The 69,514-nt window shown below is 49.1% G+C and overlaps 4 protein-coding genes, 2 long non-coding RNA genes and 1 pseudogene across 12 annotated transcripts; 3 read left to right on the forward strand and 4 right to left on the reverse strand.

The window, feature by feature from the left end:
- Window positions 1–3,984: 3,984 nt before the first annotated feature.
- Window positions 3,985–9,945, reverse strand: LOC120685357. Of its 5 annotated transcripts, none has more exons than XR_005679523.1 (5): window positions 8,898–9,945; window positions 7,421–7,504; window positions 5,989–6,140; window positions 5,584–5,783; window positions 3,985–5,494 (listed from the first exon to the last, which is right to left on the reverse strand). It is a non-coding gene; the product is annotated as an uncharacterized LOC120685357 (long non-coding RNA). The 5 variants fall into 5 exon arrangements; XR_005679522.1 differs by having other exon boundaries at window positions 3,985–4,560; window positions 5,335–5,494; window positions 7,421–9,945; XR_005679526.1 differs by lacking the exon at window positions 5,989–6,140.
- On the forward strand, window positions 6,249–7,096 carry LOC120685351. Its single transcript, XR_005679520.1, has 2 exons — window positions 6,249–6,702; window positions 6,790–7,096. It is a non-coding gene; the product is annotated as an uncharacterized LOC120685351 (long non-coding RNA).
- A 20,009-nt stretch (window positions 9,946–29,954) lies between the features above and the next one.
- LOC120685370 (pantothenate kinase 2) lies at window positions 29,955–39,463 on the forward strand. Of its 2 annotated transcripts, none has more exons than XM_039967243.1 (23): window positions 29,955–30,498; window positions 31,044–31,256; window positions 31,395–31,450; window positions 32,024–32,140; window positions 32,335–32,454; window positions 32,532–32,626; window positions 32,703–32,796; window positions 32,993–33,124; window positions 33,877–33,989; window positions 34,088–34,280; window positions 34,574–34,785; window positions 35,158–35,199; window positions 35,278–35,326; window positions 36,058–36,140; window positions 36,285–36,401; window positions 36,482–36,545; window positions 36,831–36,977; window positions 37,106–37,258; window positions 37,951–38,034; window positions 38,128–38,322; window positions 38,418–38,489; window positions 38,870–38,987; window positions 39,100–39,448. In XM_039967243.1, exons 1-22 carry the CDS (start codon window positions 30,234–30,236, stop codon window positions 38,957–38,959), a joined length of 2,706 nt encoding a protein of 901 aa, XP_039823177.1. In that variant the 5' UTR covers window positions 29,955–30,233; the 3' UTR covers window positions 38,960–38,987; window positions 39,100–39,448. The 2 variants fall into 2 exon arrangements, with proteins under 2 accessions (XP_039823177.1, XP_039823170.1); XM_039967236.1 differs by having other exon boundaries at window positions 29,956–30,498; window positions 39,116–39,463.
- A 167-nt stretch (window positions 39,464–39,630) lies between these two features.
- Window positions 39,631–40,393, reverse strand: LOC120695453 (annotated as a pseudogene).
- An 82-nt stretch (window positions 40,394–40,475) lies between these two features.
- Window positions 40,476–44,048, reverse strand: LOC120685384. Of its 2 annotated transcripts, none has more exons than XM_039967278.1 (3): window positions 43,764–44,048; window positions 43,172–43,615; window positions 40,476–41,022 (listed from the first exon to the last, which is right to left on the reverse strand). In XM_039967278.1, exons 2-3 carry the CDS (start codon window positions 43,571–43,573, stop codon window positions 40,879–40,881), a joined length of 546 nt encoding a protein of 181 aa, XP_039823212.1. In that variant the 5' UTR covers window positions 43,574–43,615; window positions 43,764–44,048; the 3' UTR covers window positions 40,476–40,878. The 2 variants fall into 2 exon arrangements, with proteins under 2 accessions (XP_039823212.1, XP_039823203.1); XM_039967269.1 differs by lacking the exon at window positions 40,476–41,022 and adding an exon at window positions 41,349–42,007 and having other exon boundaries at window positions 43,764–44,042.
- Window positions 44,049–46,533: 2,485 nt separating this feature from the next.
- On the forward strand, window positions 46,534–51,123 carry LOC120685381 (probable inactive purple acid phosphatase 29). Its single transcript, XM_039967258.1, has 4 exons — window positions 46,534–47,275; window positions 48,094–48,485; window positions 50,124–50,574; window positions 50,739–51,123. The coding sequence occupies exons 1-4, from the start codon at window positions 46,942–46,944 to the stop codon at window positions 50,768–50,770; spliced, it is 1,209 nt and encodes a 402-aa protein (XP_039823192.1). The 5' UTR covers window positions 46,534–46,941; the 3' UTR covers window positions 50,771–51,123.
- Window positions 51,124–51,206: 83 nt separating this feature from the next.
- Window positions 51,207–52,020, reverse strand: LOC120685395 (histone H2A-like). Its single transcript, XM_039967291.1, has one exon. It carries the CDS (start codon window positions 51,922–51,924, stop codon window positions 51,451–51,453), a length of 474 nt encoding a protein of 157 aa, XP_039823225.1. The 5' UTR covers window positions 51,925–52,020; the 3' UTR covers window positions 51,207–51,450.
- Between the last annotated feature and the right edge of the window lie 17,494 nt (window positions 52,021–69,514).

Genomic DNA, 69,514 nt, shown 5'->3' on the forward strand with positions numbered 1-69,514 from the left:
TATTAGACACACTGGTCATCGGGGTGCCTGCTTTGAATTAATGAATAAACAGCGAGTTCATACATGAACCTGTCCAATTCACATACGGGTTGGTATGCAGGGAAAAGAAAAGTCACGTTCTGAATGAAGCCTTCAGATATGAATCGCTACGTGCAACTGTTACACATACACATGAATAATTGGCCCCTATGGAACGCCGCCAATCCCCACCCACACCCTATGGGAATCGGTCGAACTATTCCCCTATGACAAAAATAAAGTTCAGTAAAATTGACGTTTTCCAAACAAATTAACCTTTTGAGCTTTCGTGCCCTGTACTTCGCAGCATCTGTCAGCAGTTAGTCCCCTCCCGCGCCGCCCCACCATGCACGATCAAAATCTACAGTTTGGTGTGCCGCGAGGAAAATGAGGCCTATATCGAGATCAATTTTTGTTTTGTCGTATTATTTTGTTCTGTTTGGTGTGTGAGTGCGCGCGCGCGCGGGGAGGGGGGCTGCCCGGCCGCCTCGGCCAGTTGCATCCTTACGCAAGGATTCCATCAACCATTCCGTCATCCGGCCGCAAGATCACCTCCTCCTCGTGTCGCCCGGGACACACGGCACGACCTCCCCCGTCCCCGCCCGGCCGCAGCTCGTGCAGGTGCGCGCACGGCACACGCACACCCGGGCTCCGGCCCCAGACGCCGCCATGCCTTTGCGCGCAAGGCGCTCAAGAAGCAACCCCGCACGGCCCCCTCTCGCTAGCTTACCATACGGTGCACCACTCCGTCAGTGCATGGCGGGGCTCACCTTCGGCTGCCCTGCCGACCACCGGTGAAGCTTCTGGCCCGGCGTCGGCACGGCAGCCCCGGCCCGCTGCTGGTTTCGTCCTCTCTAGCTAGCTAGGGGTGATTTTGCTGGACGTGACGACTGACGAAGGTACATGAGTTGGACAGGGTCTCATGTCAGCCATACCGTCCGTCGCCTTCCACCCATCTGTAGTTAGTAATTGACCTGCTGTAACCGGCAAGCCAGCCAACCGAGCTCGGAGTAGGACGCCCCCCTTGTTCCGATCCTGCGTCGATGTCCAGAAAAAAAAAACGTAAGATTCGGCAGAACAAGTGGTTAAAAACATAGCCGATCAGATACTGTAGGTCTTAGTTTCTATTGTCAGCTATGACGTTCCATCGAAAGATGGACAAGATGATGACTCACCGCACCAGGATTAATTCAAGAAATGCAGGGGCACAATTGCTACTGATCATTACCAATGTGCGAGGATAATCCGGCTTGCAGTTGTTTTCGTGCTGGATGAGGAGCGGAACTCCTGGTATCAGTGTACGAGCAAATCCCCAACAAGGATACGGGAACAGAGAAGAGACTGGAGCCACTTCTGGACAGATTCAGTGGTTTCAGCGTTCATGTCTTGTCAACTAGAGCTGAGACCGGTGTGATGTGTCTAAATTCTGAAATAGTGGTAGGTCGGCACTTCTACTTTGTTCCTATGTTTCACTAGCTTCTGCATAAATATATTAACACGATGGCAATGCCAGCTGGAAGGTGCGAGGAACCGTGAACGGACAGGGTCACATATCAGCCACATTGTCGATTACTGCCCCGTTCGGATGCGCTGGATGGGCTGGCTGGCTGGTCCTGCCCGCTCACAAAAAATCAGCCGCTACAGTGCCTGCACTCTCACAAAAAAATCAGCTGTACAGTACCAGCCAGCAAAAATCACCCATCCGAACGGGCTGTACCTTGCTTGGAACTGTAGTTACTAATTGACATCCTGTAATCGGTGAGGCAACCACGGGCCTGGCCTCTGTTCAGCTGTCAACAAAACGATGATAGGTTTATGAGGAAGCAGTAACTGGAAGGATGTATTGAAGAATATAACTATATAAGTATCTTTTTTTCAGATAAACTGTCCATCGAGGGTGTCAGTCTATGGCAAAGTCTGGCGATCACAAAAGAGTATCGATTATAATGCAACTCACAAGGTGAGGCAGGCAGCTCCACGAGCCAGAAGAAATACAGTTCTCAACGATTTGCCACTGAAAGAAACTCCTAACTAGCTCAATGCATGGTATATGGCTCATTCTGATGACAAATTTTCAGAGGGAAAGGTGCGCAAAGACTCACTTCAGGTCAGAAACATGGTCGGCAAACAATGTAGCCTTCTGAAGGTATATGGCTCATTCTGATGACAAGGGGGGACGAAATGACTAGGCTCTGTAACAAAGAAAATGTCAATTCAGTGATATGTGCTTGGAAAAATTAGATGAGAAGGCACTCTCAGGACATCCTTGGCACCATCATGGCATCATGTTGATTGATGTGATTCAAGTTCTGGACCAATCTGCAGCTAAAGCCTAAAACTATATATTGAGCATCACAGACCTTGGTAAACTTATGTAAGTTGCAAGAAAATTTAATACAATACAAAAGGATGCAGAACTAATGATTGAACGAGTACTATATCCCTGTTAGGGCACCTCCAGTCCTAAATCGAACTTTGAAATCCAGGCAAGCCGAACCAAAGGCGAGTTCGTTGGCTCCAGTGTAAACATCGTTGGTATGTGAATAAAATATTATTTCTTAATGGATGGAGCGGCCAGCGACTCTTCCGCTTCAGTCTATCTCCTCTCTCCTCCTGTGCTGATAACTATATTTTATACGGCTCGGTTCGCATCCTGGGCAGCGTTCGCTTTTCATTCTGACACCTATGGTTCGAGTGCTGCAGTGTTGATGGTTCGAACCAACGAGCCCATGGTTCGCTTTTTACACCACACTAGAGGTGCTCTTAGTGGCTCTGCCCATCCTCAACACTCTTAACTATCTAATGCAATAAAGATGCTTTTGAAGTACAGACACAGATGTAGAAAAATACATTATGAGCCAAAGCCTAACCATGTTTATGTTGCTTATTCGTACATGTCTATCTGCTGGAGGAATTTCCACAGACCATGATACCATTTTACAATTTATTGACTTTCAGAACATATGGATGATACCCCCTCTTACTGTCAATTAAGGAGGTAGATAAAATGACCATCTTTACTCTCCAATAATCTTCTCTGTAGTTTGCATGCACGGAGAAAGTTAATGATGCAATAAAGGAAGGGTAAAACTAGAAACAATTGGCTAAAGTTGCCTAGAAGTTGTAGAATAACAAATATTTGGCCATTCTGTATGAAATGGAGTAACTATCCTCAAGATCATTGAAGACAATTATATACGGGGGTAATGAATCTTGAAAAACCTGCATTCCATTGATGAAAAGGGCTTGAATGCTATGTGTTTATCCTACCATCTTGAGAGATTAGTGTATCCTGCCATCTTCATCGAACCAATCATCGCACCAGAACATAACAAAGTCTTATTTAGCTACCCTATATTATGGGGGCTTGGTCCTGCAACCTGCATGTATGGTGTCATTCAATCCTGAAAATGTCTGCTATTAGCCTATTACATAGGGTAAACTTGTTGATGTCAAACATAAAAAGAAATAAATAATGCTTAAAAACATCCATGTCAAGTAGAGATGTTCTTCAACAGAATATTTCCAGTAGTCAGGGTAAATTGCTAGAACTGTGATCCTTATGTTATAGCATAATCAAATCGTGAATCACAGAGCAGATTTCCTTTTAAAATCTAATAGCATAGCTACGTCTCAATGCAAACATTAGCAAATGTTCATGAGCACACAATCTGATCATAGTACTGGGAAATTAGAAGCCAGAAGTCAGATGATGTTTTCCCTCTTGCATTATGATTTTGAACATTTTTGCATATGTACCAATTTCAATTTGTGTGTCGGGGGGGGGGGGGGGGGGGGGGCATTCCCAGCTTAACAAAACGAAACGTAGATGCCAAAAGAGTAACTTAAATTTTCAGAGATTATTCTAGGTGGTAGGTCGATTCCATCCTTTCTGACTTGTACTACAAGATCAATGACAGACAAGAAATTCATGTTTACTGTTTGATTCCCTATAAAACCCACATCTATATTAGTTCCCCATAAGAATAACAATAGCCAATCAATAATGTTAGCTTATTCCATCAGTCACTTGACAAGAACTGTACTAGATCACATGTGTCATCATGTAACCAATGATACAAAGATGTTATCTGAGCATAAACATGGTTCGCAATGCCCGTCACATCGTGTCAGTGTCATCTTCATCTTTTGTTGTATTCTTTGCCAATCTAATGCTGCAGCATTACACATGTCTGTTGAAAGTGAACAGAATGATACATTTGTTTTATCCTGATCTTCTGCGCCTGAAGTTGTGCACTACATGCTTTCTGGCAGACTATCATCATTTGGAACACATATTTGCTTCATACAATGTATTGTTTCCACTGGAGTAACTAAGGTACTGGTACTAACATTTACTGTCTCAGACCTTGGTGGTTGAAAAAATGAGCTGCGTTTAATCTTTTGTTTGGCACGCCCTTGGTGCCAAATGGTGAATTTTTCTGGTTGTTACTGGAGATGTGTTTCTTCTGTTTTATTTTCCAAGTCATCACTATCATTTACTGTATCCTCTGACAGAACCAAACATCCATCATCCTGCAGCTGATAAGTTTTCCCTTTATTGAAGAATGACATTGCAGATTGTGACGACATAAGTGGTCAGTATTATGCACAGCATACTTTAACTGGCACTCCTTCACGCAAAAGTGCACCCAAGTATAATTGCAAAGTATGATGAACTCAAACTTAATATTCAAAGAACAGCCCTACAACACCAATTAATATTGCAGAGTAAAACATGCTACAGGGTTCTTTTTCTTAACTGAGGCAGGCAAAGTGCTAGCATTATGTTTTGAAAAAGGAAATGTTCTGGTCTCTTTGACATATATCATGAGTTCAGAGATAAACAATGAACATCAGGAAATGTGAAAGATAATCTGCAAATATCAGTCTTCTATCAACATAGTTAACGTATATGTAAGAAAGCCAAAGTCCTCAAGCAAGTTATGATTTCCTTTAAATGGAAGTGATGAAGGGAAGTTACTTCAACCAGAAGCTCGATGAAAAGAAATATGCATATCCTGATATGTATGCACATTAGAACAAGATGAAAAGAATATTCACATGTAAGTTATGTGAAACAGAACTGTTGGTGTATGTGGGAGTGGCCCATGAGGCCCATGTATAGCTGACTATATTTCCCACCCTTCTAGGGTTTGGGGGCAAGAATGGAAATCATTCCCTAGCAAGAACAATTCCATGAACAACTTCAGCTAATTTATCGACAGACACCTAGAACCTGGTTGTAGTACATCAACTGAAAGGTGCAAAAGCTAGTAACAATAAAAATCTTACAGAACATTAAAATTCACTCACCAATACTCTGTTGCCGTACACGGACCTCTGGAAGATATCTTGCAGCTGTTGGTGCCTTGGTAGGATATTATGAACTGGAAGTTCAGGAATTTCTTTCAGCAAAATATAAACTGGAATATGAGCAGATTCTTCTAGCTTACTACTTCTTCCCCCTTTCCACCTGTAGACAATGGATAGAGTAAATCATTCTAATTAACACTGCAAATCATGTACATTATCCACTTTTCTCAGATTTCCACTATTCTTTACTTTGACAAATTTTTGGAATTCCCTCTTTTGAAACGATTCATTATCTCACATTCTTCTACATGGCAACAGAAAATGCTATGATCCTCCGCAGAATCGCAATGATGGAGACAGGCACCGGAAATAATAATGTGGTCTATTCTAGAACCATAATTATATTCTTAAGCACAATTTTTTGATTAAAACAAGTATATGCTCCTTCCCTGCAAAAACGAAATACAACAAAGTTAGAAAAGCTAAGTGCAGGTTAGATGCTAATTTTGCTCGAGGAGTCTGTCATATATTTATATGTCAACCATGGAGAAGAAAAATAGACTAAACTCAAAACTCATTGTTGCAAAGGGGAATCCAATTAGATCGGTGTGATGGTGTTAGTTTTTCAATGAATTATATATCTATTCTACTCACAGTGTGTTGAATATTATTCAAAGCCTCGACGGAGCGCCGTCCAGGTCTGGTGAGCCCTTGAAATCCCATGGCCGTAAAACAAACCATCAATTGACTCCACCAGCCAATAAAGCTCCACAGCCTCTCTTAATTTCTCTCTCCTCTCTTTACTCCTAAAATCAGCCCGGAAACAATTTCCCAAATGCTGAATATGAGCAACTAGTAATAACAAACCAAGAGCACAAGTAGTTGGAGTTGCTCAGTAGCACGTTATGTAAGGGCAGTCCCAACCCAGATTCTATTGTAGAGTCCAAACTCATTTATTAGGCCCTTATTAATTGTATTTTGCTGAGGTGTCCTTGTTTTTGCTGGAGAGAGAGAGCAGAAGGGAAGAAATCGTTTCTTGATAGGACTCGAAGTCTACCCGTCCATTGAGGCGCTAGAAACTGCTGGAGTCCGCGTTGTGCGGGAGCGCCATGGTGTCTACTGATCCCGTACGCCGGCCGGCTTCCGCACGGATCCCTCTCCCGCGCGCAGCGCGCGCTCGCCTCCTCCCGCGCGCCTGCTTCCCGCGCGCGCCTCGATCTCCCGCCGTCGCCACCAAAAATCAGCTGCAGCGCGCCTCCTTCAGGCCCCCGCCCCCTCCAATCCGTCCCGCTGCTGCCCATCTCCCATCGAGCTCCCTTCGATTCCATCTTCTCCCCAATCCACTGTGACCAAAAGATCCCCAAATCGGTCATGAATCATATACTATCTTGTTATTTATTTACAAGAGTTATATCCATCTTCTTTTCTTATTAACAGACTCATCTTATTTTACAGGTTGGAGGATGGTGGAATGCTTCTATCTGGTGACATAGCTTCTATCTGGTCGATCGCAGGATGGCACTTCTGGTGGCTGGAGTTTCTATATTTTTGTTTTTCTGTCATGGACCAAAGTATCTGTCATGGACCAAAGTATCTATTATTCTATCTGGTGACACTAGCAGGATGAATCGTGGACAATATATTTCCTATTTATATTTCTGTCAATTTTGGGTTGCTACTGTATGCATTGGGTTTGTGGTGATATATATGTGATGCTGTTCGGCTGGTATATATGTTTGTGGTGATATATTACCTATTTATATATGTTGTTCGGCTGCCAACATATTGGTTGTTATGTTGCTGCAGCTTAGCAGCCGACTGCTCACGGCTGGGCTGATCAGCCCATCTGGAAAAATATGTGATATTGTTGAGAGGTGTAGGATGGATCATATGGTAGTATGCCACAGCTGATCGGTTCCATTTGTGCTGATAAATTAATGTCTTCATCTATAGAAACTAGTCTTACAAATTTTGCATTGGGGATCATAGTTTCTTGTGACAGAGTCTTCGAGGTATGAACTCTATGGGTAGAGTCTGGGTTGGGACTGACCTAAACGTCAATGACTTGTGGGGGGCACTCCAATACCTTTCAGGGTGTTTTGATCGACAAGCATCGAAAAAGGGTCCTCCATGTTCTCTCATCATGGATCTCAGCCATTCTCATCGGAACCTAGCAGAAATTACTGAAAATAAGTAAAAAGGCTTACATTTGTTTCTCAAAACCAGGTGGCGCATCACACCTATCTATTGAAGCAGGAGCAATATTCAAATCACCAACAACAAAGACTCTCTTTCCAAGAGACAATAGATGTTCCCATCGTTTCTAATAGACATTGATGTAGGCAAGTATAAGAAGCATGCCATAGGCAAAGCAATAAATATATCCAAAACAAAAGTATATTATTGAAATATTCCATACTTCCTCAATTCCAAATTATAGGTCATTTGCTATGCACCTAGATAAATGCTATGTCTAGATACATAGGAAATCTTATGTTCTAGAAAAGCGAAAACAGTCTATAATTTGGAAAAGAGGGAGTACTTATTAACAAAGATGCACAAGAAGTACCTGCAGTATATTATAAAATAGTAGCTTAAAAAGAACCCGCTCTTTATCACCACCTTCAACAGCTGGGCCATATATGTTGAAAAGAACTACACAAATGTCACAATACTATCATTACATACTTCCTCCGTATTTTTTTACATGTCGTATAACCCTCCGGCGCACAGACCAAGGAGGCGGTTAAGCACCGTGTAATCTTCTCTCCACGACTTAAAGAGTGCATCGGTTTCTACCTCATGCGATTAATGAGCACATCGGTTTCTCCCTCACATGCAGCCCATCCATTAGCCTCCCTCTGTCGCATGCAAATTCGTCCGTCCATTAGCCTCTCAGGATGCAAACCAGTCGTCGAGTCTGCATGCCGATTCAATTCTTTGCAGGATCGAGGCGTGTACATGCAGTGGCTTAATTGCATGCTAATTCAATTCTCTGCGGGATCGAGGACTGGACAAGTAATGACATGTTTTCCCGACGTTTTCCAAAAACGAAATACGACATTTATAAAAAAACAGAGGGAGTACAGAGAAGAAATCAACTATGCAACAAAAAACATGGAAATAATGCATGGCAGTTAGTTGTGTTCCTTCCAAGACAATCTAGTACCAAAATGTCCTCGGTGATGATGAACCGCCCCTCATTGTCCACCCTTAGAAGGTCCTCTCTTGTGATTTCACCTAGGCCCTCCTCCTCTATAGGAGTTGCAATAACAAAATCCCCATCAATTTCGCTGTTACTTGCATAGTCCTAAAGTCTAGTAAATCCTTCTTCGGCTGCTACTGGCAAAGCAACCTACTGGCTGGAAAATGCAGATGATGTCACTTGGCAAAATGTTGCAACACCGACAATGGAGTCAAGTATGGTGATTAACTGATTGCAGAAATGATGTGATGAAAGCCACATTGAACCAACACCAAGCAATCAACTATGCACCAGCAATGTGCAAAAACCTACCAAATTGGATACATCTAAATGACAATTGTGGCGAATAACAACATACCAGAGTATGCTCCAAGCCCTTTAGCAGAGCGATTGCATGAAACAAAAGCCTAATATCCTTCAGCCATTATAACATCTGCTGACAGGTCCTGTCTTAACAATTTGGTCTCCTACAATACAGAATGCATTAATACAATCAGCTCTAATAAACCGCAAACTAAGCTACAGTACAGCACAATATCAGCGGCGAAACTGGGGGCATGTAGTACAGTACAGCGCAATATCAGCGACCAAACTGGGGTCGAACAATGAGCGATAAGCACAGGCAGGCAATAGCCAGAACAGATAGCTGTATTTCTAGGGATAAACCGAGCTACAAAAGAAGTTTGATCTCCTCGACCACCAACGAGATGGCCAACTACAGCTAAACTACTCCCTAGCTAGGCCTTAGATGAGATCAAGATCTGAATGACCTGACCTGTCCAGACTTGGTCCAACGCCTATAACGCGACTGCCAAATGATTAACTTACAAGACCAGCTTAACAATCAGTAAACACCGTTTCACAACGGACGATATAAGACTTAGGCGCTAAACAGCCCCTTTATTGAATAACAGCCATTGGATAGCAGATTGACGCTGCCGTTGACTCTATTATGACAAGCCCCTTCTTGTGAAGAATACACCTAGGCCTCTGTCGTTGCCTGACAGCTATGTATGAAGAAAAGAGTAGTCTGTATATCAACAACCTAGGAAGGATGGGGCCTTCATAGCAGTCTCCAGGTCAGCCCAAAGCTTCCTATCCAAATCTAGCTTCATCTCCTCCAAAACCTTCTTTTTGGTCTCCAAAAAAGTTAGGTTAACCGTCTACCAAGCTTTCTGGGAAAGTTTGTCACGGTTTATGGCGGCTGATCTATCATTGACATTGAAAAGTTCTCTGAATGGTATGATAGAATCTGGAGCATACTCGTAACTGGGAAACTCTCCATACTGAAAAAAAACAGCGTGATTTAGAAAGAGAAACCTCTTAAACTAAACAAAACAGCTATTTACTAGAGAAAACTCTCCAACAACGATTTAGAAAGTGGTAAAAAACAGCGGTTTACAAAAAGAAAAAATATTGGTTCAATATTTTTAGAATATAAATTCAACATTTTGGAAATACTAGTTCAACATTCTGTAATTGTTGAATCAACATTTTTAAAATGTTGGTTTAACATTTTTGAAATATTGGTTCAATAATTTTTTCAGTAAATGAGCCTTAGTGGACTTTTAAAGATAAGTTGCTTAACTATTTTTTACAAGATGTATAAGAGCCCCCGAAGTTACCGGGAATCCTATATATCTTCTATAAAAAATTTCTTCTCCACCTTTGTGTTTGAGATCCATGCAACTCATTTGCTCCGTTCGATTTGTTGCCTCCGTCGTCCATCTGCACCGGCCGTTACGCCCGCCGCCGCCACCACCATTGATGTTGCTTTGTGCCCGCCGCGCGTGCGCTGCATCTGGAACCTGCAAGCTACAGTGCTTCAATACAGCGCCTGCGCCGTCGAGCTGCTGCAGGCCACGCGCCGTCAGGGGAGCTGCCTGCGTGCTTCATGTGCTTCTGTTGGCTGCACGCCGTGGCTAGGGCTTGTTTGGTTACCGGACTTTTTTTTATAAGTCTCTATCACATCAAAAAAATCTTACTATTTTATAATATTAAATAAAATCTCTTTATAAATGTTTTTTGACAGCTGAGTGCTAATTCGCGAGACGAATCTAATGAGCCTAATTAATTCATAATTTGCTACAGTCCTCTGTAAAAATTAGGAAAGGGGCGAGTACAAACGTACTCAGCAAGTCCAACCACACCCACGGAGGGGCTATAAACAGAATATAATGCACAGGGTAAACCAAGGGTAAGGATAGGGTTTAATTTGCAGAAAGCTAATTTTTATTCATGGATTTATTTGAAAGAAAGGGGTTTTCAAAAGCCATTATCTTGCACTGAGTAACACGTAGGGTTGATCCACACAGGATCTAAGTTTTAAATTGCTACTGGACTCCTCGTCCGCCGTAGCACACGGCACAACTGTCGGACACTTTTCCAAAATAACTCATCCATTTCCAGAAGAAACACTAGTTGTGTGACCAAACCGTAACTCGCCCAGTACCGTGGGCACGGCTATTCGAATAGATTTTAACTCTGCAGAGGTGTGCAACTTTACCCACAAGCGGGGTACCATAGCACGATCATCTTAGTGTCGGTGCAGATCCCAACAAAGCCATTACCCACCTTAGCTAGATCTGACTAGCCACCACGAGATCCACCAAGGGGTCATTGATCTATCACCGAGGTTTAACCAGGGCATAAGTCACACAGAGCTTATCCCTTCTCCTTGGTCACCCGTTGCTCTCAGCTCTCCTAATGGCCATCAGACTAACTAGTGGGGTTTATGCTAAGCTGTTGCCCATACAACAGTCGAGTGGTTTGCACGATAGTGGAGTTAGGCAAGATGACACACCAACTCGGTCCTTAATTGTGACAAAATAGATATCTCCCTTCCTTGCTCAACCACACAGGTACGAGCACACCATTTGGTAATTCACACAGAAGTGTCATCCATCCCGTCTAACTCATCTTTCGAAAATTCCACATTCTCCCTTCCCACACACACTCACACATTTTCTTTTTATAAAACAAGTTGTACCGTGTTTAAGGTCCTAAGCGTTCTAGCAGCGATTAACGTCCAAACAAGTCACATTCAGACATTAATCTAGGTGGTCAAGGAATGGTTATAACAAATCAAGGGGTGGCTATCCAACCATATTTTCAGCAGTCAAAACATATGCAGTGTCGTGGAGTGGAAACCCACAGTCGGGTGGCGTAATGCACCCGCCTAAGCCCAGAGGGTGAGTACTCGGGGGTTAGCTAGGACTAGTTCGATCTCGCTGGAAGAACACGATGAACACAACAGATTTAGAGTGGTTCGGGCCGCCGGAGCGTAATACCCTACGTCCACTGTGTGTTGTATTGCTTGTGTTCCCTTAGTCTCGAGAGAGTCTGAGAGAGCTTGGTGTGTGCAGCGAGCGCCTCCCCTTTATATCTCAAGGGAGGCGCGTACATGGCCGTTGGGTCCCCGACAGGTGGGCCCAATCGATGTAGTATAAAATGACATACTGTTCATACATTATGGCGTTGCAGGCGAAGGAAATCTCATTCCTGGATTTCCTTGCCTGCCCGGGAATCCTCCGTCCAGCATATCCATGCCTTGTCTTGTCGAAACGGTGCCAGGGTGTAGCTTGCGGCGTTGCCTGCAGCATAGCTGAACGGGCCGTGTAGCTTGCGGCGTAAGCGGTATGATGGAAAAGTGCCATGCCGTCGTATCCATTTAATGCGGCAGACGGGCTCTGCGGCGCATGCGGCTGCACTGTGTACCTCGGTAATATGCGGTCTACAGTGAGGCCTGACAAAGGCTGCCCCGCGTGCCGCGGCGGCAGAGCACGCCTCAACCACCCGCATTGAATGCGGTGGGTGGGCGAGTCTTCCAACGGAAGACCCGCGCCTGCGCCTGCACCTGCGGCACACGTGGCGGCTCCGGACCCCCCCCGGCGGTATGTTGGTTCTACGCGCGTGGGAGGTCCGGAAGGACGCGGGGGGGGGGGGGGGGGGTCCCGGACCCCTATGGGGGGTCCGAGCCCTCGGCTGTTGGCTCGGAGCTTCCCCTCCTCAGGGACATGTGGCGTCTCCGGACCCGTCCCAGAGCGGGGAGCGGGTCCGGGGCCATTGGCCCAGTGAGGTAAGAGCCTGACCCGTGGGGCCCGGCTGCTCCGCCCCTTATGGCGTAGTTATGGATGACTACACGAGTCCTACTTTGCTGCAGTAGGAGTGGGTATCCTTGCTACAGGGTACCGACATGCAGTTTTGCAAAACAGGCCAATAGGTTGTGTTTATAAAACTGGGACAAAACATGCATCAAAGGATGAGATTGAACTTGCCGTTCTCAAAGCCTTCCGGTAAGTCCTGATCGAGGTACTGTCCCTCGGGTTCGGGGTCGCGGAACTGGTCCTTGTTCACTTGCCTGTAGTACTGCTCATCGACGGGTTCTCTCTCGTGCACACCGTGGTCTACGACGCACACAAGCAAGCATACAATAAAAAAAAGAAATAAAGGTTTTATCACTGAGCTCGAATCGGAAACAATTAAGATATAGGGATAGGAGTAATATTTTTGGGCGGTTTTCTTATGGTATAGCCAAAATTATATTAGAAATGGCGTGGTAAAGTTTCAGGGCAATTGGAGGATTTTTGGCGCATTAAATGATAGGCCGGAGAGGGGTTTAGGGTTAAATAAGGATTCAGGGGCTCATTTGTAATTAGTGAGGGGACCTGATTATAATATTTGGAAATATCAGGGTTATTCTCAGAAAGGGTAAGGATCTATTCATAATTATTTCTATATGGCAGAGGGACTAATTCTCAAAAAGAGAGAAGGGAAGGGGCCTTTTTGTAAAAGGTTATAGAGAGGGGGGTGGACTCAATGGAAATGGGGAAAAGGGAGGGGGCTCAAGGCAATTTTGCCTTTCTTCTTCCTCCCCTCGACACAGAGCAGAGGAGGGGGTAGGGGGCGCCGGCGGCCGTGGGCCCGCGGCCCTGGGGCATGGCAGAGGCCATAGGTAGGGGGAAAGGAGGAGTGCGACGGGGGGAACCTATTCCCCACCTCTGCTCGGGCTGGGACGCGGCGAGGAGGTCGGCCCGCGGCGCTGCAAGCTGGGAAGGAGGGCACGCGGTGGCGGAGGTGGTCGTGGGGGTGGAGGGCTGCGAGGGGAGCCTATTTATAGGCGGGATAAGGCGGTGGAGGAGGGGCGCGGCGGCGGTGGTGGCCGGCGAGCATCCCGGCGGCCATTAATGCCGCTTTGGAGCTATCGTGGTGTCGTGGAGCGGCGGCGCGGGCGGAAGGCAGCCATAGGACGACGGGACATCTCGGGCAGGCACGAGCGGCGTGGCGAGCTTCCGGGGCGCACAGGGACGCGCCTGGGTGGGTAGTAGAGCATGCGCGGCGAGCCTTCCGGCCCTCGCGGGACCCCCAGAGTAGCCGCGCCGCCACCACCACCGCCGGGAGATGCCTCCCCCCGGTAGCAATAGCAGCAGCAGCAGCCACGGGTTGGGCCTCCGCCGCCGCCACAGGAGCAGCAGCAGCCACGAGGTGTGGCTCCGCCGCTGCCTCGGGAGCAGCAGCAGCCACGAGGTGTGCCTCCGCCGCTGCCTCGGGAGCAGCAGCAGCTGCTGCGAGGTGCGCCTCCGCCGTCGCCTTGGGAGCAGCAGCAGCCACAAGGTGCGCCTCCGCCGCCGCCACGGCAGCAGCAGCAGCAGAAGCAGTCGCCGAGCCTCCGTGGATGCTGGAGACCTGGCGCTTCAGGGTAAGTGTCCTTTCGTTCACTCCCCTTATTCTCGGTGCTTCACTTTTTGCTGAAGACTTCTTCTCTTTGTTTGCCAGGGCCTCTCGCCCAGGCAGCTCTTCCACTGCTGCTGGCTCGTCAGCGGGGGTCCAGGCGATCGGGGCCTCGGTGGCAACGGCGAGAGCGACGGCGGGTAAGGGGAGCTCGGGTGCGGCGGCCTCCACTAACCCGGGGGCGCCCAACGCAGCGACGGCGGATGCGCCAGCGTCAGGCACAGCATCGCCCGACACAGCGGCGGCAGATGCGCCAGTGCCAGGCGCAGCCACACCCGACGCGGTGGCCCCCGAGGTTCCAGCTACGGCGGCAGTCGCGCCGACGCTGGAAGCAGCGACGGCGAGCACAGCGGCAGTGGACGCAGCAACGGCGAGCACCTCGGTACCCGAGGTCCCGACGTTTGTGCCGGACATCCCCACCCCAGCTCCGAACCTGCAGCAGAGGAAGAGCTGGAGGTGGTGTCTGGTAGGCAGCTCCTGCAGGCCCTCCCAGAGGAGGAAGCAGCTCCCCTCCCCCAGGTGCTGGTCCGAGTCCGGCAGACGATAGAGGAGGCAACATCTACTGCCGAGGCGGCCTTCCGGCGGGAGTGGGCTGCTCTGGAGAGCGAACGCCAGCGCCTCGGCGACTGGCACACCCGCCTGGAGGGGCGCACGAAGGCCGAAGCCTCCCATGCTGCACGTGTTCGGTCCGAACTCAAGGCCGACCTTGAGTCCTACCGAGCCAATCTTCGAAAGGTGTTAGACCTGGAGTTTGCGGTGGCGAGTCGGGAAAAGGCCCTGGCGCTGCGGGAGGAGGCTTTTGCCAAGGAGGAGGCTAGCCTCGCGGCGCAGCAGTTTGAGTTCGAGTCCCACAGCCAGGGACTCGAGGTCCGCAAGCTGGAGCTTGACAAGCTCTCCGAGTTCCTGCACCAATGGCGCTAGGAGCTGCAGGCGACCGCCAGCAAGCAGGCTATTGCCGAGATGGAGCTCGAGAAGGATAGGAAGTCCCTTGCAAAGCGGGAATCCCACGCCACCAACATGGAGCTCCAGCTTGCGTGCCAGTGCGAGGCCCTCAAGTCCCTGAAGGAGTCGGCGGTGAAGAAGGAGGACAAGCTCCAGGAGAGGACCCGCGAGGTGGAGGCGGCCCAGGCAGCACTGGATGCCCGGGTGCAGGAGGCGGTCCAGGAGGCGGTCCGGAAGCTGCAGGAGGACCAGCTCAGGGGGGCCCAGCAGATCATCGACTGGGCTAGCGAAGCGAGCTTAGCGCTGGTGCCACTTGGAATGAGTCCAATCCAAGTGGCGGAGCCGCCAGCTTCGATTGCTGACGCCCTCCCAGTGCTGAACTCTGCTTCAGATAGACTCCGGTGCCTGGAGCCGATCCTTGCCGGTCATCTTGAAGCCGAGGGCCGCGAGCTAATCCGGATGGTGGCGGAGCACATTCTGACCTGCCTCCGGAGCCACGACCCAGCCATCTCGCTAGCCCCCGTGGTCGATGGTCCAGTGGCGGAGACGGAGGCCTCTGCTCGAGAAGGCGTGCGGGACGTCGTCGACTTCGTCGCTGCTTACTTCAAGCGTGAGCCTGCAGATTCCGGAGCTGGGCCATCACAGCAGTAGCACTTTTGTTTTGTTTTTTGTAGATGTAAAAACATTGTACTTGTTGAAATTTTAAATAGAAGAAAAATTCAACTTAGCTGTTTGTCAGTTGCTGTGGTTTGCGGTATGCATCACCCCGGCGCCCTGTCCCCCTGGTAGATAGGTTCAGTTGTTAGGACCTATCTGCCATCAGAGCCGAAGAAGACACTCCGGACCCCCGTATGATGTTGAGCAAGCGTCCTTGGGCATAGGTGTAGCATAAATTGCAACTCGAACGAGTGACTTATTCCCTGTATAGCAGAAAAAACTACAGAGAGGAAAATCAAACTCGCTTGTATGGTAGTAATGATACTGCAACTTAGCTGTTTGACGCATGCAGGATCAATCCTTGGTGTCTGGCTCAAAGCAAACGCCCCGGCCCCCCTGGGAGACAGGCTCAGTTGTTTTGAGTCTGTCTACCACAGAGACTGGACCTCGATCTGCATGAAGCCTTAAAGTGGATGCCGGGACCCCCTGGTAGGCAGACTCAATGGTTTGAGGCTAGCTACCACCAGTCAAGGCTTAACCTGCGTACCACTCAAAGTCACTGCTTAGTACCAGACCTGTGGGACCTATTCTGGACCGGCCCCCAAGCTAGTACGAGGTCCGGGTCTCCGGATACGCAGGTCCAGACAGCTCAATGCTTGTTACAGAGCGGTGGAGTGTGTAGGCTTAGGGTGCGGAACCAGGCTAAGGCGCTACACAGGGCTCCGGGCCACTCCAGGAAACAAACACGACTTTACCGGACCTGGCTTCGACGTTCCGGACCCCTCGCTAGCAGTGGGTGAGGCCATTCTGTCGTACTCGATCCTTTGACATATGGAGCTAGACCTGCCGTGTAGGACTTAGGAAGCCAACCCTTGAGCTAGAACGAGGTCTGGGCCCCTAATTACCCAGCTCTGAGTACTAGAGCACTCGTTACAGGGTGGTGGAGTGTGTAGGCTTTGGGTACGGAACCGGCTAAGCGGCTACACAGGACTCCGGACCACCCCAGGAAACAAGCACCCCCTCTCCAGAACAGGTCCCTAGGGGTCCGGACCCCTCTCCCAGCAGCAAGGGGGTCCGTACCTGTACGGCAGCCCAGCAACTCAATACAGATCTTAGCAGTAGTGACCAGAGTGGAAGTCCGCGCGGGGGTTAGAAAAGTAAAATCTCAAGAATCGAAATGCGAAATAAAATTTTGACACAAAGACAGAACCAGGGCAAATCTTTCCTTTGCAACTTGATATACATGGCTTGCGCGATGGATGCCAGAGGCCGGGTTTATGAGGGCGGACCTCTACCGCTCTGGGCCGCGCGTTAATGCTAGCCGACGGTGCGATGGATGCCAGAGGCCGGGTTTACGAGGACAGACCCCCACCGCTCTGGGCCGCATGCTAATTATATCTTATTACGAAGGAAAAATTCATTTCCCTGCTCTGCATAAGTGTAAAACTTACGCAGATGCTCTATATTCCATGGGTTGGGTAACGGCACCCCTTCTTCTGTGGCAAGGCGAACGCATCCGGGCCGGCATACTTCTATAACCTTGAAGGGCCCCTCCCAGCTGGGGGAGAGTTTGTGGAGCCCTGCTCGGTTCAGGATCTGCCTCAGGATGAGGTCGCCAGCCCGGAGCTCCCTACTGTGCACGAACCGTTGATGATAGCGCCTGAGCGCCTGGTTGTAGCATGCATTTCAGATTGCTGCTCGCCACCTTCGTTCGTCAACGAAGTCCACATCGTCATGCCGCAGTTGTTCCTGCATGGACTCGTCAAAAGCCTGGACTCGTGGTGATCCCAGGTGAATTTCCGGGGGAAGGCATGCTTCAGCCCCGTAGACCAGGAAGAATGGGATCTCACCGGTGGCTCGGCTGGGTGTGGTCCAGTTGCCCCATAGTACGCACGGAAGCTCAACAACCCATTTGGCACCATGCTTCTTCAAGCAGTTGTAGGTGCGGGTCTTGAGTCCCCGAGGATCTCTGCATTCGCCCTCTCGACCTGTCCATTGCTGCGGGGATGTGCCACGGACGCGAAGCATAGCTGGATGCCGATGTCCTCGCAGTACTCTTGGAAGAGTCTGCTTTTGAATTGGGTCCCGTTGTCCGCGATGATGCGGTTTGGGACGTCAAATCTGCACACAATGGACTTGAGGAATGCGACTGCTGATTTTTTTTGGTGATGTTCACCACAGGGGTAACCTCTGGCCATTTTGTGAATTTGTCGATGGCGATGTAGAGGAACCGGTACCCGCCGACGGCCCGGGGGAACGGCCCTAGGATATCCACACCCCATACGGCGAATGGCCATGAGGGCGGGATCATTTGCAGAGCTTGAGCCGGTGTGTGTATTTGCTTTGCATGGAACTGGCATGCTTTGCAGGACTTTACCAGCTCAGCCGCATCCTGGAGTGCTGTCGGCCAGTAGAAGCCATGTCGAAAGGCCTTACCAACAAGCGTGCGAGATGAGGAATGACTTCCACACTCGCCTCCATGGATCTCCGCGAGCAACTCGCGGCCCTCTCCTTGGGAAATGCATCGCATGAGGATACCATTGGCGCCACGGCGGTAGAGATCCCCTTCTACAACCGCGTAGTGTTTAGCCAATCGTACTTTGCGCTCAGTGGACGCATCGTCATCAGGAAGGATATTGTCTTTCAGGTAGTCCCGGATCTAGGAGATCCATGCATCGGGAGCTCCCTGAGCAGGTGTGTAACACCCTTATTTAATTCTCAGCTTTAATAATAAATTTAATTGGCTTTATTTGTTTTACTAGGATTTAATTTGTTTAGTCCTGCATATAATCTAATTTTTGTTCCTCAAGTAAATAAAATTTGTCTAAGTTTAAATTGTGTTGTTGCATTCATGCTGGAACATCTCTTTTATTTTTTTGAGTGATAGGGTTGAATTCGAATTTGTTTTTGAATTCAAATAGTTGAGTGGTTTGAGTTAGAAAAACAAAGGAAATAGAAAAGGAAAAACCCAACTCAAACCAGCCTAGCAGCCCAACCCACTTCCACGCGGGCCCAACCCAACCCAGCTCCTTTTCTCTCTCTCCCCGTGGCCCAGCAAACAAACCAGCCCGGCTTTTCTCCCCCGCGGCCGTTCTCACTCAGCGGCCCGCAGCCCACGATCAGCGCACAGCCTCTCCCGCACACGTCCTCGCTCCGGCCCAGCACCGCGCGGCCCATCCCTCCGCACGCCGCGAGCGCCAGCAGACCCGCTCCCCCGTTCTCCATACGCGCGAACAACTCGGCCCAGCCGCGCATCGTCCGCCCCGACGGGTCCCACCCGCCAGCGTCGCCCGCTCAGCCCAGCTCGACGCGCACGGCGCCCCGCTCCCGCACCCCGGCCCACCTGCCAGCGCTCGCGCCTTCGCTGACAGGGATGGCCCGCCGGTCAGCTCCGTCTCTCCCCCGCGCCCGCGCCACGCAGCACCGGCCTCTCCGCAATCCCGCCGAGATTCTCGCCGTGATCCGTTTCCGCGTGACCCGCACGCCGAGGCTCGCCCTGCCCTTCTTAACCCCAGCCGCGGATACCCTGTTCCCCATTCCCCCATCAGCGTTGCCCCAAACGCTTGCCGCAGCCGCCGCCTTGTCTTTCCTCGGAGCAGAGCACCCCGCACCGTGCCCCCGCGCCGCCGTGGACCCGGGACTCCACTACCCCTCTGCGACGCCCAAGCACTCGCGGGGCTACGCGCGAACGTTCGCAGATCCCGCCCGGAACTCCGCCACCGGTTCTTGACGTCTGCAGCAGCCTCCTCTTCGGGCGCCGCCACGACTCGCCGCCGAACCCCGTCGTCGTCGACTCCTCGCGTCACGCCGGCCCAATTCAAACCACGGTGAGCACAATTCCGTTGTCCACTAACCCTTGCGTCAGGTTATTTAGCCCGTAGGCCACCCTAACCACTGGCACGACGTGCGCCGGCACTCCGCCGCCGCGCACGCCATGTCTCCGCCGTGCGGATGCCCCGCACGAACCCTGCACCAGTTTGCCAACGCCTTGCGCAAGCTTTCTGGCCCTTTTGCGCTAGAACCCGAGCCCCAGAACCACCAGACGTCGCGCTCCGGCGAGCGCCGCCACGGAAAACCGCCGCCGTCGCAGCACGCCCCGCCGCGGACCTCCCCGAGGCCCGCAAAGGCCCCAGTTGGACTACGCGTATCGCGTAGTCCCCTCACGGCCCAAATCCCGCTTGATTCGACCCCGGGGAGGCCGGATTCGGCTTACTCCGGCGCTGCGCCGCCGCGGGAGTTCGCCGCCGGCGCGTTCCGCCGCCGCCCGCGCTTCCCTTTGCCTATAGCCGCCCGATCCGAATCCTACGGCCTAGATTAGATCTCGCGCCCAGCAAACTTGAGCCGCCAGATCGAGATCTATCAGCCCTGAACCGAAGATAATGGTTCGCCTGGTGTTTTTGTTAAAGAGTCCCTGGACTCTTTGCTAATTATCCCGCCATCCTTTCTAGTTCAAAGTTAATTCCAGTTAGGTCCCTATTTTAACGTTTTAGCCCCTGAGTTTTACCAGAATAGAACCCGCAGTCCACACTTGACGTTTTTGCGAGTTAGCCCCTGAATCTAAGGTTTAATTACGTTTAGACCCTCGGTTTTTTTGCAGAAAACCCCCTGGAATCTAGTTTTTCTCGCAGATAAGCCCCTAGAACTTGTTTTTGGCCTAGATTTTGCGTTCTAGCTCCGTTTTAGGCGTTCTTTATATCCACGCGATCGTTGTAATGCGTAGAATAGTTCTAGCTTAGTTTTGCTTGCTGTTCTTATGTACTGTTGTACTGTTTCTTAGTGTTTTCTCTTGTTTGCATGTATGTATATGATTGTGGACTTGTTTTTGCGTTGCGATCGTGAGGAGACGTTGAGCTACCGGAGAAGCATCAGTATCAGTGCCAAGAGCCATCTTCAAAGCAGTTTGAATAGCAGGAGAACTTTTGAGGAAGGCAAGTATAACATGAACACCACCTATCACCTTTAATTATAATTTCATACTGCATTTTAATACTGTATGCCTACAAGGATTTCCTAGCCACTTTATATCCTTTATATATATATCCCTTGGGTTGCATTTTGGTTATTTGTGTTAGGTGCCGCGCTATAACACATATTGGTCCTTTTTAATTAATTTGATTAATGGTATATGCAACTTAATTCTGAGAGTGGCACTCTGTGTGGCTTGAGTGGCTCACTTCTCGTTAAAAATTGGTTTTGTTAGAAACATGGTTTAGGGGGCCAGCACGGTGCTTACTGCCTGGTTGGCCACTCTCCATAGGGACCGGTTCATAGAGCGACAACCTGGGACAACAGCGCTACCACAAGACTGGAATGGGACGGTCTTGGCTTACTAATTAGGTCATTTTGGTTCGGGAGTAACTTACCGACGGGGCATTGGGGGTGGTGAGCTTCAATGGTGGCCAAGCTACGAGGCTTGGTGTGCGTACCCCTCGAGGTGGCTACCATCGTTGCGGAGCCTGATTCCTTAGCGGTTACACCTTACCAACGTGTCCTTTGTAACGGCCTCGTAGTGAGTCGCTAGCCATCTCACCTAAGGAAGTGTGATGAACAACTAGCGTAGCTCACGACTTGTGGGTAAAGATGTGCAACCTCTGCAGAGTGTAAAACTGGTATACTAGCCGTGCTCACGGTCATGAGCGGCCCAGATCCTCCTTTTGATTAGAGGGGTTAGCTCCTTCCGATGAGGGGGTGCCTCTCGGGGTTACCTTGGTGGTTTTGGTTTGGTTCTCAGTAGCAACATGATTAATCTTGATTAATTACTATGTAACTGGGTTTAAGGTAATTCATCCACTTATAGTAAATAGCTTTACTAAAATTTTGCCAAGACTTAAAAGCTAATGCAGTCAGTCAGCCAACCTTAGAGCCTCATAGTTTGTGTTATACTTGTTGAGTACAAGTTGTGTACTCACTCTTGCCTCTTCTCTACTTTTTGTTCTTGGATACGCTACTGCTGCTCAGTTCCTGCCGACGCGAGGGAGTTCGCTCAGCGCTACCAGGACTACGAGGACTTCTAGGCGTTCGTCTCCCGGTCGATGTCCCTGTGGCGCCCTGCTCAGCTTCCGACGAGAGTTATCGTTTATGTATTACGCTTCCGCATACTCTGTATCAGACATTTTGTCATTAGTGTAATAAATAACATTCGTATTCGCTTTATTATATCTTTTTACGTGATATGTGCTATGATATACTGTTCATTCTGTTGTATATACGTGTGACTTGATCCTGGCACGTATATGATTGCTCGGTTTATGTCCTTTTATAAACCGGGTGTTACAAGGTGGGAGTGGCGCTATGAGGTCTCCAGGATCCTCAACAGAGCTCACAACCCAGGGCGGGCACCATAGGTGGAATGCAGCTGGGACCGCTAGCTTCAAGATGCTAACTTGATCCCCTTCGCCCAGTTCGGCAGGCTGGGCGGTAGGTCTCAACAACCGTCTTTCGAAGACGCCCTAGGGCACGGATGCCCAGGTAGATGCTCTCGCGGAGAGATCATCTGCTGCTGAGTTGAGTTCGCGGGGAACATGTTGCAGTCCCAAGGCATCAAATTCCTTCTCGAGCTTCCTCACGTGGATGAGGTATGCCGCGAGCTGGGGGTTGTTGCAGCTGCAATCCCCTCGGATCTGCTTGATGATTAGCTGAGAATCTCCCTTCACCAGAACCTGCCGGACCCCCAGAGACAGGGCTTGTGTCAGGCCAAAGATCAGAGCTTCGTACTCTGCCATGTTCTTGGTGGCCTTGAACTCAAGGTGCACCATGTACTTCAGCTGATCTCCGTTTAGGTCGATGAGGACCACACCAGCAACAGCCCACTGCTTGCGGATGGACCCGTCGAAGAAGAGTGTCCAGTGGGGCTCGATGAAGACTGGCGTCCTGACTTCCGGCTCCGGGGGTCCGGCGTTGAGGTCCGGACCCCCAGAATTGCTTGGGGAAGGAGTCCATTTCGCTATGAAATCAGCTAGGATTTGTCTCTTGACTGCATGGCAAGGCTGGAAGTCCAGCTAGAACTCAGCCAACTCTACTGCCCACTTGGCGATGTTGCCCGTGGCGTTGGAGTTATGCAGGATCGCTCTTAGCGGGTAAGAGGTCACTACGACAACTCTGTGTGCCTGAAAGTAGTGGCGCAGTTTCCTGGACGCAATAAATATGGCATAGATAAGCTTATGCGTCTCAAGATACTTGGCCTTTGCCTCGTGGAGGACTTCGCTGACATAGTAGACTGGCTTCTGGATGGTCCGGACCCTGGCGACCGGGTCCGGCTCGCCCTTATCCACCAAGTCAGGTCCTTGGGCCCCAACGGTTCTAGGTTCCCACTGGGACGAGGCTCCTCCGGACGCCCTTGTCCGGGGTCCGGACCTTCAGACAGAGGAGTGGCTGCCGGACCCCCATGTCCGGGGTCCGGCTCACCATCCTTGGCCGGGGAGACCCTGGTGTCCCCCTGGCGATCTTGCTCCGTCCTCTCGGCGACCAGCACCATGCTGACCGCCTCTGCAGACACAGCAAGATACAAAAGCAACATCTCACCTGTCTCTGGAGCCACCAATACTGGCAGTGAGGTGAGGTGCTGCTTCAGTTCCTGGAAGGCTTGAAGAAGGGGAGGGCCCTCTCAGCCAGCCTCGAAATGAAGCGGCTAAGAGCGGCCAGAGATCCAGTAAGCTTCTGGACGTCCTTGATGCGGCCAGGAGGCCTCATCGCCTCGATCTTGGCTGGGTTTGCCTCAATGCCTCGTTGTGAGACCAGGAAACCCAGCAGCTTCCCTGCCGAGACGCCGAAAATGCACTTCTCGGGATTCAGCTTCGTGCGCGTGGCGCGTAGCCGGTCGAAGATGAGGGACAGGTCCTCAACTAGTGTTGACCCTACCTTAGTCTTGACCACAATATCATCAACATACACCTCAACAATATCTCTAATTAGATTACAGAAAGTTTTGTTCATAGTTCGTACAAATATTGGTAAGGCATTCCGTAGACCATATGGCATGTCAATATAGCAATAAAGTCCATCCACTATTACAGAAGCATTATGCTTGCTATCCTCTCTAGACATCTGAATCTGGTGGAAACCAGAGTATGCATCTAGGAAAGACAAAAGGCCACACCCGGAGGTGGAGTCCACGATCTGATCGATATGTGGAAGAGGATAGGGATCTCTAGGACATGCCTTGTTGAGGCTGGTGTAGTCGATGCACATCCGAAGCTTCCCATTGGCCTTTGGGACGACGACCGGGTTGGCCAACCACTCGGGGTGGTAGACCTCCTCAATGAAGCCAGTGTGTAGCAGCTTGCGGACTTCTTCACGGATGAAGTTCTGACGCTCCACGGACTGCTTCCGAGGCTTCTGGCGTACTGGCGTGGCGTCGGGGTAGATCCTCAGATGGTGCTCGATCACTTCCCTGGGGATCCCGGGCATCTGTGACGGTTCCCAAGCGAACACGTCCACATTTGCCCGGAGGAAAGTGATGAGCGCGTCTTCCTATTTCTCCTCCAGGTTTCCCGCGTTTCGGGTGGTCCTGCAGGAGTCCGCTCCGATCTACACCGTCTTCACGGGAACATCGCCCGGATCAGACGACTGTACCTTAGGTAACTTTGCAGGCGCCCTGGCTCGCGAGGTGGAAGGGTCCTCCTCGGAACGTGCAGCCTCTGCCGCCAGAGCATGCAGTCTCTCAACTGCAGCGATGGCAGCAGTCCGGTCACTCTGCACGGTGAGGACACCGGCGGGGGAAGGCATCTTCAGGACCAAATACCCGTAATGGGCAATGGCCATGAAGCGATACAGAGCCAGCCGGCCAATGATGGCATTGAATGGGAGGTCCACCTCCGCAACATCGAACTGGACGGTCTCTGTGCGGAAGTTCTCCTCGGTCCCGAACGTGACCGGCAGAGTGATGCTCCCCAGAGGGAACACCGAATGTGGGCCCACTCCGGAGAATGGGCGAGAGGGAGCCAGCTTGGACTCCGGGATCTGCAGCTGCTTGAACGCTGCATAGCTGATGACGTTGAGGCCAGCCCCACCGTCTATCAGCACGTGATAGAGCCTGACATTGGATATGATAGGGGCGGTGACTAGAGGTAGTACACCGGCCCCGGCCATGTTCTCCGGGCAGTCTGATGGCCCGAAAGAGATGGTGGTGTCCATCCACCTGTGGTGCGGCGCCGCCTTCGGGACCCCCGGTTCACCGAAAGGACGTCTCGGCGAAGGGTCTTCACGTCCCGCCGGGAGACAAGCTGGGGCTTCCACCGTACATTACATACAGCTTCTTGCGGCGCTCCTCGTTGTCAGAGCTGGAGTAGTCGTGGCTGTAAATGCCCTTCAGCTCCTGAGCGGGGGATTGGTACCCCAGCTCTTTTTCCCCGGCAGCGGTCTCGCTGTCGGACGCTTTCTCCTTGCCATACCGCATGGCACTGTGGCGGGCGGTGGGATGCACTGGGCATGAACCTCCGCTGCCACCTTGCGGGCGCGGGCTTTTGCCATGCACATTCTGGCCCCAGCCGCTGCCGCGGCAGCTGGTGTCGCTGCTGCAGCGACTGGGCCGCCGGGATGTGGCTCCCCGCGACTCCGGTTCTTGTTCTTCTTTTTCTTGCCACTGCCCTGGGCGGTAGCCCCGGAGCCACCAGACTTGGCGTCTCCATCTTGGGGGGCTAAGTGCCATGAGCGGCCCTCAACGGCCCTGGCACACTTGTCAGCCAGGGAGAAAAGCGTGGTAACGCTTTCGACCTCGTGCGTCACCAGTTTCTCGAGCATCTTCTCATCACGTACCCCCTGACGGAAAGCAGTGATAATAGATGCATCAGAGATACGAGGAATGGTACCCCGTACCTTGGTGAAGCGCGAGATGAATGCCCGGAGCGTCTCTCCGGGTTTTTGCCTCACGGCGTGGAGGTGAGCCTCCACACCATGCTGCTGGTACGCACTGGCGAAGTTCGCAGTGAACCTCGCACAGAGCTCCTCCCAGGACCGAATCGTCCCAGGTGTGAGGTTCATGAGCCAAGTCCGGGCTGACCCAGTCAAGGCTACATGAAAGTAGCTCGCTATGACGGCGTCGTTACCACCAGCCGCTGTGATGGCGGTAACGTACACCTGCAGGAATTCCGACGGGTTGGTGGTACCGTCGTACTTCTCCGGCAGGTGCGGGCGGAACTTGGACAGCCATGCCACCGCGTGGAGGTGATCCGCCAGCGCAGCGCAGTCCACCCCAGCCACCGGGATGCCAGCCTGTATCCGGGCGTTTACCGGTGGCTTGGGTGCCTCTGCGTCCAAGTCGGCGTTGAGGTTGCGGCCCTCAATGTTGAGCCGGCGTTCTCGCGCCCTTTCCACGGAGATGCGGGCGTCCTCACCCGCATGCCTGCGGTTGAGCTCCGCCCGCAGGTCTTCTGTTCGTGCACCCCTCACCGTGGGGGAGCGCACGGATGCCGACGCATCCCCTGGTGCCGGTGGTAGGGTACCACCGCATTGCAAGGAGGAGGTCGTTGCCCAGTCCTTGCAGAACTAGGGGAGGCCTGAGCCAGATGGAGGAGACGGTCAACATTGTCCCGCCACTACCTCAGGGCGTCTGGCGAGGCTGCAGCAGCCGGAGGGTTGCAAATCAACTCCCTAGCCGCCGCCAGCGCTCTGCCGCTCGCAGCTTGTGAGGGGGCCCTTGACGGGCGCCCTGACTCTTGCCGTCCTGTAGCGCGCGCCGCCGCCGACGGTGGCTGCTCCACGGGCACGGTTGCCCCTAGAGCAGGAAGGCGAGAGGCGTGTGGCACGGATGACGCCACACCCTCCGTCATCTCCACGTCGCCGTCGTGGTGGGAGTGCTCAGCCACTCGAACCATGGAGACGAGCAAGAGATGAACTAAAACCAGCTAAATCCCCCTACCTGGCGCGCCAAATGTCGTGGAGTGGAAACCCACAGCCGGGTGGCGTAATGCACCCACCTAAGCCCCAGAGGGTGAGTACTCGGGGGTTAGCTAGGACTAGTTCGATCTCGCTAGAAGAACACGATGAACACAACAGGTTTAGAGTGGTTCGGGCCGCCGGAGCGTAATACCCTACGTCCACTGTGTGTTGTATTGCTTGTGTTCCCTTAGTCTCGAGAGAGACTGAGAGAGCTTGGTGTGTGCAGCGAGTGCCTCCCCTTTATATCTCAAGGGAGGCACGTACATGACCATTGGGTCCCCGATAGGTGGGCCCAATCGATGTAGTATAAAATGACATACTGTTCATACATTATGGCGTTGCAGGCGCAGGAAAATCTCATTCCTGGATTCCTTGCCTGCCCGCGGGAATCCTCCGTCCATCATATCCATGCCCTGTCTTGTCGAAACGGCGCCAGGGTGTAGCTTGCGGCGTTGCCTGCAGCATAGCTGAACGGGCCGTGTAGCTTTCGGTGTAGGCGGTATGATGGAAAAGTGCCGTGCCGTCGTATCCATTTAATGCAGCAGACGGGCTCTACGGCGCATGCGGCTGCACTGTGTACCTCAGGTAATATGCGGTCTACAGTGAGGCCTGACAAAGGCTGCCCCGCGTGGCGCGGCGGCAGAGCACGCCTCAACCACCCGCATTGAATGCGGTGGGTGGGCGAGTCTTCCAACGGAAGACCCGCGCCCGCGCCTGCGGGACACGTGGCGGCTCCGGACCCCCCCCCGGCGGTATGTTGGTTCTACGCGCGTGGGAGGTCCGGAAGGACGCGGGGGGTCCCGGACCCCTATGGGGGGTTCGAGCCCTCGGCTGTTGGCTCGGAGCTTTCCCTCCTCAAGGACACGTGGCGTCTCCGGACTCGTCCCAGAGCGGGGAGCGGGTCCGGGGTCATTGGCCCGGTGAGGTAAGAGCCTGACCCGTGGAGCCCGGCTGCTCCGCCCCTTATAGGGTAGTTACGGATGACTACGCGAGTCCTGCTTTGCTGCAGTAGGAGTGGGTATCCCTGCTACAGGGTACCGACATGCAGTTTTGCAAAACAGGCCAATAGGTTGTTTTTATAAAACTGGGACAAAACATGCATCAAAGGATGAGATTGAACTTGCCATTCTCAAAGCCTTCCGGGAAGTCCTGATCGAGGTACTGTCCCTCGGGTTCGGCATCGCAGAACTGGTCCTCGTTCACTTGCTCGTAGTACTGCTCGTCGACGGGTTCTCTCTCGTTCACACCGTGATCTACGACGCACACAAGCAAGCATACAATAAAAAAAGAAATAAATGTTTTATCGCTGAGCTCGAATCGGAAACAATTAAGATATAGGGATAGGAGTAATATTTTTGGTCGGTTTTCTAATGGCATGGCTAAAATTATATTAGAAATGGCGTGGTAAAGTTTCAGGGCGATTGGAGGATTTTTGGCGCATGAATTCAGGGTTATTCTCGGAAAGGGTAAGGATCTATTCATAATTATTTCTATATGGCAGAGGGACTAATTCTCAAAAAGAGAGAAGGGAAGGGGCCTTTTTGTAAAAGGTTATAGAGAGGGGGGGGTGGACTCTTAATGGAAATGGGGAAAAGGGAGGGGGCTCAAGGCAATTTTGCCTTTCTTCTTCCTCCCCTCGACACAGAGCAGAGGAGGGGGTAGGGGGCGCCGGCGGCCATGGGCCCGCGGCCCTGGGGGCATGGCGGCGGCCATAGGGAGGGGGAAAAGAAGGAGGGCGACGAGGGGAACCTATTCCCCACCTCGGCTCGGGCTGGGACGCGGCGAGGAGGTCGGCCAACGGCGGCGAGCGGCGAGCAGCAGAGGCGACCGTGGCGGCGGCGCTGCGGGTTGGGAAGGAGGGCACGTGGTGGCGGAGGTGGTCGTGGGGGTGGAGGGCTGCGAGGGGCGCCTATTTATAGGCGGGATAAGGCGGTGGAGGAGGGGCGCGGCGGTGGTGGTGGCCGGCGAGCATCCCGGCGGCCATTAATGCCGCTTTGGAGCTATCGTGGTGTCGTAGAGCGGCGGCGCGGGCGGCGAGGCAGCCATAGGACGATGGGACATCTCGGGCAGGCACGAGCGGCGCGGCGAGCATCCGGGGCGCACAGGGACGCGCGTTGGCGGGTAGCAGAGCAGGCGCGGCGAGCCTTCCGGGCACGCAGAGCGCGTGCGCGCGTGGAGCAGGGGATGGAGGGCGCTGTGCGGCTCTGGCTTGATGACGCACGAGAAACGAGAACAGGAAAATTTAGGCGGTGACTGATGCGGGTGTCGGGACGGCGAATCGCCGGGAAAGGTATCGGGAGATTAGGGGTTTAGAAAAGATTTGAGCTCAACGATGCAAAATAAATTTCGAAAATTATTTTTAGCGCGTGATTTAACTTGGTGAATTTTTCGGGATGTCACAACCCCCTCCCCTCATGTGTAGGCTCCGCTAGGCCTCAAACATGGAAATAAGAGTCGGTTGCAAATATTTTATTAATTGCACCTGATAGGATTTGAACTCGAGACCTCTGGCTCTAATATTATGTTGAGTTGCATGCACCAACCAATTCAACACACAAGCTTATCTGATGGGAAGAGATGGACAATTCATTTATGCTTCAACATTAAAGTTTATTAAATATTAATTATATCATCTTCATCCACTCAAAAAAAATATCTCGCTCGATGAATGTGTGAAACAAGCATCCAAAAGACTATCTCCCATTTTATTTCTTAGTTTAATTTTCACTAAAGTCAATGACTCTTTCAACACTTGTCGTTGTCACCAGTTTAGAAGATTATAAACCATATCATAAATATTATTTTTCTTAGTTTGAACTAGCTTAACTGAGAGGTCAATAAGATTGGTTAGACCTTTGAGTTGTTTTCATGTCTAATGTTATCAATATAATTGTTAAGTTGGAATTCGAATTTGACCATATCTCTGAGTTAAAGAAGTCGTTAGATAAAAGAGGGCCATTGATCATAGGCACCATTTATAGACACCATGGGTTGGGATTGATCAACAGCCGTCTATGAAAAAAAATCAATTGCCGCTCGCGATAGGTATCAGCAAGAAGCAGAGGAATGAATTATGCTCAAATTGCAACTAGATTCATAAGTCATAACCAGCATAGCCACAGTGATGCAGTGGACCCTGCAACAGAGACTGTAGTGTGGGCCCGAAGGAATCCATGAATCCATAGTCCAAGCATCAGATTTCCAAAAAAAAAAAGTCCAAGCATCAGTCAGATTTTGACTTTTCCCCAGCATCGTCTCCAGGGTAACAAATCCTCGCATCCACCTTCGTCTCCACCCAGTGGGCGATCGAGGAGGCCACCGACCCGCGCCCATCGCCGATTCGCCGTTCTCCTTTTCCGTCGCGCGTGTTTGGTGCTTTCGATCCCCCCCAAAGGCGGCAGCCGGCAGCGCCGAGCGCGCCGCGGGAGGATTTTGGTTGGTGGATTGTTGGTGGCGGCTCCACTCCATCCACTGCGCTGGTCCAATCCAAATGGCGGCCAATAATAGCGACTCGATCCAGGAGGAGCTGGGGGAGGGAGGAGTGGGCGTGAAGCACGAGGCGGAGGAGGAGGGGGAGGGGGCGTCTTCTTCCGCGGCGCAGGCGACCGCGACGACGATGCTGCCCCGGTCGAGCTCGCGGCCGCAGCTGGACCTCAGCGGCGCGGCGATCCACGGGACCCTGGAGGACCGCAACCCCACCATCCTGCTGCCCAACCAGTCCGACGACATCTCCCACCTCGCCCTTGACATCGGCGGTAAGTGCGTGCGCGCGCCGCGCGCATCTCCCGCCTCCACTTCACTGTTGGATTCACCAGTCATCAACAGAGTGTGTGCTGCTCGGCACAAGTGTACTTCTGTGTCCAGGTGGTTAGTCAAAGTAAATGAGATGCCAAATAATTAGCAACTTGTGAACCCGAAAAACCCAACTGGTCGTTGCTAGTGCCTCACGGAGCCGTTCCAGGCCGCCGCTGCATCTCAGAATGACTGTGTCACTTAGTGCTGACCGTTGTGAAATGTGAAGTACCTTACTGTTATTTTCTTCAAAAAAGAAGTACCTTACTGGTGTACCTGCGAATCTGCAACAGTAACACAGTAAACTGTCGTAGTGGGACTGTGCATGTGGCCTGCAACTCCTTTTGTTCCCTGTCAAATTAGTTTTGAATTGTTAAGTTACCGGTCGGTTTTTTGTATTTGTTTCAGAGGTTATGTTTCTCACTGTCAATCTGAAATCCTCCATGGTATTGTCTTCATTGTCAATTGTACTGACATTTGTACTTTGAACTCTGTGTTTTGCATCTAGGTTCTCTTATAAAACTGGTATACTTCTCGCGGCATGCTGAACTTTCAACTGAGGATAAGCGTAAGATATCCACCAAGAGAAGACTTGGGATGTTTAATGGTGGCAGGAGAAGCTACCCAATTCTTGGAGGGAGGCTTCACTTTGTCAAGTTTGAGACTGGGAAGCTAAATGAATGCTTGGACTTCATTTCTTCCAAACAACTACATCGTGGTGGTATGCAAATAATGCTTTGGATTGTAAACAATTTGAATCTTGTATCATCTTCATTGTTTCTGTCAGTTTTCTATGATCCTTCAATTGCTTTTGTGCACCTATAAATCATGGTTCACCTGTATTAGTTGTATACTGCAGGTGTTGATTCACCTTCGTGGCGCTCCGGAGCTCAGCCTGATGACATTGTAATCAAGGTAAAAACCAAAGAGACAACATGATTGATATATCTGATGAATACTATATAAACATAAGGCACCTTAGTCATCCTTAAATAAGAAAAAAAGAACAAATAAAAAATGGTGAAGACCTACAGATTCTCTCATTGATTGAAAGGAAAATAGAAAAATCCACACCTGTTATTTTTTGGTGGGGGGCCAAACTGCAGTTTGCCTAAATTAGAGTGTTTACAATTGTTTAACATATCGAATTATATATTCAATTGTAGATATTAGAGCTGTATAGTGAATAGAAGTGCATTTTTTAAACCTTACTGCACTGATGTACATGCAACTTGGCTAGTTTGTTAAACGTACCTGAAATGTTTGATAGTGTTCAATATCATAATACTCAAATACTTTAGCCTGCAATCAATTATTCCTAATGTTGTCTTGTTAATGGAGGTAACTACCAGTAGGGTTTGCACTAATAATTTTTCTTTCTTTACATCATATTACACACTTGATGTTTTGCACGCACAATTAGTTGTCCTTATTTAATTTATGGCATTAGGATTATTTTTGTTGCTGATTGTAGTATTTTGTGGAAAGGCAACAGGTGGTGGAGCATACAAGTATGCGGATCTCTTCAAGGAAAGATTGGGAGTCAGCCTTGAAAAGGAAGATGAAATGGACTGTCTTGTATCTGGAGCAAACTTTTTGCTTAAGGTTCCAATTTTAGGATTGCATTATCACTATTTAGGATATATTCTACTGTGCAATTCTATCTTGTATGTGATGAAATCATTGGAGATGTATCAAACTAACAAATGTTTCTTAATCCATTAAAGCGTGGTAACATTCATACATCTGAGTTTCACATTACAGGCAAGTCAATAACACTATTTTTCTGCGCTTGGCAGGCTATACGTCATGAAGCTTTTACACACATGGATGGCCACAAAGAATATGTTCAGATTGATCAGAATGATTTGTTTCCCTTTCTTCTTGTTAATGTCGGATCTGGTGTTAGCATAATCAAGGTAACTTTGAGGTTAGCTTTGTATTTTATTCTTCTTGTGAGTGTCACTGGATCTTTTCTTACTGTTCTTTTTCAAAGGTTGATGGGCATGGGAAGTTTCAGCGTGTAAGTGGTACAAATGTTGGTGGCGGTACGTACTGGGGATTGGGGAGGCTAATGACAAAGTGCAAGAGGTGCTGTTTTTCTGCTCCTGACATATGTTTCTGTGTACAAATTTGATTTCCCCTAAACAGAGTAATTTTGTTTCAGTTTTGATGAGTTGCTAGAGTTGAGCCAGCGTGGAGACAACAGCACCATGGACATGCTTGTGGGGGACATATATGGTGGTCTGGACTACTCCAAGGTTACTGTTAGCATAAAATGTGGAAATATTCTTAAAAAATTTTAATGTTTCCTGTAACTTATTGTATGCACTGCTTGAAGCTGTTAGTCTGACTTGTTACTGGGATGATATTCGGTTTATATAGTATGTTGGACCAATTGCTCTTAAACTTCTTGTCTTCTGTGTATTAATTACTCATGCTCCTGCTGTATGGCAGATTGGCCTTTCAGCATCTACAATCGCCTCTAGTTTTGGGAAGACAATTTCAGAAAACAAGGAGCTATCGGATTATAGACCTGAGGATATATCACTCTCTCTGTTACGGATGATTTCGTATAACATTGGCCAGGTATGATAACGTTGTCAGTATGTGCTATGGTAAAGTAATAGTGTATGACTGGTGAGACAACTGCCCAAAACAAATGGTTTGGTGCTCTTCATCTGAACTTTTCTATAGGTATGCACACTTGGCAAGTTTGTCTAAAGATTTTGAAACTGTGAACAAGTAAGCCAGACAGTAGCTTTCAAAAAAAAAGTAATCCAGACAGTGAATGAAGCTTATCTAAACATGGGGCTTTTCTTTGTGCGCGCGCTTGCGCTTCATTTTTCTAGGAAACCTGTGCAGCATTTTTTTTGAAGCAAATTGGCAGGAGTTCTGCCTTTCATTATAGGTAGAAAGGGAGTTCTAAAAACAAAATATCTCAGGCCAAAAACCTTTGTCTGGACGCTCAAGCACCACCACTTGCCCAACATTGAGTGGCTTTTCATGGTGCTTGTTACATAAAGTAATCAGTTATTTTTGTGTGCTTGCCCTTGCATGCTAACTTACTAAAATGCAAATCCTAGTGTTAGGTCATTTGACATGTCCTGGATTTTGAATTTATGATTCAGTAAGTTTTTTTTTTGTCGGAAGAAGTACACTTGATTTAAAGCTCCAAAGTCCCATTGTTTTGTTGTTTTTATCACTGAACTCTCAGTCTAAGGATATACTATAGCAATTTATACCAAGACAGGCATGTTTCACCTTTCTCGAGTTTATGATTCAATTTATTTTCAGCTCCATTGAAGCTATGGATCCTGTTTCATCTTTTTTTTTTGTAGATCTCCTATCTTAATGCACTTCGTTATGGACTCAAGAGGATATTTTTTGGTGGATTCTTCATCCGTGGCCATGCCTACACCATGGACACAATTTCTTTTGCAGTGAACTTTTGGTAGAAATTGGAAACTATTTTTCCTTTCATTTATGCTTCGCTAATTTGTTACATTGATTTTGAAAATAGTGTCCTCCCCATTTTCTTCATTGATAAAGGTCAAAAGGAGAGGCACAAGCCATGTTTCTGCGCCATGAGGGCTTTCTAGGTGCCCTTGGTGCATTTATGAGTTATGAGAAGCACGGTCTTGATGACTTAAGGGTACATCATTTGGTTGAACGCTTCCCAATGGGTGCTCCATATGTTGGTGGAAAGATTCATGGGCCACCTCTTGGAGATCTCAATGCGAAGGCAAGGCATCTTCTGATCATGGTTATGTTGGTTTGGTTATTTTCTGATTATGCCATCCTTTATTAAGACAAATCTGATGCTTGATAAATTGCACATTCGAAAACTTGAAATGGATGTCACTCAGTCTAACTACATGACTGGCATGTTCAAACACTATAAAAATCATCCAAATTTTTTTACTTATTGAAAAGGCTGCTGGAATTAGTTGATATCCAAAACATTTTCTTATTGTTCGACATTTGTTTATTAAATCTAGTTCTCTTGGATAACATGATTGTTTTAAAATTCTACAGATATCATGGATGGAGAAGTTTGTGCAGAAGGGTACCCAGATTATAGCCCCAGTACCTATGGGAGTTCCAGCGACAACAGGTATGGGAGGCTTTGAAAGGCCTACTTCCAAGGGTGATATTTTGCGGTCAGATGCAAGTGCGGCGCTAAATGTCGGTGTCCTCCATCTTGTACCCACATTGGATGTGTTTCCATTGTTGGAGGACCCAAAGACGTAAGACAACTATTTAGCTCAAGTGTTTGATCTCTAGCATGTTTGTCTGTTCTAAAAGTTGATGAAATTTCAGATTATCGAAAGGGAACTCTTCCTTGATAGTTTAATCCAATTTTTCAACCCAGAAAATATCAGTAATACAAAACTATTGCAGTAAAAACAAAAATTGGAGTTCAACTTTGAATCCCTAAAAAGCTCCAGAAATTAGTGGTAGATGATTTTTCCATATCAGATAACCAGTTTGCTAAGTATTTCCTTGTAGTTATGATACCTAAAGTGACTAACAAATTTCTGCATATTTTTGTTCTTGAATGCAGAAACTTTCAGCATATATCTAACCTTGTAATTGTGATATTTGGTCTGTTTTTGCAGGTATGAACCAAACACAATTGATCTTGACCAGGATGAGTTTAAGTATTCTTCTATTTCTCCTATTTATAGACATATAATAGCAATCGAGTCTTTTGATGATATCTGAGATAATTGTGCTAGGTACTGGTTCAAGGTTTTGTCAGACCATTTGCCGGACCTCGTGGACAAGGTATGATCTAATTCTTGCAAAGATATCTTCATGGTTCCTTTTGTTTTAGTCTTGGCATGGTGTAAAAAATGCTTTCTGAATGTCTATATGTCATTCTCTCTTGCACACTACAAACATCGAGAAATCAGAGACTGTGTTTCCAGTACTTGCCAACTTAATCAGATGTATCTTAGTTTCTGAATCAGAGGCTATGGAATGGCATATCTGATACAGTCAGCATAGAGCAGTCTGTAACCAAATCTCATATGGAGCAGAAATTGTATCACCTTTGATCATATGTTTTCCAATCCAAGTCACTTTCTAAAAAAAGAATATCTGTTTTATTGTTGGGCCTCTACAAGTATATCAGGCTGTAAACTACCAGCTACTTGTAACTATTTTCAGCACTCGATATGCAAGCAGCAACACCCCCCCCCCCCAACCCCAACCCACCCCCACCCCGGCCCGGGGGGGCGTAAAGTGACTAATGGCTGCTTCCTTAAGTAAGTAGTAGTTGTTTCCATAGCTTAGCTCCTTGGCTGCAATTAAGGAAACATTTTCCACGTGTGCATGTAAGTATGATTCACTATTATCACAATCAAATTTACCTTGAGATTGCAAATTTTAGGCTGAGACGGTATATGCACAGTTTTGCATTTTGTAGTAACTATTTACGAATTCGGGATCCTTACATTTCCTGAATCCTGAGTAGTATATTTTTTTTAATACTTTGTGTATTTTATCATTTGTAGGCAGTTGCTAGTGAAGGTGGGACTGATGATGCCACAAGGAGGGGAGATGCATTTGCGCATGCCTTTTCTGCTCATCTGGCGAGGTAATAAATTGCTTGCATGGCACTAGTTCTTAGGTTTTTTTGTTTCTTTTTCTGCTGTTATTGGGCATGGATAGAATGCTAGTCTCTTTACGTGTAAAAAATTGTGCTCTATCTCTTTGCAACCTCACTTGTGTCTAAGTCTAGATTGATGGAGGAGCCTGCCGCTTATGGAAAGTTCGGTTTGGCCAACCTGTTGGAGTTGAGAGAAGAATGTCTGAGAGAATTTCAGTTTGTTGATGCATATATTAGCATCAAGCAAAGGTTAGCCTCCTCTCTTTATGTGCTCATGCACAAAGACATGCTCCTATTTATCTATTGTTCTGATTTTTTTCTGCATGAAGGGAAAATGAAGCTTCACTGGCTGTTTTACCTGATCTTCTGATGGAACTTGATACTATGAATGAGGTATGTGACATATTGGCTTCTTCCTGCTTAATTCTGCACTTAACAGAAGGCATCTTAATATATGTTTGTATGATATCTTGGGTTATCATACTTACAATCATGCCATTTTTCTATTGGCAGTGCATGTACATAAAGCATGAGAAATTAGGTTCATACCAGAATCATAAGTCCTTATTAACAAAATACCTCTTAATGTGTTACTGGCAAAACTGGCCACTGTCGCAGTTAGGATATTTTGTCATTGTTGTTATTCATCTGAGTGTACATTTCATGCGTGATATCCAGGAAGCTAGGCTTCTTGCTCTAATTGAAGGTGTTCTTGCTGCAAACATATTTGATTGGGGGTCTCGAGCTTGTGTGGAACTTTATCACAAGGGAACTATAATAGAAATCTATCGCATGAGTCGCAAGAAGATGCAACGTCCTTGGCGGGCAAGTATTCCAAGTCTGAACATTTAAAATGTTACAGTTGCATTGCAACTTATGCGAGTTATCAAAATTGTTTTTACGAGTTGTGCTAGCACACACTAGATCAACAACTGTATGTACTTTTCTTGCAGATTGATGACTTTGATATGTTCAAAAAGAGAATGCTTATTGATAGGAAGGACCAACCATACAAAAGAGCACTGCTTTTTGTTGATAACTCAGGTGCTGATGTGGTCCTTGGAATGCTTCCTTTAGCTCGGGAGCTTTTACGCCATGGAACAGAGGTATAAATTGATATGCTGATAAAAAAGTTTGTGCATTGTCAGTGTCAGGCTTAATCCACATTTAATTTAAATAGATAGAGCAGATGAGATGTTTTTAAAAAAAAATCGAGGCCAACCCATTTCCATTACTTATAATGGAAATACCAAGGATCCGGTACAAGGAGTTTTGGGTAACAGACGGAGAGTGGGGGAAATGTTTTTTCTACACCCAAACCTGATTCAAGCTAGAGCCTAGAAAACAAGCCTCATAAGGACAAAAGTTTAAACTGTTTATTACAGACCAGGGATGAACTATAGAATCCATCCAACAAAAGGGGAGGAGTTTTTCTTCCCATCAGGGGGTGAGATATGATGTTGTTTGAAGAGATTCACTCAAGGGATAATATATTACATCTAATGCATAAGTTGCATTTATGTTTATTGTTTTCCTTCATTTGCATGACAAAAATAGAAATCATCGTTCTTGGCGCATGTTGTGATGATGGTTAGTTTTCAAACAACTTATCTGTGGCAAGACTGGTAATAGAGATGATTTTAGCTGTCTGATCTTCCTTCTTAAATAACCATGGAACTGAAGCAGACATTTAATATTGTCCCATTTTGTGATTACATACTGAATATCCTATTGACATAAATCTTCTACTGATATATTGAAATTCAACATGATTTGGTAATGAAATATGGATCTACAGGTAGTTCTTGTTGCAAATTCATTGCCAGCTTTGAATGATGTTACTGCTAATGAACTTCCAGAAATTATAGCTGAAGCCTCAAAGGTACAAAGTAAATACAAATTTGTACTCCTTAGCAATCGAGTTGTATTATCTGTTCTTCTTAGCTCCAAGTTCACGGAACTCAATGTATCACAGCATTGTGGTATCCTTCGGAAAGCTGCAGAAGCTGGTGGATTGCTAGTCGATGCAATGGCTGGCATCCAAGATGATCTCAAGGATGCACCAGAGTCGGCGCCTCTAATGGTTGTTGAGAATGGATGTGGCAGTCCATGTATTGATTTCCGGCAGGTTAGCTCAGAACTAGCTGCTGCTGCAAAAGATGCAGATCTGGTAAGAAGGCTATATTTTGAACTGGATGCACTTTTTCGTGCAATAATCATTTGCAAAGTCCTGTGGTTGTAATATTGGTTTGGTTTATCACGCAGTTAATTTTAGAGGGCATGGGGCGAGCACTGCATACCAACCTCAATGCCCGTTTTAAGTGTGATGCTCTAAAGGTACTTGTTTCTGCAAACCCTACTCACTAGTTGCTTCACAGTACAACCTTGATCGTTCTGAGGTAGAAATTTCCTCATTTTTTTAAAAAAAAGAGAAACTGTATAGGTGACTCTTTATTCTAGAGGGAGAAAAGGATGTGCATTAGTCTCCGTGTCATACTGCACATCAGGCTGTATTGTCATGTCCAGATGCCATTGCGGCTTAACTCTACAGCAATTCTTAAATTTAGCAAGATTAAAACATTGATGTAGTGACGGTTTGCATGTTGCATATAGGACTTTGGCTGAGCTGGAACAAGCTAAAGAGCAAAATCTTTTACCAATATTTTTACACCTAATCATGTATATTATCGAAAAGCTTACAAGAGCTTTATATGCAGCTTGCTATGGTGAAGAATCAGAGGTTGGCAGAAAAGCTTTTCAATGGAAATATATATGACTGCATCTGTAAATTTGAACCCGTTTCTTAACAATATGGCAATGACTGCGGAGGATTTGGTAACTCCCACCACATTTCCCCACGATATTTCTAAATTTGGTAGTATTAGCAAAGTGGAATCTGTTCTTCTGGCCGGGTAATACATAATAGCTGTTTCTCACAATTTTTCAGTTTTACCATCTTGCAGCAACTTGCTGAAGTGATTTGGTTCATCCGCACCCAACTGGATGAAGAAACATGCATACGCTGAATGATCCGTCCAATGTACCAGGAAACTCCCTTACCATATCTGTACAACATAATTAAGGTTTAAAGGTCATTTCCAGAAAGATTGGGTAGAGATTGGACCCAGGTAAGCTGGAGCTCTTGTTTAAGGAGGCTCGAATATGCACCCAAAAGTGAGACTCTTTAGCAGCGTAGCAGGGGTGAAGTAACATACTCAGATCCTGGGGAGCTATTGTCACCAAACTCGAATCAATCCAATAAAATGTTCTCTGGGACAATGACATAATCTGAAAAATCGGTTATTAATCCATGCATGTGTGATGATATTAGGTTTTTTTTTGGAACTTAGCATTTTCATTGATTAAGTAGAGCATCATTACAACCATTTAGCAGGCAGGGCTGCAAGAATCTAGGGGGTTTACTCAACCCAAACTAAAGCTGAACTAAGAATTACAAGCATTTTGCCCACGAGTTTTTTTCACCCGTCACCATTGTAATTTACTTGCTAGTTAAATAGAAGAGGCTGACAGAGTAGACAAAGCAATCAAGCAGAACGAACAGCAGCTCTTACACCCAGAGGTTGGCGAACTAGCCATGAAACAGCTAAACGAAAGTAACAGAGGCGTACACAGTTTTTTTTTCCACTTGGACAATACACTGCAGCAATTGATTCGCAAATCAACAGCGCGCCCATCAGTCCTACACGATGAACTCTCTACGCCTTGCTCCCATCTGCCCTGAAGATGCCGAAATGCCGCTCGGACTCGGCGCTGGGCTTGCCGTCCTCGTCGTACATGTCGAACAGGAACACAACCACGGTCACGCCTGGCCGCCTCGGCGTGCCCACGCCGCGCGCCGTTCTGTGGGGTCGCGGCTGGGTGCCTCGCGGTGGGCTAGCCGGTCTCGATCGCCGCGACCGGCACGCCGCCGAACCCCTCCTTCTCCAGGGCGGCCACTAGCGAGTCGAACAGGTTGGTGTACGCCAGCGCGCCGTCCCTCACCGGCGCCGCGCCAGCACCGAAGAATGCGTTTTCGAGCGGCACGTTGGCCAGGTCGTTGGCGGAGCTCATGAACGGGTAGGTATTGACCATGCGCCGGTATCGGCCTCGGCCAGGAAGCGCAGCATGGGGCGGAGAACGGGGAGCGCCACCGCGTCGAAGGCCTTCGCGGAGGGTGGGTACGACGCGGCGAGCACAGGAAGCGCAGCATGAGGCGTGCGCGCGGCGTGCAGGTTCCGCATGCGCGGGGACGATGCCGCTCATTACCACCTTCTTCAACAGCTGGGCCATATATGTTGAAAAGAACTACACAAATGTCACAATACTATTACATACCGAGAAGAACGTTGAAATAATGCACGTCAGTTAGTTGTGTTCCTTGAAGACAATCTAGTACCAAAATGTCCTCGGTGATGATGCACCGCCCCTCATTGTCCACCCTTAGAATGTCCTCTCTTGTGATTTCATCAAGGCCCTCCCTCCTCTACAGGAGTTGCAATAACAAAATCCCCAACAATTTCGCTGTTTCTTTTTGCATAGTACTGAAGCCCAGTAAATCCTTCTTCGGCTGCTACTGGCAAAGGAATCTCCTGGCTGGAAAATGCAGATGTTACTCGGCAAAATGTTGCAACACCTTCAATGGAGTCAAGTATGGTAATTAACTGATTGCAGAAATGATGTGATGAAAGCCACATTGAACCAACACCAACTAGCTATCAACTATGCATCAGCAGTGTGCAAAACCTACAATGTTGGATACATCTAAATGACAATTGTATGCTCCACGCCCTTTAGCAGCGCGATTGCATGAAACAAAAGCCTCGTATCCTTCAGCATGTGCTGACAGGTCCTGTCTTGACAATTTGGTCTCCTACAATACAAATGCAATAATACAGTTAGCTCTAATAAACCGCAAAACAAGCCACAGCTCACCCAGTTTTACTCTGCATTTTTTTTTGGATTGCATTTGACTGAACAAACGATGCATTGCATCCCAGGTAGAATCAACGCTAAACAAAATAATATTTTTTTCCTGAAATCAAGTGGCAGTTGCAATAAACTTCAAACTCCGCTCATTTGCATCGATAGCGTGTTATACAGTACAGCACATTATCAGCGGCTAAACTGGGGGCATGTAGTACAGTACAGTGCAATATCAGCGGTGAAATTGGGGTCGAACAATGAGCGACAAGCACAGGCAGGCAATAGCCAGGACAGATAGCTGTATTTCTAGGGATAAACCGAGATACAGGTGAAGTTTGATCTCCTCAACCACCAACGAGATGGCCAACTACAGCTAAACTACTCCCTAGCTAGGTCTCAGATGAGATCAAGATCTGAATGACCTGACCTGACTCGGTCCAACGCCTATAACGCGATGGCCAAACGATTAACTTACAAGACCAGCTTAACAGTCAGTAAACACCGTTTAACAACCGACAATAAGACTTAGGCGCTAAACAGCCCCTTTACTGAATAAACGGCCATTGGATAGCAGATTGACGCTGCCACTGACTCTATTCTGACAAGCCCCTTCTTGTGAAGAATACACCTAGGCCTCTGTCGTTGCGTGACAGCTATGTATGAAGAAAAGAGTAGTCTGTATATCCACAACCCAGGAAGGATGGGGCCTCCATAGCAATCTCCATGGCAGCCGTAAGCTTCCTCTCCAAATCTATCTTCATCTCCTCCAAAACCTTCTTTTTGGTCTCCAAAAAAGTTAGGTTAACCTTCCACCAAGCTTTCTGGGAAAGTTTGTCACGGTTTATGGCGGCTGGTCTATCATTGACATTGAAAGGTTCTCTGAAAGGTATGTTAGGATTTGGAGCATACTCGTAACGGGGAAACTCTCCATACTGAAAAAAAGAGTAAAATGCAATGGTGGTCCTTAAACTAGTTGAGCTGTTCTGTTTAGGTCCATGAATTTCGAAAATACAATTTTAGGTCCACGATCTATTCAAGTGTGTCACTTGAGGTCCAAAACGCATCTGACCAGCGTTGACCGCCTACGCGGACCGCCACGTGTCCGATCCAACGTGGCCGTTGGCCGCTGCGTGTGCCTCACCGGCGATGCAGGAGCCGGCCACCACCGCACACAGCAGCTCGCCGCCATGGCCCTGCGCACAACAGCTCGCCGCCGCCGCTCGGCGTGACGCCACGGCCGGGCATGAGGGAGAGGGAAAAGGGGGAGGAAACTGCCGCCCGACGAGGACTCCACGCCGGGGCTGGAGCTCGCCCACTGCCCCGACGATGCGGGCGGTGCGGGCCCGCGGCGCGCGCGGCGGAGGGAGCAGGGGATGGCGCCGTCGGGGGTGGGGCCCTGCTCCTCCGCCTTCACAAGGCCCGTCGTCAGGGGCCCCTGCTCCTCCGCGACCACCTGTGCTCTCCCGGCGTGGCCAACTTTGCTGGGGCGTGGGAGATGTCGGCCAGCTCGGGCGAGCTCAGCCATGGCGCGGGACACCCGGAGCTCGAGCCCTCGCCGGCTCACAGAGTAGAGGGAGCGGCGGAGCTCGAGCCCTCCACCGTCGTCGCGCGCTCCTCCGGCCGCCCCTGCTCGGCCGCCTCCGCGCTGCACCGCGCCGCACCGTGTGGCTCCTCCGCCTCCGCGCAGGCTTCCCCCGCCCTGGCCGCCCGCAGCGCCGCGCCGGCCGCCCACCCCACCGCGCGCGGATCCGGCCGGCGAGTCGGAGCATGAAGGGGAGATGAGGGCGAGCCAGCGGAGCATGCGGGGCGGCCAACTGTCACGTTGGATCGGACGTGGCGGTCCACGTAGACAGTCAACATTGGTCAGAGTCGTTTTGTACCTCAAGTGACACACTTGAATAGATCGTGGACCTAAAAATACATTTTCGAAGTTTATGAACCTAAACAGAACATGTTAACTAGTTTAAAGACCCCAGTGCATTTTACTCCTGAAAAAAGCAGCGTCATTTAGAAAGAGAAACTTCTTAGACTAAACAAAACAGCTATTTACAAAGAGAAAACTCTCCAACAGCGATTTAGAAAGAGAGGTAAGTTACCAATGACGGAAGGTACATCACTTGCTGGATGACTTGATTCCGCTCATTCGCTGGAGGCCCCATGTGTGGTATGTCCTCGTTAGGGATGGCGAGGCTTCGCTTCAAGCTCGCGATGCGAGCCTCCACAGTGAGGAGATCGTTGTCGCACCGTTCCATACAGGCTTTAAACATACGCCGGTAGGCCTTCTCCAGACTTGTTTTTGTGCGGCTTTTGCAATCAAGGAGCTCTGGGTTTACCAACTCAAATCCATGCACTCCTGGACGGGTGATGACCTTGACATCGTCTGCATTGACGAGCGAGGTCTGCTCGTCCAATTGGAATGCAACCTCATCGATACTCCGGCCCTGCCTGTTATCCTCGGCCTCGCGGAGGCTCGAGAAAGTCACGATTGGCCGAGCCATCGCTACGCGGTGGAGTATCTGTCGCGGTGAAGTACTGTGAATCTGCACAATGGCAGATTTGGGAGGTCGGTATTCAAAATTTCAAATGGTGTAAAAAAAATCTCATTGCGGTACGCAACATAAATTTTTCATCAATAATTTCGTTAATTACAATGACAGGTTTTACAAAGTACGGACGAATTTCACTAACCTTTTAAGGTTAAGGGCTTGGTTGCCCTTGCCACTGCCGGCTTGCTCGGTTGCCCCTTGCCTGCGCTGCTCCAGCTCTCCCGCTCCGGCCTCCGCAGCTCCGCCTGATCGCCTGCCCTAGACGGCTCGCCGCCCAGCCAGCCCTCTCCGCCAGCCGCCGTGCCGCACAGCCGTGCGTCGCCGCCTAGGGTTGCTGGCTGGGATGGGAATCGGGAGGGCGATCGGGGAAGGGCGCGCGAGTGGGGTGGGGGATCGGGACTCGGGAGGGCGCGCGCGAGTCAGGTGGACCGGGGGGAAAGTGGGCCGTTCGGTGGGGAGTGGGAAATTGTGGGCTGCTTGGTATTTCCAAGTCCGTTTATGCTGTTATGCTATTTATTCTTTATTTTTTCATATATTTAAGAGATAGTACATATACAATTTTTTTTTGCCCCTACTGCTACGAGGATCATGACGTCGCGTCCCTCTACATCCACCGCGATGAGGCCCCACCCCTACAAGCCCCACGCCTAGAGGTGGTAAAAGGGTCTTAAAATTTAACTTTGATAATCTAATAATCGGATTCTAAAGATCCGATCTCAAATTTTATTCAATTTGAAAAATAGAAATATATAAGGGTCAAATTGGATTGTGAAAGATCACTAGGATCATGATTCGATACCACCCACACCGCGGTAAGTCCGCTCACTTCTTTCTGCGGCCAGTGACGGCCCGGATTAAAATCTACCTATGGCAAACCTATCTCTACTCAATTGTACAAAAACATCACGAAGAAATGTCTCAATTCAATAAAAATATTTGTAATCGTTGAATACTCCCTCCATATATAAAATAGATGACGTTTAGGACAGCGACACAGTCTTCAAATCATAATTTTGATTGCTTATTTTTATAAAAATATTTGTTGAAAAATGATATATGTATATTTTTATAAAAGTGTTTTTAAGACAAATCTATTCATATAATTTTCACTTTTTCAAACTCAATAACTTAAAAGTTATTTATGATTTATATTCTCAATGTTTGACTCAAACTTTGTCCAAAACGACCTCTAAATCCTATATGGAGGAAGTATGCATAATTTAACCTTAAATAAACTAAGACTACATCTACAACCTACACCAGCCAGCCCGAGGCCAGCGGTCTCCGGCACCTCCCAACGACCATCAGGCCATCGAAGGCTGGAGAGACTGCCGTCTCAATCGGCGGCGACCTCACCTCCCTTTTTCGCCTCCTCTCTCAACGGTAGCAGTAACACACAGAATGGGCTTGACGAAAATGGTAGCTCAAGACTCGTACGCATCGATCCACGAAATGCGAAGTGAGAGGAAGGCTAATGATTTACTCCCTCCGTTTCAAATTATAAATCATTCCAAAAATCTTAGAGAGTCAAACCATCTCAAAGTTTGATCAAAATTATAGAAAAAAACATAAAAATTTATGACATCAAATAGGTATACTATAAAAATATAGCTAACAAAAAATCTGATGATACTTAATCGGTTTTCTAAATGTTATTATCTTGTTATATAAATTTGGTTAAACTTGAAAAATTTTGACTCTCCAAGATTTTTGGAACGACTTATAATTTGAAACGGGGGAGTAGACTGCTACCGACTATAAGAATCTTTGCAACTCATCTCTTAACTTATTTGTATAGTGATTTAACTCTTCACCATTAATACATGATCCATTTGTCTCTTTCACAAAGTTTTTTTTAATTCATGTGTCCGAGTTAGCTGTAAGCTTACAGTCTGCTTTTCTTCTCTCTTCTTTTCTCTCTAGCACATCCGCATTTAGCCAGTTTGTAGCCATTCATACTTGCTAGAGAGCAGTTGGGCGCTGAAGGAAGGGCTATCCGCCTCGCTCCTGGCTCTCTGGTCCAAGCTCTTGGTGTTCTTTTCTTTTTTATATTAAAAAATTTAAAATTTCAAAAATATATGTCCGTTTTGAAAATTTTCAAAACTACCCCCGGTCGCCCTATGGGGGGCGACAGGCCCTAGATGTAATTTTTTTCTTCAAATTTGCAACGAGGTCTATAACCGAAAAAAATGAAAGGGGGCCTGTCACCCCCCTCGGGCGACCGGGCCATACCCCCCTATATAAGCATCCGACCCCCATTCCCTCCTCATTTGAGCCCGAAAATTCCACAAAAAATCTAGAAAAAAGAGAGGGGTGAGGAGAAGGAAAGCGGCGAAGCCCTGTCGGATTCCGCACTTGTGATTTGCAGGTGAGGAGAAAAAAATGCAGAATTAGGCAGAACTTCGCCGCTTCTCTTCTTCTCACACATCTCTTTTTTCCTGAATTTTTAGGCTCAAATGACAAGAGAATGGCGGCCAGGGCTTATATAGGGGGAGGGACCCTGTCGCCCCTGGGGTGGACGACAGGCCCACATTTCATTTTTTTTTGGCAATAGACCTCGTTGCAAATTTGAAAAAAAAAATTACATCTAGGGCATGTCGCCCCCATAGGGCGACCGGGGGGTATTTTTGAAATTTTTCAAAACAGACATATATTTTTAAAATTTTGATTTTTTTTAAATATAAAAAAGAAAAAAGTCCAAGCTCTTGGGCCGAATTCGATAGCCTTTCCGCAGTCCTGATTTTCGTTCGGTCAACGGCACCGTCGCGCCGGGACCCCTCTGCCTGCTCACCGTGTTGACTACTCCAGCAGTAGCATGACTGGAGATGGAAGATGCGAATAGCCGAATATGCCCCGGGGGTTTCCTCCACGCAGTGGCGTTGCTTCCGGCCGTTGGTCCACATGCGCGCCCTAGTCTTCTTCGGCGACAACTAATAATGTCACGAGAGTCGACCGATCCAGTCATTCATTCATACCGGGCTTATCGAACGGGCAGTCGGTGTGGTCCCCTTCGCCGGCGCCTCGTACGCGCACCGCCGAGGAGCCACGACGAGCCGGTCTGCGCCAGGCTCTGGCGTGCCGTGCTCGTCCGTCGGGCGTGCCGAGCCCGCCAGGAACGCGCCTGCGATAAGGAAATCGGAAGCGTCCAAACCCCCCTCTTATAAACAATCCAACGACCCCCGGCCCGGGCCAGCCACCAGATTCCTTCCTCCAATCCTCCTCCTTGCAAAGCCGCAGCAATCAATCTCACTGCATCCCCCCGCCAATCTCCGTCCCACTGCATAACCCCCAAGTCGCCAACGTCGCACCGCCGCGCCAGCATGGGCGGCGGCCTCGGCCTCCGGCGGCGCGGCGCGCACCGCCCGCTGGCGCTGCTCCTGGTCCTGGTCCTCGCCGCCGCCGCGGGCGGTGCCGCCGAGGGAAAGGCGAGGGGGAGGGGGGCGCACGGCAGTACCAGCACCAGGCTGCGGTTCCGGCGCGGCAGCGGGACGTTCAAGGTGGTGCAGGTGGCGGACATGCACTACGCCGACGGCCGGGCCACGGGCTGCGAGGACGTGCTCCCGTCCCAGGTGGCCGGGTGCTCCGACCTCAACACCACCGCCTTCCTCTACCGCGTCTTCCGCGACGAGGACCCCGACCTCGTCGTCTTCACCGGTGGGTAGTGTACACACGCTGCTCTCCCCCCTGATCCCTTGTTATTCCGAACCAATTAGATAGCCAATCGATTTGACCTCCTCTTCATCTCACTTTCATCCGGATCGGTATCGCTATTGCTCGTGGTTAGATTGGTGCTGCGGTTTATAGTTGGATAGAGTAGCTTTTCAAATTTAGTCGGATAGAGTAAATTATTGCGGTCGAGATCCCGTTGTGAAAAAAAAAATGAAGCGTACCTCCAGTGGCCTTGATCAGAACAGGACACATGTCACGGGTTTCACATCTCACAACCGACAGCACGTGAGGGGCAGGGCAAGTGGATTCAGGAATTCCCTATTCTATCCTAGGGGCCCCGGTGGCATGGCGCCATGGCCGAACAGTCGAGTTCCCCGTTGTTGATTGGCCTGGGATGACCACTGTCGGCAACAGGTCTTATGATGGCTGTGTCCATGTCTCCATGAGGGCGATGAGCACTACTGCATCAAATGGAGCTGAAAGGATCGGAGAACAGTACTCCCTCCTTTGTGATCTTCTCTAGTTGCTGTCATGCTTTATCGTGTTGTTTTACAGGAAATTGTGGACATTTCCAAAGCTGCAACTTTTGCAAAGCTAGCTGGGTGCAGATAATTTATTTTGGGGGGAACCAAAGTTGCAACAAACAACTGGCTTTTATATTGCTGTTTGCTCAATTATGTCAGAGCAGTGATGTCCATAGTTCATACACTTCACCGTGATTAACTATTCATCAAATTCCATATTCACTGTACAGGTGATAACATCTAAGTTCAAGTACTAATTATGACAATTTCATTGTGCAGGTGATAACATCTATGGTGCTGATTCAAGTGACGCAGCCAAGTCTATGGATGCAGCGATTGCCCCAGCCATTGACATGAAACTTCCTTGGGCAGCTGTGATTGGGAACCATGACCAAGAGGGTACGCTGTCACGTGAGGGTGTAATGCGTCACCTTGTGAGCATGAAGAACAGCCTTTCAGGACTCAACCCCGAAGGAATTGAAATTGATGGCTATGGCAATTACAATTTGGAAGTTTCCGGGGTTGAAGGAACATCACTGGGTGAAAAATCAGTGCTCAACCTGTATTTCCTAGACAGCGGTGACTATTCTACTGTACCGTCAATCAAAGGTTATGGTTGGATCAAGGCCTCACAGCAAGTCTGGTTCCAACAAACATCTTCAAGCCTACAGGTAAGTTGGTGATATTCCTTTTAAAAAATATCTATCTTAGCTCTTTGTTTTGTCTTGTTCAATAACTCAAACAGGTCTGGACTATTTCTCCTAATAGATAAATTGGATCACTTTCGTGACATCTATTATATTTTAGAAACAAATCATTGTTGTCGGTACCCTGCAACTGGGGTACCCACTCCTACTGTGCCAAGACTCGCGTAGTTATCCGTAACTACGCCCTAAGGAGCTGAGCAGCCGGACCCCTGGGGTCCGACTCCATCTCACCGGACCAACGGTCCCGGACCCGCTTCCCGCTCGGGGACGGGTCCAGTGTCACCACGTGTCCTAGAGGTGGAAATACTCAGTACCTGTGGCCGCGGACCCGGACCCCCGCAGGTGGGTCCGGGACCTCCACGTGCCATCCGGACCCCCGCAGGTGGGTCCGGGACCTCCACGTGCCATCCGGACTCCCGCAGATGGGTCCTGGACCTCCACGTGCCTATCCGGACCCCCGTGAGCTCTCGGCTCAGCTAGCTGCTCGGGAGGGGTCCGGAGCCGCCACGTGTCACGCGGGCGCGGGCGCAAGCCTTCCGCTGGAAGCTCCCTCACCCACCCGCATTAAGTGCGAGTGGTTGAGGTGGGCTCTGCTGCCTCTGGGCACGGGGCAGCTTTTGTCAGTCCACACTATGGATCGCCAATTACCGACGCGGCTCGTCATTTACCAAGACAAGCATTAAAGACTCAGCGCCGTGCGCATGCGCGACGAGTCATGATGACCAGCTACTGACTAGAGCAACAGTGCACACTACTACAGTGGACTGAGTCAGTAGTTCGGCGCTTCATCATGACCTCGACGCGCGGCTGCAGAGGCTAGACTCTACTCTGACAGGACAGCTCAAGACCATCCCTGGTCAGAAGCTACGCACGGAAGCCGACGACAAGATCTCCGGATCTGAGGCATTGAAGGCCAAAGTGTAGTTTATAATACATCGCCGGGTCCACATGTCGGGGCCCCGCTCAGTGTACGTGCTCCCCTTGGACATATAAAAGGGAGAGCACACCCGCTAGAACACAGATCCTCAGACTCTCTCAAGACTCAGCTAGAGAGCGCAAGCAATACAACACACAGTGGACGTAGGGTATTACGCTCCGGCGGCCCGAACCACTCTAAACCAGTTGTGTTCATCGCGTTCTTGAGTGAGATCGAACTAAGACTAGCTAACCCCCGAGTTCACACCCTCTGGGCTAGGGCGGGTGCCTTCCGCCACCCGGCTGTGGTTTGCAGCACCACGACAATTGTGAATCAATTGAGAGAAAACGATGAATTCAAAAGGAAGCATATCTTATATTACAAGCTTCCTAAAATATATACTGATTTGTATGATGTACCAATTTTAACCTTGCAAAGTGCTATCTTTAGTCATTCAGATGTCTTAAATCAGTAAGTACATTGCTAAGTGAAACAACTGTAGTTACGGTTGGTGATGATATAGTTCCCAAGGTTGTTCGTTTCTAAATGTCAGATCAATTTACATTAAATATAACCAGATAAAACCTCCAGGAATTTATGCTTACACATCAATTTCTGTTCAGAAAGATCATTATGTTCAAGGTTTAATTCTACTCATCACAAACGTTCATATAAAAACAATGCAGAGAAAGTATATGAATGAAAACCCTAAGCAGAAGCAGCCAGCACCTGGCCTTGTGTTCTTCCATATTCCACTGCCGGAGTTCAGCAGTTTTACAGCAGCCAATATCACTGGAGTAAAACAGGAGGGAATTAGCTCAGCATCAATCAACTCTGGGTTCTTTACCTCCATGGTGGAGGCTGGAGATGTGAAGGCGGCCTTTATTGGACATGATCACATTAATGACTTTTGCGGAAAGCTCAGCGGTATTCAGCTATGCTATGCTGGCGGATTTGGTTACCATGCCTACGGGAAGGCTGGGTGGTCAAGGAGAGCAAGGGTGGTGTCTGTGCAACTTGAGAAGACAGACAACGGTGAATGGCAAGGAGTGAAGTCCATCAAGACATGGAAGAGGCTTGATGATCCCCATCTCAGCACAATTGACTCTGAGGTCCTCTGGAATAGAGGCACTAATGGTAAGACAGTGTCAGAGACTATGGGTGCCTTCGATCAATGATTTGTAAAATGAAAAGGGTTACTAGGACAATTAATATGATGTTAGATGTATGATTTATGTCCTGATGACACAAACTTATTTCTATTTGACACGGCAACTAATTTAGGAATTGCCAATTGACAGGGAGGCGCAAGAAGAATACTGACGGTAGTTAACTCATCTGGACAGCAAATGGAGCACCGTATTGGACTCTGTGCATAGTTGTGTATTGTTGGATGGCCAATTTAACAGAGTCGCAAAATGCAGAAATGTGCAGGAGGGAAAAGGAAGATTATATACTACACGTATACAAGTTTTTCTGTTGTATTTTTCCCTAGCTAGGAAATAACACGTCGTGGAGCAATTGTAATTCAGAGCGGCTGTCAACTACTATTCACAAGTGTCCACAGCTAGAATGCAGTGGTCAAAGGTAAACGCAAATGTAATTCCATTGAGATCCCATCTCTCATCTCTCATATATTGCTACTGGCAACATTTTTCAAGTGCGATCCAAACTACTGGTATCTCATCTCTCATGAACTTCTTTTGGTATGAATTCTGCACGTGGGATGTTCCGACACGAATTCACTTCCTTGAACTTGGACGAATCTGTGCTGAACCAGATGCCAGGACAGTGAGTTCAGGATACAACTGTGATTACATCTTCAGAAGTCTCTTCTGACGCAGAGTTGTAGTCACTGCTCATTCCGTACTACTCTGAACTGAACCGCAAACCCAAATTGCAAATGTGAACAAGAAACAGAACATAGTAACAACTGACGAACGGGCACAACCCAACCACAAATCTAAACACGAACATGTTATTACAGCACGGTGCTAATGGAGTCTCTACTGTCTAGGCTTTCTTGGGGGACTTGGCGCCCTTCTTGGGCGACTTGCCCTCCTTGGCGCCGCCGCTGGTCGCCTTCTCCGCCACCTTCTTGGGCAGCAGCACCGGGTTGATGTTGGGGAGGACGCCGCCGTGGGCGATAGTGACACCGGCCAGCAGCTTCCCGAGCTCCTCGTCGTTCCGGATCGCCAGGAGCACGTGGCGCGGGATGATGCGCGTCTTCTTGTTGTCCCTCGCCGCGTTCCCGGCGAGCTCCAGCACCTCGGCGGCGAGGTACTCGAGGACGGCGGCGAGGTAGATGGGGGCGCCGGTGCCGACGCGCTGCGCGTACCGGCCCTTCTTGAGGTAGCGCCCGATGCGGCTGACGGGGAACTGGAGCCCGGCCTTCACGGACCGCGACACCGCCTTCTTCCTGGGACCGCCGGCCTTGCGCCCGGCCGCCCCCTTCTTCACCTTCCCGGTGGCTCCGCTGGCGTCCATGGTCGCTGCTGCAGCGCTTCGGGAGAGTTTTGGAGGAGCGAAAAATGGGGAATCTGGGCGCGATAATTCGAGTGGTGTGATGCCGCCCAAATTGCCAAGAGGGGTTGTGTTATAAAGGGAGTGGCGGGGATGGGGAGAGGTGGTGGGCCCGAAGATCCGTGGGCGAGGAAATGGACGGCCAGCTCGGGAGGATTTGGACGGCAGGGATGGGTTTCTGGGCGCGATCCGCGGGAGGGCAAGCGCGGCCAATCAGGTGCGAGGTAATAAGCAGCACGGACAGTTATTCTGAACAGCTACTCGGAGTAGTATTTTCAACACGAAAAGTCCGGTTTACACCCTCCAACTATCGTAAAAATTCGATTTTCAACCTTCAACTATGAAATCGGACAACATAGACCATCTAATTGTCAAAATCGGACAAATTTGGCCCCTGAGGTGGTTTTCCATTTTGTGAGAATTAAAAACATTCAATTTTACACTAAAAAATTTATAATTAATTTATTTTAAGTCAAAAAATTATGAAATGGGTATCAAAAGTTTTACTAAAATGTAATCTATCTATTGTCACATGACTTGTGAGCTATTCAGATTTAATTTTATTATGTTCATAATATTTGGTTGTTTGCAGTTATGCCTATTATTTTTAATAAATAAGATTCAAATGGAGCAATAATAAATATGTTATATTTTTAGAAAAATTTCGGTACTAGTTTCATATTTTTCTGATTTAAAGTGAATTAGTTTTGATTTTTTAGATATAATTAGATTTATTTAATTTTTTTAGAAAATACAAAACCACCTTCAAAACCACCCAAGGGCCAAATTTCCCCGGTTTTAACAATTGAATGGCCTATGTTGTTCGGTTTTGTAGTTGAAGGCTGAAAATCAGACTTTTTGCGATAGTTCGATGGTGAAAATTGGATTTTTCTCTATCAACAAATATACACATGCGAATGAATGACTAATACTTGTAAAATTTCTCGGGCTCTCCAAAATTTGTTGTTTTAATATTTTCATTGACCATTACCATACACTTCATTGTTTATATTATGATGTACTTGTAAGAATCTAATGCTACCATTTTAGTACTCCCTCCATTCAATTTTGATTGATATATTTCTATATGGCACAATGACTAAGAGCACCATAAGTGTGCTTATCAAACTAATAAATCGCACAGACTTTTTTGTTGGTCCTCCAATATTTTAACTGGGAACTTCTTATAAGTAGTGTTATTTATTGTCACAACCCATGCTAATAGTAAATATAACTATCATTTTTAAATATTTAAATTTTTGAAATATAGCTGTCAAAAGTGAATAGGAGTATGTGTTACTGAGGCTTGTAGTTTACAAATAATTATTAGTTAAGGCCTTTGGTTATCCTTACTTATTTTAAGTCAATCCACTTTAAGTTCCTTTAAGTCAATTGACATCTAAACAGGCCTGACTTATAGGAACTGAAATAGATTTGAGGGACTTAAATTTATAAGTAACTCAAGGGTGGCTTAAAATGATTTATTTGGCCTCTTTCCTCCTACCCCTAAGGGCATGTACAACCCATAGACCGGGGGGGGGGGGGGGTCGTCTCTAAGGGACTAGAATCTGACATAGAGACAATTAAAAAGACAGATGATACAACCCACAGATTGTGAGTTATCTGCAAGCAATTTAATATTTTGCATGTAGTCAAAATCAATTGTAAATACCTGTCGGTACCTCTGGACTAGGGTACACCCTCTTGTTGTGTCAAGACTCGTAGTTATCCGTAACTACGCCCAAAGGAGCTGAGCAACCGGACCCCTGGGGTCCGACTCCATCTTACCGGACCAACGGTCTCGGACCCGCATCCCGCTCGGGGTCGGGTCCGGTGTCACCACGTGTCCCGGAGAAGAAAGCACTCAGACAAAACAGCCGGGGGCCCGGACCTCCCACGGGGTCCCGGACCCCCATATACTATCCGGACCCCTCGACAGGGAGGGAACAGACACCCCGCCTGGGGGGTCCGGAGCCGCCATGTGTCAGCTCCTTAGGGGTGTCTACCTAGTGGACCGTGCCAAGCGCAACGAACGCCATCCCAGGACTGCCGCGGAGCCACCAATCCTAGAGGGAATTCCGCTGTATCCCTTGTCCCAACCACGCAGGAGGATTGGTGAATCAGTGCCACCCACACCTCCCGCGTCTCCCCGAGATCCCGGGAACAGTGACCCCGAAGACCGTGTTGTAGGGTTCAGTAGTCAAGTTGTTCCGGCCGACACTTAAAAGTCGAGCCGCGTTATTGTAATCCGTCGTGTCATGTATCCCTGCTTGTTTGAATGAATGCTTGTGGGAGGCTTGAATGATTTGCTTGTGTGCATTGTGCAGTAAAAAATATTTTATATATATACAAATCTACCCCAGCAATATACTAGGGGAGTCACCTAATCTTGCCCTCCTTGACCGTAGATGTCTCATCGTTCGAGCCGAGTCCAGGGACTCCATGCTCAGGAAGACGGTGACGAGGTCAACCCGAGAAACCAAGCCCCTCTGAATGTGGCCCCAGAAGCACCAGAAAATGGACACCTACCGCCGCCACCTCCCCGTGCCCCAGCACCCATTGATCTGGCAGCCATATTGCAGCAGCAGAATCAACTCCTTCAAGTTCTTGTGACCACTCTCACAGCTCAAGCTCAAGGCAATCTTGGCAACCATAGACCTGCGGTGCATCCTAATGGCAATGGCAGTAGAATTGCATATTTCAACCGCTTGCAGCCACCTAAGTTTGGAGGATCTGATAACCCAATTGAGGCAGATGATTGGCTGCGAGAGATTGAAATGAAGCTTGAAGTGGTCCATGCAGATGATAGAGACAATGTTTTGCTCGCACTACAGCAGTTAAGGGGACCAGCCCTTGCTTGGTGGCAAAGTTATCGGGAAGTAAACGAAAATGCTAACGAGATGGTATGGGCTGACTTTGTCAAGATCTTCAGAGAACACCACATTCCCAGCAGTGTTATGAAGCTCAAGAAGGATGAGTTCAGAAAGCTTCGTCAAGGTGGGATGACTGTGACAGAGTATCTTCATAAGTTCTCAGAGTTGTCTCGTTATGCACCAGAGAATATCAATGATGATGAGAAGAAGCAAGAAGCTTTTTTTGGTGGGCTTAACCCTGAAATCAGGACCTTGGTTGAAATCACCACCCACAGTGACTTCAATGCCATGGTCAACAGGGCTATCACCACTGAGAGAAATAGGAAGGTAGAACTCAGTGAGCGCAAACGTCGGTTTGAAAGCAAAAAGCCCCAGCAGTTGGAGAAGTTCCAAAGGACTCAGTATCCAGTTCACTCAGGTTAGAGGAGCCAGGGTGCCTTCCCATTCAAGGTGCACCCCGGTTCTCTCCAGAAGCCAGCTCAGTCAGCTCCAGTTGTGAAGACCCAAAGTACCTTCCGCACCCAGCAGTCTGGTGGAAGTCAAGTGACCAATGTGAGGACCTGTTTCCACTGCCGTGAAGCCGGACACTTCAAGGCCAACAGCCCGTATCTCAGCCAGCCCGCCCCTTCTGTTTTCTCCAACTCTGTTCAAGGACCAAAGCAGCCGACTAAAGCCAACCGTGCAGCACCCGCTAGGAGCCAGTAGTAGTCCTTCGGCAAGGCAAAGGTGAATCATGTGTACGCTGAAGAAGCAGAGGATGCACCAGGAGTGATTTTCGGTGAGTTTCTGGTCCAATCAGCTCTAGCCTCAGTGCTTTTTGATTCTGGAGCATCGCATTCCTTTATATCCTTCCACTTTGTGGAAAAGCATGATATACCTACTATAGCCCTTAAGAGGCCGCTAATGACCCGTTCACCTGGAGGTCATATACCTTGCCACTTAGGTGTCATAGATATCCCTATAAACCTAAGTGGGGTAGTATTCCTTGCCAACCTAGTAGTGCTTGCTTCCAAAGGGATAGATGTCATACTCGGTATGGACTGGCTCACCAAGCACCGAGGAAACATAGCCTGTGCTGAGAGAGCAGTGACAATCACCAACCACCAAGGGTTAACAGTCACATGCCTAATCCAGCCTAGCCTATCAGACTCCATGGTGAATCACATCCAAGCAGAATCCCCAGAAGATGTGCCAGTAGTTCAGGAATTCGCAGATGTGTTTCCAGATGAATTACCCGGTATGCCTCCAGAAAGAGATGTAGAGTTCACTATTGACTTAGTCCCTGGAACCAAGCCTATAGCAAAGAATGCCTATCGGTTAGCAGCCCAGAGCTTGCCGACTTAAAGAAGCAGCTTGAAGAGCTTCAACAAAAGGGATTTATTAGACCTGCTGCTTCTCCATGGGGAGCCCCAGTGCTCTTCGTGAAGAAGATGGGAGCATGAGACTTTGTGTGGACTACCGTGATCTGAATGCAGTCACCATCAAGAACAAGTACCCTCTGCCTCGGATTGATGACCTGTTTGATCAGCTGAAGGGAGCTAAATTCTTCTCCAAGATTGATCTGAGGTCAGGTTATCATCAGCTCAGAGTGCGACAAGAGGACATCTCTAAGACAGCCTTCAGGACCCGTTATGGCCAGTATGAGTTCACAGTGATGCCTTTTGGTCTGACTAATGCCCCTGCCTTTTTCATGACCCTCATGAATAAGGTGTTTATGGAGGAGTTAGATCGGTTTGTCGTGGTATTCATAGATGACATACTGGTCTACTCTAAGAGTGCTGAGGAGCATGGGCAACATCTCAGAGTTGTGCTGGGAAAGCTCAGAAAACACCAGTTGTATGCCAAGTTTAGTAAGTGTGAATTCTGGTTGCAGAGAGTCAGTTTTCTGGGTCATGTCTTGACAGCTGAAGGTGTTGAAGTGGACCCAGAAAAGGTCAAGGCAGTATCAGAATGGAAGCAACCAACCTCAGCCTCTGAGATCAGGAGTTTCTTGGGATTAGCCGGCTATTACCGGAGATTCATCGAAGGTTTCTCTAAGATAGCCCGGCCTATGACCGAGTTGCTCCGGAAGGACACAAAGTTTGTCTGGTCTGAAGCTTGCGAGCGAAGTTTTCAGGAGTTGAGGAGGAGAGTAACCTCTGCCCCAGTGCTAGTCTTGCCAGATAATCAGAAGAGCTTTGTCATTTATTGCGACGCATCCCGACAAGGATTGGGTTGTGTGCTTATGCAAGAAGGAAGAGTTGTAGCTTATGCCTCAAGACAATTGAGAATACATGAGCAGAACTACCCCACCCATGACTTTGGAGTTAGCAGCAGTTGTGCATGCCCTCAAGATTTGGAGACATTATCTGATCGGGAACAAGTGTGAAATCTACATGGATCACAAGAGCCTGAAGTACATTTTCACCCAGTCAGATCTCAACATTAGACAGAGAAGATGGTTGGAGTTGATCAAAGACTATGATTTGGAAATGCACTACCACCCTGGAAAGGCTAATGTGGTGGTTGATGCGCTCAGTCGTAAAGCGTATTGCCATCACTTAGTTACACAAGCCCCAGAGCTGAGTGAAGAAATGAGAAGGTTGAACCTAAGGGTTGTACGCCGCTCTTGCAACTACAACCTTAGTGTTCATCCCGTCCTGGACGACCAGATCAAGGAAGCTCAGATGGAGGATAGAAGATTGGTTTGGGTTAAAGGTCGCAACAGTGAAGGCAAAGCCCCATATTTCAGAGTGAGTCTTGTGGTTCAAGAAGAGATTATGTGTGCCTAAGCAAGGACATTTCCGCAGGACCATTTTGGATGAAGCCCACAACTCAGCTTATTCCATTCACCCCGGCACTACGAAAATGTACCTGGACCTTAAGGAGAAGTATTGGTGGAACGGTATGAAGGGGGATATCGCTCGATTCGTCGCTCATTGTGATGTGTGCAAAAGGGTCAAGGCAGAGCACCAGAAGCCCAGTGGATTACTTCAGCCGTTGCCGAGACCAGTATGGAAGTGGGATGAAGTTAGTATGGATTTTATCACCGGTCTACCAAGAACCCAGAGCGGTCATGACTCAGTTTGGGTGATTGTTGATCGACTCACTAAAGTGGCACACTTCATCCCAGTGCGTACCACTTATGGAGGTGATAAATTAGCCAAGTTATATATTGAGCGTATTGTGAAGTTGCATGGAGTACCTAAGAGGATTGTGTCATATAGAGGCACCCAGTTCACTTCGAGATTCTGGAGTAGGTTACATGAATCACTTGGTACAAAGTTGGACTTTAGTTCAACCTATCATCCTCAGACTGATGGCCAGACAGAAAGAGTTAATCAGATCCTTTAAGACATGCTAAGAGCCTGTGTTCTTACGTATGGCAAAGATTGGAAAAACAGTTTGCCATATGCGGAGTTCTCTTACAACAACAGCTACCAGTCAAGTTTGAAGATGTCGCCGTTCGAAGCCCTATACGGGAGGAAGTGTCGCACACCTCTCATGTGGACCGAAGTTGGCGACCGCATCGTTGAGGACCCAGATTTTATTAAAGAAGCAGAAGACAAGATAACAGAAATCAGAGAGAATCTAAAGGCAGCTCAATCCCGCCAGAAAAGTTATGCCGATAAAAGACGACGTACTCTCAGCTTTGAAGTTGGAGATTATGTGTACCTTAAAGTTTCCCCAATTCGCGGCACGCGCAGATTCCAGGTGCGTGGGAAATTGGCCCCACGTTACATTGGACCTTTTCCAGTTATCAAGAAAGTGGGAGCAGTAGCCTACAAGCTTCAGTTGCCAGCAAAGATGTTGGATGTGCACGATGTGTTCCATGTGTCCCAGCTCAGGAAGTGTCTGCGAGTACCGGAAGAACAAGTGGCCCCAGAGACAATCGACCTGCAAAATGATCTCAGATATCAAGAGGTGCCAGTGAAAATTTTGGACACTGTGACGAGAAGAACCCGCAACTCAACAGTTAGAATTTGTCGAGTTCAGTGGAGCAGACATTCGGAAGCATAAGCAACTTGGAAAGAGAAGACGCACTCCGAGCCGAATTTCCTAGTCTCTTTGGTAGTTTAGCTGAATCTCGGGGACGAGATTCAACCTAAGAGGGGTAGGTTTGTAACATCCCGAAAATTTACCAAATCAAATCACGCGCCAAATAATTTCAAAATCTCTTTTCAATCGTTGAGCTCAGTCCACTCAAAATCGTTTCCTGCCCGATCTCCCGATCTCCCGAAAAATCGGTCGCGACATCCGAATTCATCGCTGTCCCGTCTCTCTGTTCGTCATCGTCCCGCGCGTCACGCCCGACCGGCGCGCGTGCGAGTTCAGTCGCTGTCGCCGCCGCGATTCCCGCTGTGTGTGTGTCTCTCTCTCTCACCATTTCCCTGTTTCTTTTTATTTTTCTCCATTTCTTTATTTTTATTTTTATTTTTCTTTTCCTTTTCCCTTTTCTTTTCCTCCTCTCTCTCTCCTTCCTTCCCTCTCCTCTCCTGCACGCTGCAGAGCAGCCGCTCGCCACGCCGCCCCGGCCACGCACGGGCGCACGCCTGCCCAGCTCGATGCCGCCCGCGCATGCGTGCGCCCCTGCTCCCGGCCGACCCCATGCGCGACACGCACACGCGCGCCTTCCCCCCCCCGCTCGCACGTGCACCACGCGGCCGGGCCACCCGCCGCGCCGCTCGCCGCTCCCAGCTCGACACCGAGCCCCCTCACCGCCTGCCCACGCGTCGCGCGCGCGCAACGCGCGTTCTGTGCTACCCCGACATCGTCGCGCCGCTCGCCTGCCTCGATGCCCGAGCTCCGCATCCGCCAGCGAGCCGAGCCACGTGCTGCGCCCCGCCTTCGCCGCCGGCCGCTCCTGTGCTCGCACAGCACCCATGCGCCCCACGTGTCTGCAGTGCTTGGTGCGCCGCTCGGCCTCTGCCCGAGCTGTCCCATCACGCTGCACCGCCTCGCCGCTCGCGTCGCTGTTCCGCGACGGCGAACGCCATTAAAGCCACCCCGCACCGCCCGCCGGCCACCACCACCGCCGCGCCCCTCCTCCACCGGCCTACTCCGCCTATAAAAGGTTCCCCGCGCAGCTCACCCTCCCCACGACCTCACCCGCCGCCCCTAGCTCTCCTCCCTAGCCCATAGCGCCGCCGCCACAGTCACCTCCGCCCGCCGCCGCCGGCCCTCGTGGCCCCGCCGCCTCGCTCCACCCCAGCTCGAGCTAGGTAGGGGAATCGAACCTCCTCCTCCTCCTCTCCCTTTTCCCCCATTCCCGGCCGCCGCCGAGCCCCGGGCCGCCGGAATCGGCCGGCGCAGGAGCTTCCCCTCCCCTCCTCTGTTTTCCCGTGGAGGGAGGAGGAAGAAGGTGGATTTTTGCCACAAAACCCCCTGGCTTTCCCTCTATTTCCTAAAGAACCCTCCCCTTTTGTGTACTTTTGAATAAAGGCCCTTCTACTTTTAGCTATTTAGGGAACTGACCCTCCACCATATAAACTTAATATTAAACATACCCCTACAACTTTCTAGTATGCCCCAAATATTTTCTAAAATTATAACCAAGCCCTTGCCATCTCAAAAATAATTACAAAGAGGCCCCTAAACCCCGGTTTAACCCTAAACCCCTTTTTGATCTATCATTTCATGCGCCAAACGATCTCCGATCGACCCGAAACTTTACCACGCCATTCCTAACATAGTTTCGGCCATGCCATTAGAAAATCTCCCAAAAATATTATTCCTATCCCCATATCTTAAATTGTTTCCGATTCGAGCTCATTTTATTTTATGTTTATGCTTGCTTATGTTGTTCGTCGGTTGTGCTGTTTCCGCCGCGTATGACGAAGTAGAACCGATTCCAGAGGAGAAACCAGAGGAGCCGGGAGATCTGGAAACCGCCGCCGCCGACGCATACGAAAGCGAAGGCAAGTCTTATCGATTCCTTATGTTGACTATGATTGATCCCAAGTAAGGTTAAATATAAAATTTGCTAGACTTAGGGATTGCTTGAGACGATACACTGAGGGATTGAGAGAAACCATTGACTGAAGCCATGTTGCATGTCGATTTACCGTCAGACTGGCATATTATCAGACCTTGTTAATTGATGAAACTGGAATGGGAATGAGACCAGGGCAGTGTGGAATGTGTTGGAGCATGCACTACCGTGGTGGTAGACTTGCGACCGAGCGTTGTCGTGGTGACACCTCGAGTTTGGTTGGTTGTGGTTGTTGACTGCCCTGATAAACCTTAAGGACCGTGTGTTGTGGTGCCATCTCACCTAACCTACTTCCAGTACGACCACATGAGTTTGTGTGGGCAAACCTTAGTCTAATCCCACTGGCTAACCTGGTAGTCGTCCGAGGTGGATATGTTTTGGGTTGAGACCTGGATTGGTCCAGACCCGGGGGTTTGTGGGCGACTAGTCGGGGTTGAGCCACGGCTGGGTGTCGGCTATGACGGAGCCATCTCTGGACGGTGAAGTGCGTGTGGGTAAAGCGTACAACCTCTACAGAGTGTACAATCCATTCGAATGGTCCGTGTCCTTGGTTTGGACAGGTTACGGTGTGGACATCTCAACTAGTTGAGCCACCTAGCCCCTGAGATGGATGACTGTTTGGGTTACCTTTAATACTACATTTGTTATATATTCTGGTTGATTAATGGACCTTTGCGTATTAATCTATAACTCCCTCCCCGTAAGGGTGAGGTGGGACTTGCTGAGTACTTTCGTACTCAACCCTTGTTGATTATTTTTTTTCCAGAGGATCCTGACTTTGTGCCTGAAGATTTCGAGTAGATCGTGTCCGCACCCAAGCTGATCGAGTGGAGCCGTGATGGACGAAGAGCTAGTCTTGCATGTCGTTATGCTACTCGTTATCATGTGGTTATTTGCGGTAGCTCTGTGTTGTCACTTTACTCCCCGTGTACGGGTTGAATAAAGCTTTGTATGACTTTGGACTCCACTTGATGTAACATGTATTGTACCGGAGGCTTGCTTCGGTTATTAATACATGGTTTAGCCTCGATCTTTGGGGTCGGGGCGCTTCAGGTGGTATCAGAGCCATGCTTGGCTGTAGGACACGAACCGGTAGTGAACGATGACCGTAGGAGCCCTAGGATGGTCAATCCTTGAAACCCTATTACTCCTTAAACTTTATCGTTGTTATGCAAACCCTACCCTTGTAAATCAGATGGCTGATGACTGGACCACCACCTACTGCATCAACGAAGATGGATTCTCCAAGGTGCTTTATCCTGCCACTGTGCGACTTGGTATTCCGGAACGTCCGGAGTACGTGGGTCACGAGTTCATGGAGCATGGCACCGAAAGCTGTGAGGTCACCATCCATATTGGCGCTAGTGATAAGTACTTGGAGATGCAACCCTGGAGCGTCACCGCCACTGGAGCCCGTATGCCTGACACCATTCAACTTGCAGCTCGCAAGGCGCTGCGGTACCTGTGCCAGATGTTTGAATGGCACTTGGGTTCCACCCCCATGAAGTACTTTCCCCCGCTGGATCGTAACCGTCCTGCTTGGGCGGCGAGTATCCGCAACTTGGAGAGCACCGCAGGAACCGAGAAGGACCCCACAGTTGTCGCTATGTCTGCCTATTTGCTTAGCCTTGACGATTTGTGCGACCAACTGCACCAGCGTGTGAAAGACCTCATCCAACGTGCTGAGAGAGCGGAGTCCCGTTGGCGTAAGACTAAGCTGGCCTTATCTCAGGCAGAAGCCCGAGCAGCTGAAGCTGAAAGCCGCCTTGCTGCAGCCGAAGAGAACCTTAGGGAGCAAGCAGACCGCCACAGTCAGCTCCTTAGGGGTGTCTACCTAGTGGACCGTGCCATGCACAAGGAACGCCATCCCAAGACTACCACGGAGCCGCCAATCCTAGAGGGAATTCCGCTGGATCCCTTGTCCCAACCACGCAGGAGGATTAGTGAATCAGTGCCACCCACACCTCCCACGTCTCCCCGAGATCCCGGGAACAGTGACCCGAAGACCGTGTTGTAGGGTTCAGTAGTCTAGTTGTTCCGGCCGACCCTTAAAAGTCGAGCCGCGTTGTTGTAATCCGTCGTGTCATGTATCCCTGCTTGTTTGAATGAATGCTTGTGTGAGGCTTGAATGATTTGCTTGTGTGCATTGTGCAGTAAAAAATATTATATATATATACAAATCTACCCCAGCAATATACTAGGGGAGTCACCTAATCTTGCCCTCCTTGACCGTAGATGTCTCGTCGTTCGAGCCGAGTCCAGGGACTCCATGCTCAGGAAGACGGTGACGAGGTCAACCCGAGAAACCAAGCCCCTCTGAATGTGGGCCCAGAAGCACCAGAAAATGGACACTTACCGCCGCCACCTCCCCGTGCCCCAGCACCCATTGATCTGTCAGCCATATTGCAGCAGTAGAACCAACTCCTTAAAGTTCTTGTGACCACTCTCACAGCTCAAGCTCAAGGCAATCTTGGCAACCATAGACCTGCGGTGCATCCTAATGGCAATGGCAGCAGAATTGCAGATTTCAACCGCTTGCAGCCACCTAAGTTTGGAGGATATGATAACCCAATTGAGGCAGATGATTGGCTGCGAGAGATTGAAATGAAGCTTGAAGTGGTCCATGCAGATGATAGAGACAAGGTTTTGCTCGCACTACAGCAGTTAAGGGGACCAGCCCTTGTTTGGTGGCAAAGTTATCGGGAAGTAAACGAAAATGCTAACGAGATGGTATGGGCTGACTTTGTCAAGATCTTCAGAGAACACCACATTCCCAGCAGTGTTATGAAGCTCAAGAAGGATGAGTTTAGAAAGCTTCGTCAAGGTGGGATGACTGTGACAGAATATCTTCATAAGTTCTCAGAGTTGTCTCGTTATGCACCAGAGGATATCAATGATGACGAGAAGAAGGAAGAAGCTTTTCTTGGTGGGCTTAACCCTGAAATCAGGACCTTGGTTGAAATCACCACCCATAGTGACTTCAATGCCATGGTCAACAGGGCTATCACCACTGAGAGAAACAGGAAGGTAGAACTCAGTGAGCGCAAACGTCGGTTTGAAAGCAAAAAGCCCCAGTAGTTGGAGAAGTTCCAAAGGACTCAGTATCCGGTTCACTCAGGTCAGAGGAGCCAGGGTGCCTTCCCATTCAAGGTGCACCCCGGTTCTCTCCAGAAGCCAGCTCAGTCAGCTCCAGTTGTGAAGACCCAAAGTACCTTCCGCACCAGCAGTCTGGTGGAAGTCAAGTGACCAATGTGAGGACCTGTTTCCACTGCCGTGAAGCCGGACACTTCAAGGCCAACTGCCCGTATCTCAGCCAGCCAGCCCCTTCTGTTTTCTCCAACTCTGTTCAAGGACCAAAGCAGCCGACTGAAGCCAACCGTGCAGCACCCGCTAGGAGCCAGTAGCAGTCCTTCGGCAAGGCAAAGGTGAATCATGTGTACGCTGAAGAAGCAGAGGATGCACCAGGAGTGATTTTCGGTGAGTTTCTGGTCCAATCAGCTCTAGCCTCAGTGCTTTTTTATTCTGGAGCATCGCATTCCTTTATATCCTTCCACTTTGTGGAAAAGCATGATATACCTACTATAGCCCTTAAGAGGCCGCTAATGACCCGTTCGCCTGGAGGTCATATACCTTGCCACTTAGGTGTCATAGATATCCCTATAAACCTAAGTGGGGTAGTATTCCTTGCCAACCTAGTAGTCCTTGCTTCCAAAGGGATAGATGTCATACTCAGTATGGACTGGCTCACCAAGCACCAAGGAAACATAGCATGTGCTGAGAGAGCAGTGACAGTCACCAACCACCAAGGGTTAACAGTCACATGCCTAATCTAGCCTAGCCTATCAGACTCCATGGTGAACCACATCCAAGCAGAATCCCCAGAAGATGTGCCAGTAGTTCAGGAATTCGCATATGTGTTTCCAGATGAATTACCCGGTATGCCTCTAGAAAGAGATGTAGAGTTCACTATTGACTTAGTCCCTGGAACCAAGCCTATAGCAAAGAATGTCTATCGGTTAGCAGCCCAGAGCTTACCGAGTTAAAGAAGCAGCTTGAAGAGCTTCAACAAAAGGGATTTATTAGACCTGCTGCTTCTCCATGGGGAGCCCCAGTGCTCTTCGTGAAGAAGAAAGATGGGAGCATGAGACTTTGTGTGGACTACCGTGATCTGAATGCAGTCACCATCAAGAACAAGTACCCTCTGCCTCGGATTGATGATCTGTTTGATCAGTTGAAGGGAGCTAAGTTCTTCTCCAAGATAGATCTGAGGTCAGGTTATCATCAGCTCAGAGTGCGACAAGAGGACATATCTAAGACAGCCTTCAGGACCCGTTATGGCCAGTATGAGTTCAAAGTAATGCCTTTTGGTCTGACTAATGCCCCTGCCTTTTTCATGACCCTCATGAATAAGGTGTTTATGGAGGAGTTAGATCGGTTTGTCGTGGTATTCATAGATGACATACTGGTCTACTCTAAGAGTGCTGAGGAGCATGGGCAACATCTCAGAGTTGTGCTGGGAAAGCTCAGAAAACACCAGTTGTATGCCAAGTTTAGTAAGTGTGAATTCTGGTTGCAGAGAGTCAGTTTTCTGGGTCATGTCTTGACAGCTGAAGGTGTTGAAGTGGACCCAGAAAAGGTCAAGGCAGTATCAGAATGGAAGCAACCAACCTCAGCCTCTGAGATCAGGAGTTTCTTGGGATTAGCCGGCTATTACCGGAGATTCATCGAAGGTTTCTCTAAGATAGCCCGGCCTATGACCGAGTTGCTCCGGAAGGACACAAAGTTTGTCTGGTCTGAAGCTTGCGAGCGAAGTTTTCAGGAGTTGAGGAGGAGAGTAACCTCTGCCCCAGTGCTAGTCTTGCCAGATAATCAGAAGAGCTTTGTCATTTATTGCGACGCATCCCGACAAGGATTGGGTTGTGTGCTTATGCAAGAAGGAAGAGTTGTAGTTTATGCCTCAAGACAATTGAGAATACATGAGCAGAACTACCCCACCCATGACTTGGAGTTAGCAGCAGTTGTGCATGCCCTCAAGATTTGGAGACATTATCTGATCGGGAACAAGTGTGAAATCTACACGAATCACAAGAGCCTGAAGTACATTTTCACCCAGTCAGATCTCAACATTAGACAGAGAAGATGGTTGGAGTTGATCAAAGACTATGATTTGGAAATGCACTACCACCCTGGAAAGGCTAATGTGGTGGCTGATGCGCTCAGTCGTAAAGCGTATTGCCATCACTTAGTTACACAAACCCCAGAGCTGAGTGAAGAAATGAGAAGGTTGAACCTAAGGGTTGTACGCCGCTCTTGCAACTACAACCTTAGTGTTCATCCCGTCCTGGACGACCAGATCAAGGAAGCTCAGATGGAGGATAGAAGATTGGTATGGGTTAAAGGTCGCAACAGTGACGACAAAGCCCCATATTTTAGAGTAGATAATGATGGAGTCTTGTGGTTCAAGAAGAGATTATGTGTGCCTAAGCAAGGACATTTCCGCAGGACCATTTTGGATGAAACCCACAACTCAGCTTATTCCATTCACCCCGGCACTACGAAAATGTACCTGGACCTTAAGGAGAAGTATTGGTGGAATGGTATGAAGGGGGATATCGCTCGATTCGTCGCTCATTGTGATGTGTGCAAAAGGGTCAAGGCAGAGCACCAGAAGCCCAGTGGATTACTTCAGCCGTTGCTGATCCTAGTATGGAAGTGGGATGAAGTTAATATGGATTTTATCACCGGTCTACCAAGAACCCAGAGCGGTCATGACTCAGTTTGGGTGATTGTTGATCGACTCACTAAAGTGGCACACTTCATCCCAGTGCGTACCATTTATGGAGGTGATAAATTAGCCAAGTTATATATTGAGCGTATTGTGAAGTTGCATGGAGTACCTAAGAGGATTGTGTCAGATAGAGGCACCCAGTTCACTTCGAGATTCTGGAGTAGGTTACATGAAGCACTTGGTACAAAGTTGGACTTCAGTTCAGCCTATCATCCTCAGACTGATGGCCAGACAGAAAGAGTTAATCAGATTCTTTAAGACATGCTAAGAGCCTGTGTTCTTACGTATGGCAAAGATTGGGAAAACAGTTTGCCATATGCGGAGTTCTCTTACAACAACAGCTACCAGTCAAGTTTGAAGATGTCGCCGTTCGAAGCCCTATACGGGAGGAAGTGTCACACACCTCTCATGTGGACCGAAGTTGGCGACCGCATCGTTGAGGGCCCAGATTTTATTAAAGAAGCAGAAGACAAGATAACATAAATCAGAGAGAATCTAAAGGCAGCTCAATCCCGCCAGAAAAGTTATGCCGATAAAAGACGACGTACTCTCAGCTTTGAAGTTGGAGATTATGTGTACCTTAAAGTTTCCCCAATTCGCGGCACGCGCAGATTCCAGGTGCGCGGGAAGTTGGCCCCACATTACATTGTACCTTTTCCAGTTATCAAGAAAGTGGGAGCAGTAGCCTACAAGCTTCAGTTGCCAGCGGAGATGTTAGATGTGCACGATGTGTTCCATGTGTCCCAGCTCAGGAAGTGTCTGCGAGTACCGGAAGAACAAGTGGCCCCAGAGACAACCGACCTGCAAGATGATATCAGATATCAAGAGGTGCCAGTGAAAATTTTGGACACTGTGACGAGAAGAACCCGCAACTCAACAGTTAGAATTTGTCGAGTTCAGTGGATCAGACATTCGGAAGCAGAAGCAACTTGGGAAAGAGAAGACGCACTCCGAGCCGAATTTCCTAGTCTCTTTAGTAGTTTAGCTAAATCTCGGGGACGAGATTCAACCTAAGTGGGATAGGTTTGTAACATCCCAAAAATTTACCAAATCAAATCGCGCGCCAAATAATTTCAAAATCTCTTTTCAATCGTTGAGCTCAGTCCACTCAAAATCGTTCCCTGCCCGATCTCCCGATCTCCCGAAAAATCGGTCCCGACATCCGAATTCATCGTTGTCCCGTCTCCCTGTTCGTCCTCGTCCCGCGCGTCACGCCCGACCGGCGCGCGTGCGAGTTCAGTCGCGGTCGCCGCCGCGATTCCCGCTGTGTGTCTCTCTCTCCCTTTCCCTTTTTCTTTTTCTTTTTCTTCATTTCTTCTTTTTCTTTTCCTTTTCCCTTGTCTTTTCCTCCTCTCTCTCCCGCGCGCTGCAGAGCAGCCGCTCGCCGCGCCGCCCCGGCCACGCACGCGCACACGCCCGCCCAACTAGGCGCCGCCCGCGCACGCGCGCCCCTGCTCCCGGCCGACCCCACGCGCGACACGCACACGCGCGCCTTCCCCCCCCCCCCCCCGCGCGCGTGCACCACGCGGCCGGCCACCCGCCGCGCCGCTCGCTGCTCCCAGCTCGACACCGAGCCCCCTCGCCGCCTGCCCACGCGCCGCGCTCGTGTAACGCGCGTTCTGCGCGACCCCGACATCGCCGTGCCGCTCGCCTGCCTTGACGCCCGAGCTCCGCCTCCGCCAGCGAGCCGAGCCACGTGCGGCGCCCCGTCTTCGCCGCCGGCCGCTCCTGTGCTCGCACAGCACCCACGCGCCCCACGTGTCTGCAGTGCTCGGCGCGCCGTTCGGCCTCTGCCCGAGTTGTCCCATCGCGCTGCACCGCCTTGCCGCTCGCGCCGCTGCTCCGCAACGGCGAACGCCATTAAAGGCACCCCGCACCGCCCGCCGACCACCACCACTGCCGCGCCCCTCCTCCACCGGCCTACTCCGCCTATAAAAGGCTCCCCGCGCAACTCACCCTCCCCACGACCTCACCCGCCGCCCCTAGCTCTCCTCCCTAGCCCATAGCGCCGCCGCCACCGGCCCTCGTGGCCCCACCGCCTCGCTCCACCCCAACTCGAGCTAGGTAGGGGAATCGAATCTCCTCCTCCTCCCCTCCCTTTTCCCCCCATTCCCGGCCGCCGCCGAGCCCCGGGCCGCCGAAATCGGCCGGCGCAGGAGCTTCCCCTCCCCTCCTCTGTTTTCCCGTGGAGGGAGGAGGAAGAAGGTGGCTTTTTGCCACAAAACCCCCTGGCCTTCCCTCTATTTCCTAAAGAACCCTCCCCTTTGTGTACTTTTGAATAAAGGCCCTTCTACTTTTAGCTATTTAGGGAATTGACCCTCCACCATATAAACTTAATATTAAACATACCCCTACAACTTTCTAGTATGCCCCAAATATTTTCTAAAATTATAACCAAGCCCTTGCCATCTCAAAAATAATTACAAAGAGGCCCCTAAACCCCGGTTTAACCCTAAACCCCTTTCTGATCTATCATTTCATGCGCCAAACGATCTCCGATCGACCCGAAACTTTACCACGCCATTCCTAACATAGTTTCGGCCATGCCATTAGAAAATCTCCCAAAAATATTATTCCTATCCCCATATCTTAAATTGTTTCCGATTCGAGCTCATTTTATTTTATGTTTATGCTTGCTTATGTTGTTCGTCGGTTGTGCTGTTTCCGCCGCGTATGACGAAGTAGAACCGATTCCAGAGGAGAAACCAGAGGAGCCGGGAGATCAGGAAACCGCCGCCGCCGACGCGTACGAAAGCGAAGGCAAGTCTCATCGATTCCTTATGTTGACTATGATTGATCCCAAGTAAGGTTAAATATAAAATTTACTAGACTTAGGGATTGCTTGAGACGATACACTGAGGGATTGAGAGAAACCATTGACTGAAGCCATGTTGCATGTCGATTTACCGTCAGACTGGCATA

The sequence above is a fragment of the Panicum virgatum genome, chromosome 2K, assembly GCF_016808335.1.
Source record: "Panicum virgatum strain AP13 chromosome 2K, P.virgatum_v5, whole genome shotgun sequence".
Lineage (NCBI taxonomy): Eukaryota > Viridiplantae > Streptophyta > Magnoliopsida > Poales > Poaceae > Panicum > Panicum virgatum.

Excerpts from the sequence above, each read along its gene's own strand:
- LOC120685370 (XM_039967243.1), top strand. The coding sequence starts at position 30,234 with ATGGCGGCCAATAATAGCGACTCGATCCAGGAGGAGCTGGGGGAGGGA. Across the intron at positions 32,797-32,992 it reads GTGGTCTGGACTACTCCAAG|ATTGGCCTTTCAGCATCTAC; the intron begins GTTACTGTTAGC and ends GCTGTATGGCAG. Across the intron at positions 38,035-38,127 it reads TTATAGCTGAAGCCTCAAAG|CATTGTGGTATCCTTCGGAA; the intron begins GTACAAAGTAAA and ends AATGTATCACAG.
- LOC120685384 (XM_039967269.1), bottom strand. The coding sequence starts at position 43,573 with ATGGCTCGGCCAATCGTGACTTTCTCGAGCCTCCGCGAGGCCGAGGAT. Across the intron at positions 42,008-43,171 it reads TGATGTACCTTCCGTCATTG|TATGGAGAGTTTCCCCGTTA; the intron begins GTAACTTACCTC and ends TCTTTTTTTCAG.
- LOC120685381 (XM_039967258.1), top strand. The coding sequence starts at position 46,942 with ATGGGCGGCGGCCTCGGCCTCCGGCGGCGCGGCGCGCACCGCCCGCTG. Across the intron at positions 47,276-48,093 it reads CGACCTCGTCGTCTTCACCG|GTGATAACATCTATGGTGCT; the intron begins GTGGGTAGTGTA and ends TTCATTGTGCAG. Across the intron at positions 50,575-50,738 it reads CTGGAATAGAGGCACTAATG|GGAGGCGCAAGAAGAATACT; the intron begins GTAAGACAGTGT and ends GCCAATTGACAG.
- LOC120685395 (XM_039967291.1), bottom strand. The coding sequence starts at position 51,924 with ATGGACGCCAGCGGAGCCACCGGGAAGGTGAAGAAGGGGGCGGCCGGG.